Consider the following 72,089-nt stretch of genomic DNA (forward strand, 5'->3'; position numbering starts at 1 on the left):
CTTGCTATTTCTGTCATCGTTGCTCTTCATCATCTGTGGGATTTAAACCCTATGAACTCTTGTCCTTGTAACAATGCCTCTCTCAGTTTTTGTGTTTTCAAATTGTATGAACATATAAAATGACCCCAGCGCATCAGGGATTCTGGATGAATGTGTATGGGCCATTGTGTTATGATGTTATTGATTAGTGATCCCTGATCAATTTTTGGTATTGGCGCTGAATCAGTTTCTTGTTAGCAGAGGATAGTTTAATTATTGATTAGTTTGGTAAAGATTATTGATGATTAATTATATGTTTTAATACAAAAAGTTAGTGTCATATTCTATGTTGTCTAGAAGTACAGGTACGGAGATACCTGAGGAATCCTGGGAATGGAAGTTAACCTTAAGTAGGAAGAAGAAGAGTGTGGTACAAAAGCCGTACTGCAGAAGCACTTTGTCTGTTGTAATAATACCTAGAAACTATGGAGGGCTGTAGGTGTTATATTAGGGAAATTTATGTATGTGAGTAGAGTGCCTGAATAGCAAAGGATCCACTTCTGAAACTCTAGCCTTATTCCCAGTAACAAGACCTCTTTTCACACCAAAAAATCCTCTTGTGAAATTTTGGCCTTATCCCTAGAGGAGTAACAGGTCCTCCCAGAGCTTGTTAGAGAAGTAAGATAACGCTGGTCGTTATTATTCCTTGCAGAGAAAGGAAATCTTCTTTAAAGGGTGAACACTATCTCTTTAATCAGTGGAACAGACAAGGTAGCATTATTTTGGGTCGTCACTAACTGAATTTTTATTTAAGGAAACTCAGAAAAATATTGCCATAAAATTTTGCAAAGGGAGGGTTAGTAAAAGGAGTAATAAGGTTGTTAGAAAGAAACGCGCTGACATTGGTCAGGCAGCGGGCGTGTACTGAGTTGTGATTGGTTGGTTGGTGTGAGCCACGCTAGCATTAGTTGAGACTGCTTACGTAGCAGTACTCTGATTGTTTGGTTGATGTGAGTCACGCTAGTATAGGATGAAAGTTGACCAATAGAATAAGTGGAATAACGGAAAGGTTGTGTTTGTTTATTCATGATAAGACCCATTAGCGGAAGGAGTCCGAACATGAAGTTGATGCAGAAAATAAAGAATTTCTTTAAGAAGGACATACCAGTAGTGACTAGAGAGGGAATTCCAATTCCGCCTCCAAAAACGCTTGCTAATTTTATGATGTTGGAATGCGGATATCACACATGTATGTAGCTAGAAAATTGGCTAGAGTGATGGTGGTTTAGCTTTTCCGCAACATGGTACATTTAATGTGAGGATATTGCAGATTTTGAGAAACCGAATGAATTCATTAGTTCCAAATCCTAAATTGGAAGAATGGGAAGTAGAGGCATTTGAGAGAGAAAAACATAGAATTGGTAACAGAGGTTACAGGAGAATGATGTTCAGATATCCTTTTGAGAGTAGGGAACAAAAGTTGTAGAGATGGAGGAGAGCTGTGGTAACAGAAGGTTTATACCCCATTATAGCAGTTGATGAGCAGACTGGGGGTAAATGTAAAGAGGAAAGAAAGCATATAGAGACTCCAAGTGTAAGGGGTGATATGAAAGATTCTGATGATGATGAATTGATAGGAGTAATTTTGAACAAATGACCTCCGCCATATGAAGAAAATCTAAAGGTGGTGACTCCAAGTGCCCCACAAATAGGAACCCCATTGACTCCACAAGTATCAGATATAGCAAAAGTAGTGAAGGAAAGTGAAACAAAACTGTTGCATAAGGCCAGATTAGAACAGGTCTAGAAATTGAATCAGTTGAGTTTGAATGCAGAAGCATTGACGGTACCAGTAACAATTGGTCCTGTAGATTGCCTTGTATGGAGATAGACAGAATGTGTCTAAAGTGCATGCATTGGATGTATCAGGAAGTAGCATCAGGAGTGGTACGAATGAGGATAGACAGGCAAATGCGTATAACACATTGTTAGATCTTCTGGTTTGTGAGTTGATAACAGAGACCCCACAAAGAAGAATACAATTAGACCCAAGGAGAATAGGGCCAAATGTCACTCCAACAGAAGTTCAGCAGGTCTTTCCCCAGAAGATTTAAATAATTGGATGAAAAAAATGACGAAGCCAAAACTTCAACATCAGAGTATAAATGTGAGTCAGTTGAAAGTAGATTTGGAAGAAATTATTATTGGTACGATAAGTCCAGACAGATTAGGAATTTATCAGGACGATAAACTGTTGTTTTGGGTAAAAGTATTACCTGGAGGGCAAAGAATTCACATGAGAAAATATCTGAAGCTGCTAGTGAGTATGGAGTAGACAGAAAATTCGAAGGTATTGCATAAATCGTACAGGTTGGCTTTCACTGACAAGGGCTTAGAACGTTTGAATGTATCTGGCAAAAGGTTGCAGATAAAGGAAATAATGAATATTTTGAAGAAATGGGGAGATGTAGATGGCTGGAAAAATAGGTGGACGAAAAAGAAGGAAGAAGCAGCTAGTAAAGGAGCATCTATGTTTCCCATGAAAGAAGTAGAACAGGTTGAAAGGGCATGTCCAATGAGAGAAATACCAGGTTGTGGATATGTTTATGTTCCATGGTCAAGACAGGATATATGATCTTTTACGAATGATTTTGCCAGACTGAGAGATAAACCAGTTGAATAGTACAAACAAGAAGAAAGATTTGTGAAGGTCTCAAAAGTTCTGCTAAAAGATTTAGATGGGTTGTTTGAGCTTGTTGTTCCAACTGATTTATGGACAGAGTGTAAGCTCACCATTGATTGGCCCAAGGATGAATATCCTAGAGATGCTAAAACCGGTGCTCCATCAGAGGAGGTGATGAAAAAGTACAATCAGATAATCATGTTTCTCAAAGGGAAAATTTCCCTGAAAGAAACAGATTGGGTTGAAATTGAAAGAACTACCAAGGAACCAAAAGAGTCAGTACATGCCTACTATGAACGATTGTTGCAGGTATTTAAACAGTATAGTGGATTTGAAAACATTGGAGATAAAGATATGAGACATTTCATTTATCATTTGGTGTTTGGATTAAGAACAGAAATTAATCATATGATTCAACAGCATCTGATTTGCTGCCAAAGCAAAACGATAGATGAAATTCTGAGGTATGCAAAATATTGTAGTGATGACATTTAATCAAGACATAAAAAATTAACCCCTTCGATGCTCATGACGGAACGGTTCCGTCAAGAGTGTCGGTTGGCCTGTGCTCATGACGGAACCATTCCATCATGAGTCCATAGGCCCAATAGAACCTTCAGCACAGCGCGAGAATTCGCGCCGCGCTGAAGAGATTAAAGGAGAAAATGGTGTGGGCACAGGTGAAGGTGGAAAAACAGCTAATAACAGCCCTCAAACTAATAATCAGGCGGGTGGTCAGAGTCAAAATGGACAGAATTACAGTGGAGGTGAAGGAAAGGGAAAAATGAGTAAAGAGAAAGCTATGAAGAACTTTCCTTGTCATGCATGTGGAAAGCTTGGGGGGGGGGGGACGTGGCTTGAAGCGCGATGGAGGAAGACGTCCACGGGTAGAGCTCCTGCTTGAGCTCCCCTCTCCCGGGCCACTTCTCCGGCAAATTACTCCTATCTCGGCCACAAACTGCTGGCGGACCCGCGCCAGACCCCCGCCCGCCCACTGACCGGCTGCGGGGTGGATCAGGCGCCGGGGCCCGCATCGGAGCACACTGTGAGGTGGTGGCCGGCGCGACGCCCACTGGGGTCCTCAATCACGTGAGGCTGGGGCTAGGCCTGACATCGCGGCCTGTGTGCTGACTGGCCGGACCTGGCGAGTTCTGCGAACGGCGGCTGCGAGATCCACTACACCGCTGACTGGGCCCTGCTGCGCCGCTGAGCCTTCCCCGCCTGTGCCCCCACCGACAACTGGGGCGGGAGACCGGAGGAGGCTGGGAGCCTGAGCGGGGCCGACGCCTGGGGAACTGAGCGCAGAGGCGCCGTAAAGGACAGGGAACAACACGACTACATCGGCGGCCCGCTGGAGGTGATACCTGACCGCACCGGGGCACTATTTGAACACCGCCGGTGAGTGACTGCGGGGAGGCGCGACCCGCACACGGGCGACGCCCCCCCACACGGACACTCTGGCCTGGGGATAGTTGATTGGGGCATTAGGCCTGAAAAAATGGCCCACTCATATCCTGGCTGGGCCCATACGGCTTGGGGGCTGAGACTGTGAGATATCCCCCCCTCCACCTCTCCTGAACCACACCTGCTGCAGCGTCTCCCTCCTGAGACACGGCGGGGGAGCTGGGCCTCGGACGCGGCCACCACGCGACAGCATCAAAGACGAGCAGTGTGCCCCTGCTTTGGAGGGCCACCCGAACCACGCAATCTCCACCATCTGGGCCGCAACAGAGACAATCCAGGGCATGCGGCACTAGGCGCAGTGACATGAGACACAATAGGGGCTGCAATAATAAAGGAGTTTCCTGCCCGCATTCTGCCATCACCGGATAGCGTTGCGGGACACTGATGCCCTTGCTGCCCCCACGCTAGCGAAGACATTGCGCCGAGAGGCGTCCAGAAGAACGGACTTGACGACAGTCTGGTGGGAACACCAAGAAGTGACCCGTGGACCCTTCCCCCGGGAGGTGGGCACCGCTCTGCGACCTGGAACCTTAGTGCTGGCAGCGGCCCTGAGGGTTGCAGCGGCGGAACGACTGCCACACGCTGAAACACCTGCCTAGCGCTGCCCGTGTCGAGGGGGTGCCCTCGTCAATAGCTTTGCCTGACTGCGCGCCCTGTTGCAACCATCTGCTATTGGACCTGCTGCCTGGACCCACAGGCGGCCACTCCAGGACACCCTCGCCACCTGCCCCACTCACTGGACGGTCTACGAGTGCCTGCTGATGCCTGGGACGACTTCGCAGTCACGACGCTACATAAGCTAAATAGTGCCACCGTAGCTGTCCCCCCTCGCAGCTGGGAATGCATAGGATACCGCTGACTCCCTGGTAAATTTCGCATTTACCGATTGAAGCGAAGCTTGGGGAAATCCCGCTGGCGTGCGAGCCGAGCGTGGTTGCCTCGCCTGGCTCATGTCTGGAGGAGTGAAGACACGGACCGGAATCGGAGGCGCGATACCTAAGGGGAAGCTTTCAAAAACGGCGTCCAAGATGGATGCGTAACTGGTGACCTCCAAACTCGATCATGTGCTAGCCGTCATGAAACGGCTAGAGGAATCAATGCAACAGACTCGCACCTCCCTTGAGACAAAGATAAACAGTGTGGCGATCGACCTGACACATCTCAAAGCCGATCACAAGAAACTTCAAGATCGCACTACAACATTGGAGGGGGCGGTAGCGGCAATGGAACCCACAGTGACCCAAGCGGACAAACACATCCAAGATCTGCTAAACAGAGTGGAATTTTTAGAAGAACGTGCAGAGGATGCGGAAGGAAGGGCACGGAGAAACAACATTCGACTCGTGGGCATCCCGGAGAAATGGGAAGGGATGGACCCTACTCGACGAGTAGAAGGGTGGCTACGCGACATGCTGCCTGAAGACACACTATCGCCTCATTTTGTGGTGGAACGTGCTCACCGAGTACCCACAAGGCCCCTTCTCCATGGCTCCAACCCCAGACCTCTCATCTTCCGTGTCCTGAACTACAGAGACCGCGACACGATCCTGCGAGAAGCCAGGAAACTTGGCGACATCCAAATAGACAACGCCACAGTGATGTTTTTCCCGGACTACACTGTGCAGGTACAGAGACAACGCCATTCCTTCCGGGTAGTGAAGAGGAGACTGCGGCAGGCAGACCTCCAATACTCGTTGCTCTTCCCCGCAAAACTGAGGGTGGTGGCACAGAACAAAACACATTTTTTCACCAGCCCTGAGGAGGTAGAGGCCTGGCTAGATGGAGGAGTGTCTGAGGCACCTCGAAAGGCACACGGAACCACTACGACCTCGCGCACGTGCAGACCGAGACGACACCGCAGGCGCAGGACAACTACACCCACCCACGCCCAGGAAACGCCACACCGCTCTCCACCCACTGATCTGATCCTACAGGAACAACAGGATGCGCTCCGCAGGGTTACAGAGATCAGCAACTCTCCGGCTCCATCCTCCGCCCCGAATGCTAGCCCAACCACTCTCCCGAGTGACGATTAAGCAATCTACGGCCTGCCGGATTCACAGCACTCTGCAGACCTCCCGGATGTCACACCGCAAACAGTGGACCTTCTCGGCTGAGGGGGCCCTGCAAGACTTTCTCCCCCGCGATGTAGAGCTGGTATGCCTACACGACTGTCGCCCTGACTTGCCCTGAGGTGAGCGAACTGCAGACCTGCCTGGTGCAGGGATCTCCCTACCCTGAGAAGTCGAGACCCATCGGGACGCAGTGAGTAACATTTTCTTATACACACACAAATCTGTCTGTCACCCTGATGGATTCGACGCCTAGACTGTAACCATGGGCCTACCAGCAACCTATGTACTGAACTCGCCAGAGACGGGGACCTTGTAGGAGACTTTCTCCCCCTTCTCTGGCACCGAAGGACCTTACCTGGAACGCACAGGGTGAGTGGACTGGCGGGCCTGCCGGACACACACGGCCGCTCCTTGCCGGCCCGGGAGAGGTGATACCTCTCTCATCAACAACACTGACACACAGACTCTTGTTGAATAAACCACTTGTCTCCCCTAGAACTGTATAGTTTACTTTAGCTCACTTGAGTGTTTGGACGGCGACATGTTGTACAGCCAACCTTTTGGCATTATTTACCATGTTGCCCTTTTTTGGCTTTTTGGGTTCCCTTTCTTTCCTACCCTTTTACTTCAAGGGGAATTATTGCATAATGTGCTAGCAGCTACGAATAACCTGAGGGAGGGGATGGCATTGAGATACTGGCGGGGAACCGAGTCTGGGGGACGGGCCCTGGCGGACATGTGCAGGATTTTCATGGGCACAAAATATGGCTGACATCCGGATATGTACCTGGAATGTTAGGGGCATGCACACACCGACTAGGCGATACCAGATATACTCATATTTAAAACGCCATAAGATTAATGTAGCGCTACTTCAAGAGACACATCTGAACAGAATAGAAATGCGGGTGCTGCATCGCAGATGGCGCGGGCAGCTTTATGCCACAGATTACTCCTCATATGCGCGTGGTGCCCTAATATGGGTCCGCCCTGGTAACCCTTGGACGGCCATGGATACGCATGTAGACCCCGAGGGTAGATTCGTGGCAGCGCAGGGTAGATTGGATGGGCAGCAGGTGGTATTGACCTCCCTTTACTCACAAAACACTGACATGGGTGGCTTCCTGGCGCGCCTCTCGGCAACAATGGCGACCTGGCACGCAGTCCCGTGGGTACAGGGAGGTGACTACAATTGCATATTGGACACGACACTGGACCGTTCCTTCCTGCCCCCAACGGGTGCGCCAACACACGGTGCCATGAAGGCACTGCTTGGATGGGCCGCACAATGGGACCTCCATGACGCGTGGCGATCACACAACCCTGCAGCACATAACCTACATGTACGTTTGGACAGATTTATGGTGTCTGCCGAGCTTCTCCCAATTGTTACTGACGCACGAAACATGGGGCGCATACACTCAGACCACAACCCGCACTTACTAACTATAGCCTGGGAACGCCCACACCCGCCCATCCCCATCTGGCGACTCCAACCGGCGCTGCTGCTAGACGCGGCTTTTCGCGACTCCCTTCTCGCACAAACTGCCCAATACTTTGAGGAGAACTGTGGCACGGCATCCTCTCCCCAGGTTGAGTGGGATGCCTTTAAAGTTGTGATAAGGGGCCATTGCTTGGGGACACAGGGACACATGAAACGTCAGCTGGAGGGCGACTTAACGCAACTAGAGACTGATCTACTTAATAGGGAACGGGAAGCGGTTGATGGCACTGATGACCCACTAACGGAGGCACGCACGGAACATGCGCGCCTCCTAGAGCGGCTGCGCAACCTCAACTACGCTGCACACTCGTCACGAACGCATCACTTAAGCGATAGGCCCGGCAAATTACTAGCTTGGTTGATTTCACAGGAAGACCGAGCGGCTCCGGTGGTGGCATTGCACGTTGACGGGAAGGGACTGATATACTCCCAACGCCACATCCATGAGGCGTTCTCATCCCATTATGATGCCCTTTATCGCTCCCGACTTCGCGATCCCCGCCCCGAAGTAAAGGAATACCTCTTCCCCCTCCATATGCCGCAACTTACCGCTGCGCAACAGGACAACCTAGGGGCCTTGCTCACACCGGAGGAACTACGTGTTGCCATATTCAACCTATCCAACGGTAAATCCCCTGGCCCAGATGGCCTACCGGCCGAATTTTACAAGGCTGGTTCGGACATCCTCATTCCAGAGCTTCTAAAAATGTACACTGCGGCTGCAGAAGACTCCTCCCTCCCTCCCACACTAAACAAAGCCAATCTGATCTCCATCCCCAAGCCTGGCAGAGACGCCACACGAATGGGCCCCTTAGCCCTCCTGATTACAGATTATAAAATACTAGCCTCCACTCTGGCTCGGAGACTGGCCCCCCTGGTTCCCCTCCTGGTGCACCATGACCAGAATGGCTTTGTACCAGCGCGCCACACTTCATATAACATCCGTCGACTGTTTCGGATACAGGAATAGGCAGTCCGACACTGGCCGCGAGCTGGGTGCCTGGTTCTAGACCTCGAGAAGGCATTCGACTCGGTTGAGTGGCCGTATCTGGCGGCAATGATGGAGAAGTGCCACCTGGGTTACGGCTACGAAACTATGGTCAATCTGCTATACTGTAGGCCCACGGTCCGAGTCCGCACCGGTCAATTATTATCTGACGCCATCCGCGTGCGGAGGGGTACCAGACAGGGCTGCCCCCTGTCGCCCCTGCTGTTCTCAATGGCCATGGAACCCCTGGCCACGATCCTCAGAGACCAAGGAGAGGAGTGGGGAATCCCGATGGCCGATGGACTACATGTGATCTCGCTGTACGCAGATGACCTGCTATTATATGTCAAAGACCTGACCAATGTACCGGAATCTCTCACGGAAATTTTCCAGACCTTCGAAAACATGTCGGGACTGCGGGTCAATTGGTCCAAGTCGGGAGCCTATTCCTTCAGCCCAGATATGCCCGAAATTGATATTCACATCGGCGGGGAGAGGCTGCAGTGGTACCACACCGCGTTTCGGTATCTGGGAATCCATATTTACCAGACCCCGGCAGACATCCTAGAGGGGAATCTGCTACGGGCGATTGCCTCCATCCACGCCCAAATTGGCTTCTGGAAGACCCTACCCCTGAATGTGCCTAGTCAGGTGGCGCTGACCAAGATGATAGTCCTGCCGAGACTCCTATACTATTTCGCCAACATCCCGACATACGTACCTAACAAGGTGTTTCGGGAACTGGAGGTCCTGCTTCGTGGCCTAGTCTGGACTGCGGGCCAACCCCGAGTGGCACTGACCAAGCTGTACATGACCACTGAATCAGGAGGCCTGGCGGTTCCCAACATGGAGCTATACTACTTGGCGGCGCAGTTGCAATGGGTGTCGGGATGGCTCTGCGACAAGAATCTGGGGGACACTGCCTCGGACACAACTATCTGGGCCCAGACACAAATATTCACATTATTTCACCCTATGACCCGCACCCCCTGTCCCTCAAAATTACACCTGACGGTGGCGCGTCGATGCTTTTTGCGTTGCCTGCGGCTTACCCGAGCCACGAAGCCATATGCCTCGATACTCCCACTCTTGGGCACTACTGGAACGGCGGGGGCACTGACAGAGGCCCACCCGACTAGCTGGACACGCGCAGGGGTGGAAACACTGGGCGACCTCTGTGTGGATGGCGCACTGCTTTCTTTTGCGGATCTCGCCACCAGCACGGATCTCCCTGCAGGACAGTTTCTGTTACATGCGTCCCTCACCCACGCACTGACCACCTCTTGGGGCGATGTGTAGGAAGAACTGCTGATGCACCATTTCATGCAGTACTCACATGTCATGAGCAACGGCTCGCACATCATACATTGGCTAGCGCAGGCCCTACTATTGCACACGCAGCCTTCCACACTGCCACTCAGAGAGAAATGGGCGGCCGACAGAGGGAGGGACTGGACTGACAAGGAATGGGCAATGATACTAGTGGGCCGACTAATATCCCAAGCAACCCCCGTTTCAAGCTTATTCAATTCTATATTTTACACCGGGCCTACCTCACACCTGATAAGATCAACAGATACTTCTCAGCCACTGACACTGCATGCCAAAGATGCTCTTTGATAGGGGCGGATCTCCTGCATATGCTCTGGCGCTGCCCTACCATACAAGCGTACTGGGATGAGGTCACGACACTACTCATGCAGTGCACTGATGAACAAGTACCGAGGACGTTGGAAGCCTGTATTTTAGGGCTTTACGAGCGCACGAAACTAAACAAGGTACAAACTAGATTCTGGGATATGGGCCTCATCACCTCATCACAGCTAAGCGCTTACTCACCAAGCATTGGAAGGCCAGCCCCCCCCCCACACCCGCCATTGGCACACATCCTTCATTAATTGGGCACGGACGGAGGACACGGTGCTCCTCCGAGAAGAAACGGCTGGACTTCGGAAATTCCCTATTGCACAGCTCTGGGGCGATCTCCTTGCGTCCTTCCAACAAGCCTGTCAGGAACAAGGAATAACCTGAGCAATCCTATATAACACCAATCCGCATCCAAACACTCGCCCCTATCCGTTCACAGTGTACGCCCTGCTGCAGCCAACGGACCAACATATCTGACATGCCACATGATATCTCCAACATGATAGATACAAATCATGCCCTTTGGAGAAAGATTTCTCCGATAGCTATCATCTGGAGACACAGCATGTGCGCCTCCGCCCAGACCCCCTCCATACTTCAGTAACCGTCCCGCCACACCCCGCCCCAGAGCTGAAGACTCCTCGCCGGAAATGCTACCACCACTCGCCTAATTCGCCAATACACATGCACACTCTTTCCCCTCCCTTCCCTAGTTCTTTTGCCACTGTGTTGATACTTGTAGCTGTTTATTAACTGGTCATGTTCTCTGACCAAGTCCGCTATTGTTACTAACGGAGACAGCCTACACGCTGCGACAAGTCGCGGAATGACATGTGCCTGTAGACACATTACACCTTCGCTGTCACGACAGGCCACAGCACGCCACACACGAGGGATGCGGGCCATACTCGGGATGACTGCCATTTGACACCGGGCGAATGCACCTACACGCGAACACCCACCTATAGCATCCATATATGGGTCGTGGACACTGGAGGGTTCAACTCACACTAGACCAACAGATGCCTGGGACCCCGCTGAGGCGGCCGCAACCTAGCGTCGTCGACCACTAGTGCCTACTACTTTGCATTAGTGAGCTATACCACTGAACACCTGCCCACAGCATGATGGCATCGCAGACACAAGATCTTTAGGGTCTTTATTCCGAGTCCACACCTTACCTGGAAGTTGTTGCCACCTTTTGATTGTATTGTATTGCGGACTTAGATTACAGCTCATAAGATACAGATGCCAATAATGCAATGATAAGTTTAACCAGAGGAACATAAGAAAACTTAAAAACTACAGGCCTGAATGTCATCGCACAGTATATTCAATGTTGTTTCCGTGTTTTTCCTGAGCTATGCCGCCGGACCCCAGGGTTGCCGGCTGATTGGCTGTGTTAACCTATCAGTATCTCTTTTGTATATCCTTTGTTTTTTCAGTTGCCGGCTTCTGCTTTTTACGGGCTATGTGCCATGTACAAATGTATTTCTTTGTTTTCCGAACAATAAAGGTCTTTTAAAAATATATATATATTTTTTTAAATGCATGTGGAAAGCTTGGACATTGAAGGAATGAGTGTAGATCTGCTAAAAAGATTAATGGGGGAAATCAAAATTTAATTCCACAAATGAAGAATGAGGTGGGTGTAAATCAACAGCAGCAGCAGCAGATAGTTACTCAACAGTTACAGGTGCCACAAGCTCCCATGCCAAATAATGTGAATGCTCAAATGCAGAGGTACAGTGTGAACACTGGATATCTCGGAGGTGACCAGCTTGGTAAGAATCCAGGTGTGGTTCTGCATTATTGGGGCAATGCAATGGGAGTGATTCAGACTCATCTCTATGACGGTGCCTGAGAGGGGAGGAAGAGTGCGTACTTGGAGCATCTTTCCCAGAAGATCAGTAAGGTCCATTTGTTGATGGAAAGGTGGAAGATAATGATATTACATTCTTAGTGGACACTGGTGCTACCCGTTCTACTGTTAGAGCAGCAGAAAAGGGTATTTCACTACCACGATTGCAGTTGCCATTGGCTGATAGGGCATGGGCATTGGCGGTGTCATACTGCAGGGGCCAGGCGGTCTCTAGCGCAATCGTGCATCTTTCAATTGTATCCAATGGCCGTGATTGCGGTGGTGGAGCATGCCTACAGCTATTTTCAAATGGATATTTCACTACCACAATCGCAGTTGTCATTGGCTGATAGGACATGGGCATTAGCGGTGTCATACCGCAGGGGCCAGGCGGTCGCTACCGCGATTTAGCATCTTTCAATTGGTGCCAAAGTCCGTGACTGTGGTGGCAGAGCATGCCTACCGTGATTTTCAAATGGGTATTTCACTACCGCGATCGTGGTTGCCATTAGCTGATAGGGCCTGGGCATTGGCGGTGTCACAATGCAGGGGCCAGGCAGTTGCTACCGCAATCGTGCACTTTTCAATTGTATCCAATGACCTGCCCCATGGTAGCGGAGCGCGCCCTCCACAATTTTCAAATGTGTATTTCACTACCACGATCCCGGTTGCCATTGGCTGATAGGGCATGGGCATTGGCGGTGTGACACCGCAGGGGCTGGGCTGTCGCTACCGCAATCGTGCATCTTTCAATTGCATCCAATGACTGGCAAGCGAAAGCGGAGCACGCCTACCACAATTTTCAAATGTGTATTTCACTACCACGATCGCGGTTCCCATCGACTGATAGGGCATTGGCGGTGTCACACCGCAGGGGCCAGGCAGTCACAACTGAGATTTGGCATCTTTCAATTGGTGCCAATGGCCATGATTGCGGTGGGGGAGCATGCCTACCATGATTTTCAAATGGGTATTTCACTAACGCGATCGCGGTTGCCTTTGGCTGATGGGGCATGGGCATTGGTGGTGTCACACTGCAGAGGTCAGGCGGTCGCTACTGCAAATTGGCATCTTTCAATTGGTGCCAATGGCCGTGATTGCAGTGGTGGAGCATGCCTACCATGATTTTCAAATGGGTATTTCGCTACTGCGATCGCGGTTGTCATTGGCTGATGGGGCCTGGGCATCGGCGGTGTCACACCGCAGGGGCCAGGTGGTCGCCATTACAAATTGCCATCTTTCAATTGGTGCAAATGTCCGTGATTGCGGTGGCAGTGCACGCTTACGGCACCTATGGACACATCATGCTCTGGTAATGTCAATGGCCAATTCTCCACATTGAACAGTAGACACTTACTCTGAATAATGCCACCAGATAGTGTAATTCAAAGCTAGTGTGACATTTAACTCACTGATGACTACACATGCCATGTCAGTGCACAGGATTAAATGCATTGGCATGTACATCCTCACATGTCACATGATGTTGTTGTGCATGTACACAGATCTGTTGTGTAATGGACTCTCAAATATGTACACAAGGCAATGTGTGAGATGGCTAAGCAACCCACAGAAATAATACACTGGCTACCTAATGTGCTTATTTCACTGTGTAGATTGCTGAACTCATGTTTATACTTGATCTTTATGCTCATTGTGTTGGTAATGGGTGCCCTCTCCGTATCAGGCAAGAAAGTGTGGCTGGTACAGCAGCTACGTTGAAGCCAGCAGTGTTGCAGTTTCAGACATGTGCTGTGTCAACTACTCTCAGAGCTGATGACACAAGATGTTGGAATGTACCATGTGGCATTCTGTTTTGGGGTACTTACTAGGTACATACTGGACACATGTACAACTACTTTTGATCATGGTGTCTCTACATGTGACTTGTGCTGTAAGCTGTTGTATTTGGCCCATCATTGTTGGTGCTGTGTCTGTCAAATCGTAAGATGTTTGACACATCTCATAGGGGTATTGAATTGACATGTGTCCCCTTTCATCTTACATAGGAGGCGACCAAATGTGCATTGTCCATTCACATTGCTTGCGGACATGGAGGATGAGGACATCATACGTTAATTCTGTTTGGACCGACCTAACCGTTAAGACCTATGTGGCCAGTTGGAGCCCCATCTGAGGCCTCGCAGAACATATCCAACTGCTTTGACACCAACATGTAAGGTGATGATAGCCCTGCATTTCGTTGCAACTGGTTCGTTCCAGTACCCGGTGTCCAGTGCAGGTGGGATGTCTCAACCAATGTTCGGGATGGTGCTACGTGATGTCCTGTCTACTATGATGACCTGCAAGGACAGCTGCATCCATTTTCCCAGGAGCCATGAATTGGAAGCTGTGAAGGGTGAATTTTATGACCTTGCCAACATCCCCAATGTTGTTGGTGCCATTGACTGTACACATGTTGGCCTGGTTCCACCACAGGCACGTGAGCACATCTACAGGAACAGGAAGCATTTCCATTCCATCAATGTGCAAGTGGTATGCCAAGCGGATATGAGAATCTCCCAGGTTTGTGCCAAATCCCCAGGGTCACCACATGACTCCTACATACTGCGTAACAGCAGCGTACCACAGCTGATGGCAAATCTGTATCCGGAGCGAGTATGGATTGTGGGTGAGTATGCAGAGTCAAGTAGCATGCTGTATGTGTAACATGCTGTCCTCAGGCACAGTTATATGACAAAATTGGTCTGTGTATCTCACACCTAGGTGACTCTGCATATCCCAACCGGCCTTGGTTGCTGACTAACTTTGTTACCGGTGCACTCAAATTTATAGTATACAGATTGTTATGTAACAATACAGCATTCGGTACAGAAGAAAAAGTGACAAAAAGTTTTTCTCAGACGCTCCAGTGGAAGGGTAATTCGTGGAGCCCTTTAATGGATCATACAGCCAGCCGACACGTGTTTCATCGCACTGGCGATTCCTCAGGGCTGAAACAAACAGATAAGTAACAATGGAGCATGTATCATGTGTGGATATAATGACACAAACACCGATCAATATGGTCTATACATTTTGGTTTTGCTTCCACTTCAGTGAATGTACACTCATTCACCTGCTTACATCTAAGTGCAACCCAAACATATTCATGTCGAAAGTGTTTAAATGCCGTTCTCAAATCTACGTGCTGGTGACCAGTGAATTTATGAAAACACGTTGAGGGAACCTAGAAGCCATTACTTGCAGTGAATGACATGTACTATAAATAAAGCATCACGGGCAAAGGTGTACTAACCGTGCACGATTCATTCATACCACATGCTTTGTGATGTGTGAAAAAAATCACGAAACCTGTTACTACATGCACAAAAGGGCACATACCTAGATGGCTGTGTCGAGATCAGAAGGTCTGTATATTCAAATAAAATGACCAAAAACAAGGAAGGAAAGAACTCATCACTATCTGTGTCACGGTAATGGTTGCTGTACAAGAAACAAACATAGTGAGGCTATAATATTTAAAACAGAGAGGCTCACCGCTCAGCTGGTGATATTTCCGACCCAGCCGGGCCCGTGACCGTTGGTATATATGCGATTGGGATAACGGGGTAATGTTCTTTGTGCTGTAAATGAACCAAAGTTGCGGATCATTGTAAGTAATTCAATAGGAACATCCATTGTGTAGAGCCCTACACATTATCTTATCTGATATGGGCCTCTTTCTAGGGGCTCCATTTAGTTTAATGGGGACACAATAGTGGGAACGCCGTCTCTTGTTTCCTTAGAGGTGAAGACCAGTTTGTAACTGCATCTGACAATTCCACAGAATGTCTAATCAATGTAGAGGCTTCGAATCCAGCACAGTAAAGTGCACAATACAATCTCTAGGCGTTCTAACAGCCTTATACTCAACATCTGAGTTTATGAGACTCCATATTGCATATTTAAATATTAAAATATTAGAATTGGTGGTGACTCAAACAGACAGATCCAGCGATCACTATATTTTCTTACCTATCGTATGATTAGCGGGTGCTGAGATGCCCGGAGATCACAGTGTCAATGTTTCGAAAATAACGGAGACGTTGAACACGGTACTGTTCTGCAATAAATAATGGCCCTATTTAGAATATATCACAAATAGCCCCGGTATTGTACAGATATCTTGCGTGTTGGGTTTCTTATGGGCTTACCTTTAAGGTATTCTCATGTCGGTTCTCGTCGGGTGCGACTCGAAAAGGACCACGGGATACCCCAGGCCTGAAATATTAGTGAAGTGAAAAAATGGTCATTGTAATGACTTACTACTACATTATAATTTATTAGAGGAATGGTTCTAGTTAGCGGTGCGGAACTCCAAACTCTTACCTGTATCAGAGCGGGAGCGGCGTGTGACGCGTCCTCTCTCCGGGCTGTGTTCCTGTTTGGACACGTGACCCGGATATAGCCGACGTTATAAGGACGTCATTGTGCGGCGCGTACAACAACTAGACCCGTGTATATCTATTAGCTAAACGTCACCATTCATGGGTATGTATCGGATTGAAATCTCCACCAGTGCGATGCAAAAATTGAGGATATTATTTAGACGAGGCAGATACCAAAGATCATGCGGTCTCATACCATGATCCCCTTCGAATTAAAATTGGTATCAGAAAAGAAGCCTACGTTATCCTACTCAATTCTCATCATTGAGACAGAAATAATCCTGAAAGGATAGAAACCTGTGAGCCTCTAAAAAATGGAATGTGATAGCCGTGAGAGATAAAAACGATCGGTATCCCGGTGCAGGTCCCAATCATACGTGGCTTGTAGTACTATCTATACCCATTCCAGACTTTCAATATAGCAGTCACATATCCATATACATACATATTACATAGTATTATCTATCTAATTCGTAGATCAATAAGATAAGCTCATATTATGATCCAGTTCGAGTCCTGCAGAATTATCACAACAAAAAGGATCGACAGTACATACTATAACTTGTCAATATTAAGAATCATTTCGAGTAGTATAGGTGTTAAACTAACATGTCCAACAAATAGATTCACATTATTATCATTCGTGGTTATGTAAACATATGTCCAACATATAGGTTCACATTCTATTCGGATGTGGTGCTGTACTAATATGTCCAAAATATGGGTACACACACTATTTGGATGTGAAGTATATTTACATTAGCTTGCATATGTGTATGAACTCAATCACCCAAGAAATACTGCATCTCCTGGTCATAATTAAGTCCTCGTTCCACAGCCCTCAGACGCATTATCCAGGTCGCTTCAGTACGTCTGAGCTTCAGTTCGCGATTGCCCCCTCTGACGCCCAAAGGGACTGTGTCAATGCCAAAAAATCGTACAACTTTGTTGGTTTTGTCATTTTGGCAGGATGCTACATGTAACGCCACCGGATACTTTGGGTCACACTTGTAAATTGCCCTTATGTGTTCCATAATCCTGTCTTTGAGTGGTCTGATGGTGCTGCCCACGTAGAACTTACCACAATCACATTCTATAATGTAAATCACAAATTTGGTTGTGCAATTTATGTTACTCCTGATGGTAAAGGGGACACCATCAGGACTGGTGAATTGTGTTGTCCCATGTTTTGCCCATTTGCACATACTCCAAAATCCGCATTTGTAAAAGCCCTGGCCATGTTGTGTCATCCAAGTGGTGCGTGTGGTTGCTCTAGGCACAGTAGGACTAAGTTTGGTCCTAAGAGTGTTGCCTCTTCGGAAAGAAATTTGTGGTCTTTCTGAAATGCAATTTGTCAGTGCCCTTTCTGACTTCAATAACCCCCAGTGTTTGGTGAGGCTCTTCCGTAAAACATCATGGAGAGAGTTGAAATCAGTCACCATTCTGATTGGTTCATTCCCTACGATAGTAGATTTGTGTGTAGTGGTTAGAGTGTTTGATCTTTTAACTCTTCTAGCCCTTCTCTCTGCCTTCTGTATTACGTTAGTTGAATAACCTCTGGTGTAAAATCTCTCCTTCATGTTGCTCAAACATTTACCGAACTCTAAGTCCTCACTACAATTCCTTCTTGCCCTCAGGAATTCGCCATAGGGTATGGCGTTAATTTGGTGTTGAGGATGTGAGCTCGAGGCATGCAAGACAGCATTGCATGCTGTAGACTTCCTGAAAAGCCTGCTATGTAGACAGTTTGATGCCACATAAAATTCAATGTCTAGAAACTCAATATTAGTCCTACTCCATTTCATGGTGAATTGGATCTCCCATGTATTGTTGTTTAGGTATCTGAAAAAATCATTTAGAAGTTCTTCTGTACCTGACCATATCATTATACAGTCGTCAATATATCGACCCCAAAAAATGATGGAGTCGATATATTGAGCACCTTTATCGCCCCAAATTAAGTCAGACTCTAGTGCGCCCATGAATAGGTTCGCAAAAGACGGTGATATCTTTGAGCCCATGGCAACTCCTTTCTTCTGGCGATACCAGTTCTTTTCGAACATGAAAAAGTTGTTGTTAAGTACCAGTTCTATCATGGTGGACAGCATAAGTGTATGTTGCCAGAGTGATGCAGGTCTGTTATGTAGGAATTTGTTTACCGCTTGTATTCCTAGGTCCATGTTTATACTAGTATACAATGATACTACATCCAACGTGACAAGCAGAGACCCATCCTGCCACTGGATGTCTGCCAGTGTACTCAGTATATGCTTTGTGTCCTGTATATAGGACGGTAAATTCTTCACTAGGGGGCCCAGGAACAGATCCACGTATTCAGCCAATCTTTCTGTCGGTCCCCCTATGCCAGAGACAATTGGTCTCCCAGGTGGAAAAGGGAGCTCCTTGTGCACTTTGGGTAGCGTGTAGAGCCATGGATAGGCGGGTCTGAAGACTTTTAGGTAAAGGTACTCGTCCGCGTTTATCAACCCAGATTGTTTCCAAGCTGTAAGTTTAGAATTTATTTCTAGTGTTAGAGGACCCATGGGGTTATATTTGAGGCATTCATAGCAGGTGTAATCTCGTAATTGTTCCAAGATTTCTTGGTGGTAGTCTACGCGGTCCATTATTACCACGTTGCCACCCTTGTCTGCCTCCCTGATGGTGATAGTGTCATTATTCATAAGTGTAGTGAGTGCATGTCTTTCCCCATGTGTGAGATTGTCCTTACATTTAAACATTCTGTCTTTTTTTAGGCGATTCAGGTTGTCTAGATCTTCTACCACACGTTTGTGAAAATTGTCTATCGCATTGCCACCGGGCAGTGTTGGGATCCATTTGGATTTAGATTTGAGCCCACTGACAATGCTATAGTCGGATTCTATATCCAATTCTTCAAGTAGTCTGTCCATATCAAAAGGAGAATCTTCCATATCAGTCAATGACAAGAGAAGGTGAGTTGCTTGCACATCCTTTATTGTCAGGGAGTCAGTAGTGGTCTGTACATGAATATTTTTAATCCCTCTCTCCCTTTTCTCCAACCCAGTGCTTTACTGACCAAAAGCCTTACAGGATCCCGGCCTTGGTTGCTGAGCCCACTGAGGAATCCCAGGACCCTGGGTGAAGTCCGCTACAATGAGGCCCATTGGAGACACGCCGTGTGGTGGAGTATACCTTTGGCCTTCTGAAGTCTAGATTCCGGTGTCTGGACAAGAGCAGAGGTGCACTACTCTTCTCTCCCCAAAAGGTGTAGTTGCATGCTGCATGCTCCACAACCTGGCCTTACACAAAGAGATGCCCCTGCTCCTGGACGATGATGAGCAGCAGATGCCCCCATCTGCAAACCCACACATGTCCAGTGACAAGGATAGTGTAGAGGAGAAAGGTGTCGACCTGCATCAATAGCTCATCAACCACTACTTCCCTTGAGTGTGAGTGACATTGTACAACAGTGACATTGTCTGCTATCTATGATAGTTGTGCAAAGGCCTAGGGGAGCTTTCTGACTGCTGCCTGTTGTTGGCTCTGTCCTGATGGCTGATGTTTGTGGCACAGTGTAGTCATGACCAGCCACATGATGTATATGTTGATATTGTTTCTGATTGTAATGTGTGCTGGGTTGTGTGCCTTGATGGCTAGTGTTGTGTACTGGCTGTGATGCCATCACCTGACAAGTAAATGTTGTTCTCTCGTGTCTTTCTAGGTCCTGTCAGCCTTTCAATACCTCATCACAATGCTAGCTTTAGGTACATTGGAATCAGAGTTAACATTGTACATCCTGTGATAAACATGGAGCTGACACAAAGACATAGGTGTGTAAAGAGTGTTTATTTACAAAGATTGTGGGGTGTAAGAAAATGGTGCAAAGTGAATCAATGAGTTGTCAGTGATGGTAGACGAGACAATAGAGTAGTCACCACATTGATGTGGTGACACAGTCCAACAGACACCTACCACCAACATGGCAGGGTGGATAAGGATAGTCAACAAAGTCAATGTCAAGGTGTAGAGAGGTGCCATCATGGCTGGCTCTTTGACTTGTGTGTGGCTGGTGCTTTGCCACATGATCCTCCCATAGGGTTTCTCTGATGGTCCCTTTTGCATTTTCCAGGAGGGGCCTCTGCTGCGGGGTCAGCGGTGTCTGAGGAGTCATCCTGTTCCAGCTCACCCCTTTCTGTGGCCGCAGCTGAGGTGGTGGGAGTAATGACCTGCAGGCCACTGGAGGGAGGTTGAGCTATTCTTTGGGCCACATGTCTATCCCTCAGAGCACCCACAAGCTGGTCCATGGACCCCAGCAGAAGGCCAAGATCACACACTTCTTCCAGAACCTGGCCCATGTGTCCCTGGGTTTGTTCATATGCCCAAGGACTCGGGCGATGTTGGCCTGGGCTTCGGCACCAGTGTCCTGTCGATTTTGTCCCCCAGTTGCCCTCCCACTTGCAATGCTGTCTCGGACCTGTGATGTTGCCACTCTAAGCACCCACAGGCTCTCCCGGCCCTCTCTCAGATTGTTGAGTTAGGGTTGGTATTCTCTCACGCAGGGAGATGATTGCAGAAAGCACTGGTAGTGGTGGCTGAGGCCGTATAGGTTTTTGCAGCAGGGGTGAGCGCAGTTGTTGTTGATGAGGTGGTGGTGGTGGGTACAGTGGGGGCCAGGAACGTGGTACGCCCTGGTAGTCCGGAGGGGCCAGGTTTGTTCTCTGCATCCGAGAAACTGAGGTAGACAGCATCTGAGGGTCCATGTTCTGGGGGAGACGAGCCCTGCAGGTCGGTGTTCTCTTCTGCTGTAGTCAATTGTTGATCTCCTGAGGTGAGATGGTCATTGAAGTGTACCCCACAAGCTTGGTGTTAGATGTTTGGATGTTACATGTGATACACCACACAGTTTAAATTGATATCACTTTGTTTGGCTGCAGGGTATTGAGCATCTAGACATGATGTTGAGGTACATACATTACTTATCCATGGTGTGACATGTCAATAGATATAATGCTCCACGTACAGATTGTGTGATTACAAGGACATGTTGTCATCTAACGACTAGCAGCACAACAACTTTGTGTGAGGTTTTTTTTGTTTATTCTGCATGGAAGACGTTACATCTGAGCAAGTACATGCCATTGTAATCGTATGCATACCTTTGTCATATCATATACTTTACTTTCTTTTATTAACTGACCATGCATGTTTTGTGTTCCTATGTGCCTTGATGCTCTGCCCTCATGGCACTTACACATGGCATTCACTGCTATGCATAAGTGTGCCCTGAATTTCTTCAACATGTGACTTTTTGGTTCAAACTTTAATTTCTGTGACAGTTACATACGCTTAGCTGTCTGCACACTGTAAGTGCCTATTGGATCTATGCCAAGTTGGATGACATGTGAGGGCTGGTGTGGTCATATGGATCCATACTTATTTTGGAGAAATGGCAGGTTGCATACACTGTCTACTTACCTGTTCTGGGACACGGTTAAGGTTAATTGCTGCCACATGGTTGTGGGTGTGGGGAGTGTTCCATCCTGCTCAGCTGTGGCACTAGGGTGCCTGGTAGGATTTCTAGTGCTGGCTTTCCACCCTCAAACACCCTTCTTGTTAGGATGGCTACCTCCCTGTGAAGTGGAGCAGAGGAAGGGAATAGGTTGCACATGGCTCTTTGGTGGGGAGTGTTCAAACCTGCTCACAGTTGGGACAAGAGAGCAAAGGATGGCTACCTACCGGATACCTACCTGTGAGGTTGAAGAGAGCAATGCAATAGCTGCCACATGGTTGTGGGTGTGGGGAGTGATTCATCCTACTCTGCTGTGGGACAAGGGGGCCTGGTGGGAGTTGTAGTGCAGTCTTCCCACCCACACAGCCCCCTCCCTGTTGAGATGGCTACCTACCTGTTAGTTTGAAGAGAAAACTGCAATAGCTTCCGCATGGTTGGGTTTGTGGGGAGTGATCCATCCTGCTGGGCTTTGGGACAGTGTGCCTGGCGGGAGTACTACTGCAGTGTTCCCACCCACACACACCCCTCCCTGTTAAGATGGCTACCTACTGGTTCGGTGAAGGTGAGCGATGCAATGGCTGACACATGCTGGGGGTGCTCCATCCTGCTCAGCTGGGGCACAAGGTGGGCCTGGTGGGATTTGGAGTACAGTCTTCCCAGCCACACACACACCTCCCTGTTAAGATGGCTACCTACCTGTTCAGTGAAGGTGAGCAATATCATGGCTGACACATGCTGGGGGTGCTCCATCCTGCTCAGCTGGAGGACAAGGGGGCCTGGTGGGAGTTGTAGTGCAGTCTTACCACCCACACACCCCTCTCTGTTAAGATGGCTACCCACCTTTTAGGTGCAGGTGAGCAATGCAATCTCTGACACATGGTTGGGGGGACTGCTCCATTCTGCTCGGCTGGGTGGGAGTTGTAGTGCAGTCTTCCCACCCACACACACCCCTCCCTGTTAAGATGGCTACCTACCTGTTAGGTGAAAGTGAGCAATGTAATGGCTGCCACATGGTTGGGGAGCACTCCATCATACTCAGCTGGGGAGCAAGGAGGTCTGGTGGGAGTTGGAGTGCAGTCTTCCTACACACACACACCCCGCCATGTTGAAATGGCTACCTACCTGTGAGTTTGAAGAGAGCACTGCAATAGCTGCCACATCGTTGGGGGAGTGGGCAGTGATCTATCCTGCTTGGTTTTGGAACAGGGTGCCTGGTGGGAGTTGCTGTGCGGTCTTCCCACCCACACACACACCCCTCCCTGTTAACATGGCTACCTACCTGTTATGTAAAGGTGAGCAATGCAATGGCTGACACATGGTTGGGGCGAGAGCACCATCCTCCTCAGCTGGGGGACAAGGAGGCCTGGTGGGAGTTGAAGTACAGTCTTCCCACTCAGACACACCCCTCCCAGTTAAGATGGCTACCTACCTGTTAGGTGAAGGTGACCATTGCAATGGCTGACACATGGTTGTGGGTGTGGGGTGGTTACATCTTGCTCAGCTTTGGGACCGGGGTGCCTGGTGGGAGTTGTAGTGCTAGCTGCCTGTGCACTTAACGCCATGGCAATGTTGGTACCTACCTTTGGGATGTATCAGAGGGACTGGATACAAGATCTGAGAGACATGTTTTGGGGAAAGTGTGGTGCACATGCATGCATTTGGGCCTAGGAGGTGTCGCTTTGTAATTGTGCAAGACAGTACATAGCAGTGTATTGTTAGACATTTGTTGGTACTTACCAGCCTTCACTCCCAAGGGTATTCCTGTGAGACACTCTGAATGCAGTGTGCGAAGCACATTCTCCTATTCGGTGAATGTTCGTGGCTGAAAGGGAGGGCCGCCTCCAGCCATCCGAGCCAGCTTCATGTTCTTGTTGTTCCTCTCTTTCACCTTGCTCTTGAGGTCATTCCACCGCTTCCTGATCTCCTTCTTGGAGCGGGGGACAGTCCCTTCTGCATTGACTTTGTTGACTATCCTCTGCCACATTTAATTTTTTCTGGCTTATGGTGTCTATTGGACCAGGCTTCAAAACAAATGTGGTTCTACTCTGATTACCTCATCTGCCATCACTGACAACTCATTGTTAGTGAATTTGGGCAGATGTGAAGGTGGTGGTTGTGATGTGTGTGGTGTGTGTGTGTTGAGCTTGTGAGATGTGTGGTGATTTGCCTCTTGTTTTTGCTGTGGGGTTGGTTCCTTCAGTAGTGGAGTTGTGCAGAAGATTCTGATCAGGGAAGGGGCTGGTGTTATACTCAGCTATGTGGGTGGGTAAGAATTGAGTATTCCTGTCAGGTGTGTTTTGTGGGTTGAACTGGGATTTGTATCTTTTACTTGCCATGGGGATCTGTCATTGGGGTGTGTTTGGTGTGTTTTGAGGCAGAGCCAGGTTGATGGCCACACTTGGTAGCCTTGTGATGTGTTTTTTGTCAGCTGCCATTACTATCCCGTAGCGACCGTGGCGGTGGGAATATATCAGCCCTTCTGCCGACTCTCCCATTCATCTATTGTAGCGATCATGGTGATCAGAAACGGCGGATTGTTCCGCTGTCACTGCAAGGCTATCCTGATTTGAAGTGTGGTCATTATGCTGGCCATTCAACGGTTTTGGGTCTTTCCGCATAAAATACGACCACTACGGATGGATTTTCACATGCTCCGCACACTCCCAGTGGTCTTTCATGGAATCCGTCCACGGTGGTCGGAATCGTTTTATGACCACCATCCTAATCGACCCCTTGGTCCTCCCACCAGTTTGCTATACACGTAAATTAGAAAATCAACATGAACATCGTAGGGAAAAAAAATTAATAAAAAACGGTATGCAGTATACCACGCTCCGACTGCTTCTAAGACCCTCATTATCTATTCTGGGTGAGGTTGAGGTAATTTTCGCATCAGGTGGAATATGATAGTCCTGGGTTTGAAATTGACTGGTTGCGATAATTACCTGCAATTTTGAGTTTCTATTTTGAAAATGTAGTAATACATATGGGCCTAAGGATTTCTGCACAACATTGTCTATGTCTCACTTTGGCATGCTGACATGTACACAGGGAAAAATGTGGGGGATTTGATAATTGCCACAAAACTTACAATTGTGATGCCCTATGCAAGCAAGTGTTTGCACAGGGACTGGAATTAACAGGCCACTCTAAAAGAAAGCCCAAAGGGGTCATTAGGATCTCGGGCGGATCGCCATGGCCCACATGGCGGTGGCAATCCGCCCGTAATCCGTCACTCTCCAACACTAATTTCCCCCTGCCATATTACTATGGCGGGGGGACCACGGCAGACGGAAAGACCGCCTGCTGCTTTTCCGTCCGGGTGACAAGTCGACCGGGCGGAAAAGAGTTTAATATGATGGCGGTGTCTGTTAGACACTGCCATCCATATTATGATGGGGGCGGACAAATGCCTTTCTGTGGCAGCAACGGCATGCAGGAATCTTTTGCGAGGGCCTGTTGCGGGCCCCCAGAGACTCTGGGGGTGGGGGTGAACATGGGGGGGTATGGTACCCCCCCTGCATTGGAATGTACAACGTGGAAGGCACCACGCGGTGCCTGTCATGTTGTGCATTGAAATGCATGAAGTGCATTTTAGCATTGCGGCAGGCGGTGCTGTGTTAAATATGTGGGATGGGCCCGCTACTGTGGCGGGTGCATCCTGATGGCCCCCACTGGACCCCCACCCATATGGCGGGGGTTCCCTTTTTATGTCGGGATGTCCGCCCGCCATCCTAATGAGCCCCTAAGTGTTGTAACTCTCAGGCGTTAGTATTACTTAGTTTACCCGTACTCAGTTTGATAGCTGTGGAGGAACGGGCAACTTTGCAGTCCTTGCTGAACTTCAAATGTATGGCCTGCAAATCACTGCAGACGTCTGTGATGAGCATGTAATAGGCTAAGTCAGTATTTATAAACATTTTCTCTGGAAGGATCTAGACTGGAATATCAAGTAGGAAATTTAAAGATGCAAGATTATCGTTGCTAAAATATTGAAGAACTAAATATCGAGCAGGTATGTATATTATATAGGTAAGTATAGATAAACTATTTTTAGTGGAACACTTGTTCCAGCCTGAGGGGCCTGGCAGGATTAACGCCCCACCCTGCCCCACATTTCCAGGAGAAGAGATTCTCAATTGGGCACTCCTTGAGAGTTTGCTGACATCCTGCACTTCAGGACTCATGCAGGATGCGCTCAGAAGATCGAGCGAAGACAGGATCATCGAAGCTCGTCAGAGACTGGAAGAAGCTGGTTTGGGACACCACTCTTGGTTTTTTGTCTTGGATCAGTAGACCAGTGTCTACTGAGGGTCCTATTAAAAGCAAAATAAAGTGCACCTCGTTTTCCATTGGTAAAGACCTTTCAGCAACAACCTCAATCGCTACTTTTCTGACTAATGCAATGGGGTCTTTGAAAATGTAATTGTTAATGTGTAGGAGAGGCTGGGGGTTACACAGTGGTCAATATCTGAGGCTCCTAATATTGATTTAATGCCTCCCACCTCCAGTGCCTTTGTTAGTCTGACTCACCTATATTGAATACCTCTATTGGTCATACTATTAACTTTTTTGTTGTATATATGACATTAAGGGACAGATTTACTCAAATCTCACATGGTGCAGCAGGCAAAACAGCTGTGCCACGAGAAGAGCAAGATAACTCCATATTGGTAGAAATATGGCACTCTCCGCCACTCTTCCTAGCGTTGGCGCTGAAATGAGCTCTCATGCGCCACACACACACCTTTGCACTGTGGTGCAAGGGTGTCTACGTGACTCTAGCATAGGTTTTGTGCTGGCAGGAGAGCCTTCCAATACAAATACTACACTCAGACTAAGTTTAAACCTTTTCCCACTTTATATGTGTGTAGTACAGTGCAGCACACATACACAGTTGGAAAAGGAAGGAAAAATGAAAGCACTTCTGCTGCAAAGCACCAGTTTGAAATGGGTGCTATTTTCTCATGTTTAACCCTGTCTACTTTTTTAAGTAAATAGGGTTCGGCTTCAGAAACCTTGGTTGGTTGCATGGGAACACCTGTGCACTACCCATGGTACGTTCCCTTGGCAGTAAATATTGGAAAGCAGTGCTATGGGCTGCTTTGCGCTACTTTCTAGTGTTTTCCAGCACTAAATAAGTTAAGCGCTGGAAAGTAAATTAGTAAAAAAAGATTTGCCATAGTTTTGTGATGCAAACACAGCATTACATCTTAGTAAATAGACCCCTGAGTATTGAAGTTGTTTCCCCTGTTTCACAACGTGGTACTCCATCCACCAAGAAGAAGAAACCTGTGCTGTGTGCTACTATGTAAAAAAAGAGACTTGGAGCGGGATCATTGTAGTAGTAATAGCCTCATTGAAATTCCTGAGGAACAGTGTAAGTGGGAGATGTAGCATACCTTGAAACAGGCCTTGTTGGAAGTGATGTCTAGATGTGAAACATCTACAGACGGAGCCTACAAATCATGATGGATACAGTTTTATGTAGGCTCCAGGGGCAAAAATCAACCTTTTTAGTGTGGCATTCCTAATATTTGTGAACTAAGCATGTCCTCCAGTCAATCAAGGTACTTACTTTTGGTTGGGGTAGATCAAATGGCCATACTGGAGGCCCTAGGCTACCTAGGATGCATTCCAAGAATAGTAGAAAGAATTCTGATGGCGCTTCATCTCATCGGCCTTCAGTCCCCCATAGTATGGAAAATACAACCCCTAACTTAAAGTCCGGCACAACGTTGCTGGCCTTATCTTCTGTAACCCTATATTTACACACTGTGGCTCAGCATTTTAAAGATGTCAACCCTTAAGGGATTTCCAACCTGAAAAATGGTCACAGTGGAAGAACAAAGTGTTGCACTGGCTAGCCAAACATTTGTGAAGATTCATCAAACTGCTCCAAAGTTATAGGCAAAATTAATAAAAGCTTTTCCGATCGAAACGTGGTCCTACCTGTAACTACACTGGCACTTGCCACTGTGTAGTTACATTTAGGACCCTGTTTCCATATGAAGTTGATGTTTTGGTTTGCAAATTTTGGTGCAGCTTGTAGAATCTTCACAATACTTTAAAAGAAAATGTGTTTTCCCCATGCAATTACCCATACAAACTTTTGACAACACTACAGCCAAATGGGCTGAACAGAATTAAATCAATTTGGCAGAAAGTTAGATCGTGATCCAGAAAGTGGGCTTTTTGTGATTTGTGTAGATCTGCTCAGTAGTTTTTGAGAAATTAAGTTCCACATTTTACAGATGCGGTACTACCTCAGTAGTATCAAGGACTCGACGTAACAAGATCTGAAAATACGAGATCCTATTGGATGGAGTGGTTCTCCTCTGGCACTACTGCGGTACCGTAAGGGCAACACATGTGATCTGATTGACTGGCCACAACATGAAGAGAAACTTGCAGCTGCCATTTTACAGCTCTAGCACTTGGGGGGACAGGATCTTTGTGGTAGGGTCCCAGATGGGCACCCCATTGGCTCAAATAAGAAACATATTTTTTTTGCAGGACCATGGTACTACAATCGTGGCCCTGTGTAAGTTTGTAGTTGTACCACAGTACCGTGGCACTATGAAAAAAACAAGGAGGGGTCTTGGGGCACTGCAAGACGATGGTGGTTGGTCAGCAACGCTGTCTTTGGTGCTCACGGTTGTATGGTTGGGTGCAAGGCCTGGCCACAGGCATTGCCTTGTGGCCTGCTCCACGCTTAGCATGGTGGAAGGTCAAGTGCAGCGTGGGGATGGCAGCCCACTGTGGCAAATCCCATGAAGCACATGGCTGACCGACTTGTGTGGTATTAGGGAGGCCTAGTTAGGTATGATAAAAAAAAACATTCCTTTATGTTATAAAAAAACCCTTAAAATTCACTGAGAAAAACAAACAAAAGGATAAAGTGATGTTATGGTTAGATATTATCATATTTTGCTTTAAATTAAAATATTCTGCGAAATTGACTAAAATAACTAAAGTTTAAAGTGACATTAAACTTAGTGGAAAATATCAGTTAAAATATTATATTTTGAACCACAAAATACACTGTTATAGTTAACTGAGGTTCTAAAATTCACGCCTCCACAATGCACTCCTTATTACCTCACATATTACATCACTCTTGACATGTTCCGTAACATCAATGATAACATCAAAGTGATATCTGAAATTACATCATTGATTACATCACTGTTCATGGCGAGAACACAAGCCACAGTTACTTCAGTATTGTCAGGGATTTTTTTAACATAAAGTAATATTTTATTACCATATGGAACTATGCCAATCCCCGCTATGCATGGTCTTTGGCCATGCACAGCATGGGATTGTCTGCAGAGCCTAGCCTGCAGCCAAACCCTGTGCCCAATTCCCCATGGCCAACCACTCCCCACCACACATGACCTTCGGACTTGTGCACCGTGAGATTGTCATAGGGCCTGGCTTAAGGCCAGAGACATCCACGTCCTTCAGTGTACAGCCATTGGATGTTCACAGTGTAGACTAGTCTAGGGCCAACCACCCATACATGGCCAACCCACCACAAACATTCAAGCCCCCTTTTTTGTTTTTTATATGGTTCTCCCAACCTGAAGGACTCTTCAAGATGCCAGAGTGAGTCCTTGTGCTACCCAGGGACTCTCTTGAGACTAAGGGGGCTGTGCCGGCTGCCGCTGCAGTACGGCAGGATCATGACAACCCAAATAAAACCATTTCATTTTACATTTGGCTGCACCGGGGGACCCTCTGGGACTCCTTCACTAGGTCCTGAGGGTGCAGAGACAGAATAGCGAGTAAAAAATATCGAGTTGCAAAAATATTGAGTCATTAATATCGAGGGTCAGAAATATCGACAGCAAGAATATCCTGGACAAGAATAGCGATTTAAGGTAAGTTTTATCGATTTTAAAAATATCAAAGTGTTTAATTTCAAATGTTTGCGTTTTTGGGTTTATAGGGGAATAGGGTGGGAAGTAATTTAATTATATTATATTTTTTGTTTATTTTGTATTTATTAATATTTGTTTAAGTGAGATGTTATAGTGTTAGATGTGTAGAGAAATTTATTATGAATTAATTAATAATTGGTTGTTAATTAATTTTAATTATTTAATTGGTAATTAATTATGGTAAACGTGTAATTAATTTTAGGTGTGTGTTGTGGTGTTAATAGGAGCAAAGGGAGGAAAGTAATTTGTGTTTAATTAATTAATATATAGTTGTTAATTATTGTTAATTATTTGATATTTAGTTTGGGTAATTGTTTATTTTTGTGTGTTGTTTTTACTTTTAAAGGGGTAAAGTGTAGGTAATAAATACATTTTAATTGTTTAACTATTAGTCGTTAATAGTGATAGTTTAACCCCTTGCGTGCGTCGGACGGTCGCCGGCCATCCGACGTCACGGTGGGAGTGTGCGGAGGAAAGCCAGGGCCGTCCGAACCACGCCCACACTATAAATCACCCACACCCCAGCAGAAATTCCGTTAAAGGGTTAAAATTGAAAAGTAAGTTTTGATTGTGTTTTATTATTTTATAGATTAATTTAGGTGTGTGTTGTGGATATTATAGTGTTAAAGTGTGTGTAGCCAATTAATGTTTGTTCATTTTTTTATTCATAATATTTTTTGAATTGATTATTAATTAAGTTAATTATGGAAACAGATTCACTTAAGAATGTTGAAGTTTTTTGTTATTAGTGTGGTGTTATAGGGTAGGATATAAAATAAATACATTTATGTTTCAATTAATGTTTTTGATTGTCAATATTTTCTAGTTTAAAAGATTTTTTTATGAATGTATTTATTATGTTATTTGGTAAAATATTTGTAGGATTTTGCTATATGTAAATAATATTATAATATGTGTTCTTTTTATGTGTTTAATATATTTATTTTTTATTGTTTATTTGTATGATTTTAAAAAAATGTTAATATATATATTTTTTTAACTGTTTGAGTGTGAATAGTAATTTGTGTTTCTCCGCTATCCAACACTTTCCCTAATATTGCACTCACTGGAGTGGGAATGGTCATTTTAACCTCTCCACTATCCAGTACCTTCGCAACTGTAGCACTCACTGCAGTGGGAGTAGTCATTTTTACCTCTCCGCTATCCAGCACTTTCCCTAATTGTGCACTCACTGGGGTGGAATGGTAATTTTTACCTCCCTGCTATCCAGCATTTTCAATACTATTGCATTCACTGGAGTTGCAATAGTAATTTTTACCTCTTGGCTATTCAACATTTTCCCTACTGTTGCACTTTCTGGTGTGGGAATTGTAATTTTTACCCCTCCGTTATCCAACACTTTCCCTACTGTTGCACTCACCGGAGTGGAAATAAACATTTTTACCCATCCGCTATTTGATTAGATTTGATTTGATTTAAAAATGAATAGAGCGCAGGAATGCCCTAAGGCGTCTTGGCGCTGGGTCGGATAAAAGTAGACTGGCACTGCCTGAGTGGGCATTGACTTTAGAATGAGTGCCAGGTTTTTACGGCATTTCGAAATCCAAGCAGAGAGGGGCTGTTTTTTATTGATAGTGGTAATTGGTTCCAGGTCTTGGCTGCATGCAACAGGAAGCTTCTCCCTCTCCATCTCATTTGTTTAAATCTAGGAGTTTTGATCAGCTTTACATTGCTTGATCTGAACTTCCTTGCAGGTTCATATTGAATTAAGATGGATTTTAAAAATTGAGATCCTATCCCATGTAAGGCCTTGAAAGTCAGGCAGGCTGACTTGAATTGCACCCTTTTCTCCATAGTAAGCCAGTGCAGGCTCCTCAGTCTGTGGGCTACTGGTTCGGACCTAGGGACGTCCAAAACCATGCATTCCAGCATACAAGGCATTCCCATAATCCAGCCTTGAAATAGCCAGCATAGTTACCAGAGTTTTGTGGGTGTTAACGGGAAAAAATGGCAATAACTTTTTTATCATCTTCAATATGTACCAGACCGTTGAGGAGAGTTTGTTTATCTGGGTTTTATATGTTAGTTTGTGGTTGAATACAAAGCCCAGATTCCTGTCTTTGTCCACTGGTGACGGGCAGTTACCCAGACTATCAGGCCACCTCCTCTGTGACCAGATGTTGGGCAAAGCTGCTAGTAACATGATCTCGATTTTGTCACCGTTTAGTTTTAAGCAATTTAGTTGCATCCAATGGATGACATGTTCCATGCAGTTCCTAAACCTGTCCGCTGTTTCGTCTACGTTGTTGGAGATGGATACCACTATTTGAGTGTCGGCGGCGTAGGATACAGGAAGGAACATGCAGTTTCTGATAATGCGGCAAGTGGGGCAACATATGTATTTAAGAGGGTAGGACTTAATGTGGAGCCCTGTGGCACCCCCCATGGGGACTTGAAAGAATTGGAGGTGCATTCCCCTACTTTGACAGTAAATGTTCTATCTCTCAGAAATGATGACAACAGTGAGATGGCTGAGTCATGGACTTCCATTCCTGGGAGACGGGTCAGGGGTGTATCATGGTTGACGGTATCGAAGGCTGCCAATAGATCTAAAAGAATTAAGGCAGCCTTCCCGTTTCCGTCCAATACACTCCTGAGCTCTTCCACTGCCTTGATCAATGCTGTTTCGGTGCTGTGTTCTTCCCTGAAACCATACTGCGAGTGATCTAGGGCATGGGTGGATCTGAGAAACCCTGCCAGCTGTATGTTTAGGATCTTTTCCAGCACTTTTGCCGAAAAGGGTATTCTTGAGATAGGCCTGTAGTTTGCCGGGTCTAGTGGATCTAGATTAGGCTTTTTCAGCAGTGGCAAGACAGACGCCGCTTTTCACACATCTGGGAAGCAGTTTGTCTGTACTATTTTCTCAACACTTATCCTACTGTTGCATTCAGGGGCGTGGGATTAGTAATTTTTACCCCTCTGCTATCCTACACTTTCCCTACTGTTGCACTTTTTGGAGTGGGAATAGTAATGTTTACCCCTCCGCTATCCAACCCTTTCCCTACTGTTGCTCTCACTGGAGTGGGAATAGTAAATGTTACCCCTCCACTATCCAGCACTTTCCCTATTGTTGCAGTCACTGGGTTGGGAATGGTCATTTTTAACTCTCCGCTATTCAGCATTTTCCCTACTGTTCCACTCACTGGAGTTGCAATAGTAATGTTTACCTCTCCGATATCCAACACTTTCCCTAGTGTTTCACTCTGGTGTGGGAACAGTAATTTGTACCCCTCCGCTGTCCAACACTTTCCCTACTGTTGCACTCACCGGAGTGGGAATAAAAAATGTTATCCATCCGCTATCCAACACTTATCCTACTGTTGCATTCAGTGGAGTGGGAATAGTGATTTTTACCCCTCTGCTAAGCAAAGCACTTTCCCTAATGTTGCACTCTTTGGAGTAGGAATAGTAATTTTTGCCCCTCCGCTATCCAATTCTTTCCCTACTGTTGTTCTCACTGGAGTGGGATTAGTACATTTTACCCCTCCACTAACCAACACTTTCCCTGCTGTTGCACTCACTGGAGTTTGAATAGTAAATTTTGCCCCCACTATCCAGCACTTTCCCCACTGTTCCACTCACTGGAGTGGGAATAGTAATTTTTACCTCTCCGCAATCCAACACTTATCCTACTGTTGCACTCAGTGGAGTGGGAATAGAAATTGTTTCCCCTCCGCTATCCAACACTTTCCCTACTATTGCTCTTACTGGAGTGGGAATAGTAATTTGTACCCCCGCTATCCAACACTTTCCCTACTGTTGCACTCATTGGAGTTGGAATAGTAAATTTGATTCCTCGGCTCTCCTGCACTTACCCTACTTTTGCACTCACTGGAGTGGGAATAGTTATTTTGACCCCTTTGCTATCCAACACTTTTATCAACATGTATGTTACATTTATTTTATTTTGTTAATATATTTACTATTTATATATTTTTTTATATTTATATAAAAGTAAATCTTTTATACATCCATATTTTTACATCTATATTTTTTAGTTAATATTTTTGTACTTACCTGTTTAACTATAGGAGTTGATATTTTTTATTCAGTATTTTTTACATCGATGTGCCAGTGAACCGTCCTGAGAGTGATAGTACCCTTACCCTCGTAGGTGCCTCTTGCTTTCATGAGAGTGAGGCCACTGATGTGAAAAAAGCCCCCTTGGCCAATCATATCACTTTATCATTTGTAGTGGCTGCGCAACCTAGAAACAATGAAAGGATTTTGAAAGACAACCCCTCTACAGTCCCTTTTTAAAAATAAACATTAACAGTAATGGCTATTTCATGTCTTCATAATGGTGAAGTGCGGGGCGTGGCTTACGCGCTGAAGAGCGATGGCGGATTCTCCGTGAGCGCCGTAGAGCTACAGGACTCTCAACGCCGTATGGACATCTCTCAGCACCCCTAGGAGCCTGGTTTCTTGCTTCCTTGCCGGCAGAATATGGTGCGCTCCTGTTTGCGGCTTCGTTCCATGTTTTTTAGCCGCTTTTGCATCTTTTTGGTCTATCTGTGATTTCCTCTGTCATCGGGCGCGGGCGGCCGCCATTTTGTGCCGCTGAGCCCCCGTTGCCAATCTCTTCACCGCAACGTCATTCTGCCGAGATATTGCTCACTCAACCAACATATATATCGCGTTGTCATCCTCATTTCATCACCATTTAAGGTATGGCATTTATCGCGATATTTTTGCCTGTTTCTCTGCCAGCAGCCTCTATTTTTGTCCCTATTTGAGAGTAATGACCACCATTTTAGATTTTTGGCGCGAAGGTTCCTGCTATGTTGACTCTGCTCTGCTCATTTGCTTTTTCTTCATAGGCGCAACCCCTTGTCGTCATATAATGTTTTTTTTTTTTAACAGTCCCCCTTCTAGTCTGAGGTCTTCAGGAGATTGAGACTGTTTTTTCTGTCAGCTATTATCGGAAGAGGTGGTGGCGCCTGCCTTCATTTTGTTACTCTTTGTGCTCCACTGCTCTGTGGTGCCTTATCTTCTTAACATTGCCTCTGAGTTTTTTGTGGAGTCCTTGCTTTAATACAGTCCTCAATTCTTCCGCCTTATTCTGGATCTCTCTTAACGTTCTCACGATGTCACATGACGCAAGCATTACGAAGTCTTTACTTACCGGAACAAAACCGAAGCGCCAGAAAAATGACCCGCCTTCCCCCATTCTCACCTCTCCAAATCCTATTCTGGATTCCATTTTAGAGGAGGTACGGGTTCTCCAACCTTTTATGGCTGCAACTAATGAAAAACTCAAACAAATTGAAGAAAGATGGGTCATTTTGGAAGGCAAAGTTTTGAATCTGGAACAACGTGTCAGTGACATTCAGGATGTTTCCACTAAAATACCCCTACTGGAACAAGAGATCCACAAGCTGAAACTACATACGGAGGACCTTGACAATCGTAATCGTAGGAACAACCTACGTATTTATGGCATTCCAGAAAATGTTGAGGAGTCTGACATGGTGTCCTTTATACGAAAATGTTTGCATGAACTTTTGGAGCTTCCACCTGCGTCCCACCGTCTTAACATCCAGAGGGCTCACCATTTAGGTCGCCTCACTCCCAATGCATCTAAGCTCCGGGGCATCATTATGCTGTTTCTTGAATTTACAGAGTTAATGAATATCCTGAAGGCTGCAAGGCTCAAACGACGTCTTATATGGTCCGGTCATAATATTTTTATTTCCCAGGACCTTTCCAATGCAACAAATGCTCGACGCAAGGAATTTTTGAATCTTCGCCCTCAAATGAGACAATTAGACATCCAATATGGTATCCTACATCCGTGCTTCTGCAAGATTACACATCACGGTCGTACCCGCTCATTTGATGATCCTCAGAAGCTTCACGAGTATCTACAGAGTGTCTCCTCACCTAGCATGGACACTAATGCTTAATATTATTCTTCTGCTTGACTGAAACTGTTCTGTTGCATATGATTTTCTTGGCTCCTTTTTGTCCTATATCTGTCTTTTTGTAGGTCTATCCTTTCATTTTCTTTCTTTGCTCTTCTGTTGCTCATTAGGGTCCGCGTCCTCTTTGGCGTCTCTTTGCCCCCACTGTCTTGGTTTCTCTTTTCCTTTCAGACCTGGCTTCTTTGCCTTGATCTGTATTCTCATGTTTCCTTCTCTCCTTATTCGACTTTTGTCCTCTTTCCCACTTCCCTCTTCTTTCTCTATATGTCTTTCATGGTTTGTGTACTTCTCTTCTCTCATTCTCCTAATCAATCTCTCTGTATTTGGTTTTCATGTTTGGTGTTTCTCTCCAATTTTACTTTGGGCTTACTACCTTCTATCATTGTGATTTTATCTGGTTCTTTATTCATTCGTATTGGATTTTTCTTTTTTTTTTGCTGTGTCCTCTCTTTTTGTAGCCGTTGTCCTGCAGTGTGTCTACTCCTAATGTTCCCCATCGCCCTCACCTTCCATCATGTGTAATTTTGTTTCGTGGAACGTTCGAGGTCTTGGACACCCTGTCAAGCGTCAAAAGGTATTGTCTCATTTATCCAAGCTTAATTCACAAGTTGATTTTCTCCAAGAAACCCACTGTACGGATGTTGAATAGATCAATCTAAAAAAACAATGGGTGGGTCAAGTTGTGTTTTCTCCTGCCGTTAACAAAAAGGGGGGTGTTGCTATTTTGTTTCATAAAGGGTTATCTGTTCAAATTCTCTTGTCTCAAAATGATGATGAAGGTCGTTGGGCAATGGCTCAGGGTGTGATTCAGAGCAAAAATTTGGTTTTAATAAACATATATGGCCCTGTTCGATCTGAGCCCAAATTTTGGAATGCTGTTAAAAATCTTATCTCTTCCATTGATTGCCCTAATATTGTCATTGCAGGTGATTTTAACCAATGGTTAGACCCCTTTTCTGATAGACTCTCCTCATGCAAATTTCGACCTGATAAATCCCATAAATGTTTCCAATCTGAGATTGCCTCTTGTCCCTTATATGATGTGTGGAAAATATGTAATCCTGACTCCCTTGAATACACCTTTTTTTCGAATGTTCATTATACCCGCTCAAGGATTGACTACATTTTGGTCAGTAAATCTTTACTCCCCTCCATTCAAAATCCGAAATTGGTTCTATTTTTATTTCTGACCATGCTCCTGTACATGCTGCCCTTGACCTTGCCCTTACTTCTTCTAAATTTAGTCGCTGGAAATGTAATACTTTCCTTTTGTCTGATACTGTTTTTGTAAAGGAACTTACTGTGTTTATTAATTAATTTTTTACATGTAAAAATCCGTCGGACACCTCTGTCCTGAATAATTGGGATGCTTTTAAGGCTGCTTTACGGGCCTTCACTATATCTTATGTTGCTAAACAAAGGAAACTCAATAGAGCTAAATATGAAGACCAACTCAAGAACATCAAAAGACTCGAGCATTCTTATTTCACCTCTAAGTCTCCTGGTGCTCTTCAGAACCTTATCACTGCCAAAACTGACCTTAATAAAATCGCTACTGTTGAAGCATGTAACATCTTGCTTAAAATTAAATCCAAATTTCATGGGGGTCAAAACAAGGCTGTTAAAATGTTGGTAAATTATCTCAAAATCAAGTCTGAACGTAAAACTGTAGGCCCCATTTTTAATGAATCCGTTAACAAATTGGTCTCGTCCGATGAAGACATTGCGGAAGTCTTCCATAACTATTATCAATCTCTTTATACTGATGACACACATCCTTCTGCCCAGAACTTAATATCTTTTTTTGATTGTCTCCCCTCACCACCGACACTTCCTGATCAATTTGAACAGTTGGAGAAAGATATTTCTCTTCAAGAAATTCTTCGAGCAATTAACTCTCTGAAAAAATCAAAGGCACCAGGTCCTGATGAACTGCCTGTTGAGTTTTACTCTACCTTTCACGCCATTTTTGCACCTAAACTACTACACATTTTTAACTCCTTTATTGCTGAAGCTAAGGCCTCTGGGTCTTTCATGGATGCACTAATTATTATAATTCCCAAACCCGATAAAGATCACTCTATGTGTAAAAACGTTCGTCCCATATCATTAATCAACTATGACTGTAACATTTTCGCTAAAATTCCTGCTTCCCATCTTGACTCTATTATACCACTGCTGATTAAAAGTGACCAAGTTGGATTTGTGAAAGGCAGATTAGCCGCTGATAATGCCCGTATGTTTTCTAACATTATCTCTCATAGCAAAAAATGTAAAGCCCCCTTAGCAGCTCTGTCTTTAGATGCTGAGAAAACCTTTGACCGTATTAATTGGCAATTCATGTTCCATACCCTACAATGGTTTGGTTTTGGTCCTTCTTTTATCTCCTTGGTTAAACTTCTTTACTCTTCCCCCTGAGCCAGTATTTTTGTTAATAATCAATTTTCTTGTTTTTTTCCTTATCCAGAGGTACGAGAAAAGGCTATCCCCTATCCCCGTTATTGTTTATCCTTTGTCTTGAACCTTTTATGGAACAAATTCGTTCTCACCCTGAAATTAATGGCTTCAAACTTGCCTCTATTGAGACAAAAATATCTGCTTAGGCTGATGATATATTGGTTTACATGGCTAACCCTGTCTCCTCTCTCCCTCATTTTTAGGACGAAGTCCGTTTATATTCCTCTGTTTCGGGTTATAAACTTAACTTATCTAAAACTGAAGTTTTACCTCTGAATTCTTTATGTTACCAATACATGTTTAACTCTACTGATTTCACATGGTGCCCTTCTAAAATTAAATACCTTGGTATTTTGTTTTCTTCTTCCTTGGCTGACACACTTAAACTTACTTTTGCTTCCCTTATAAAGAAAATTCAATCCCTTCTCCTTATTTGGTCTCCTCTATATTTGTCCTGGTGGGGTAGACTGGATACTATCAAAATGATGATCACTCCTCATATACGCTATACCGTTCTCATGCTCCCTATAAAAATTCCTAATTCATATTTTACCCGCATATCCTCCATTTGTACTAAATTTTTGTGGAATGATAAACACCCTCGCATTGCCTTACATAAACTCACTCGTCCTAAGAATGAAGGTGGGGTTCGTTTTCCTGATTTTAATTCCTATCACTCTGCCTTTTTGATCAAACAATCCTTTTCTTTAGCTTATGATTTTATGGACACTCCAATACCAAGTTGGGTTGCTCTTGAACTCTCATTATTAAAGGATTTCTTATTTCAACACACCGTTTTTATGGCAAATTGTTCCTTTTTGGCCAAACACCCGGTTCCCAAATACTCCCAAGCATTGCTTCACAATACTTTTTCTAAAGACCTCTCTCCTCTTCAGTGTTTTTTATCCTGCTCTGTGTGGTATAATACATTCCTCAAGTATAAGGGCAAATCCTTCTATTACAAATATTGGAAAGAAAAGGATATCATTTTTGTCCATCAATTTTTCTCTAATAACGCTATTATTCCTTTTCATGAATTGCAAACCTTATATCAATTGCCCACATCTTGCCTTACTGAATATACCAATATCACTTCTGCTATACAATCTCACCTGTCTACTTTGTGAGCCCCATATAACTTACCATCTTTCTCTCCATCTCCTCCTCTATATCCTTTATTTTCATTGCACCAACCTAAAGCTGCCTTTGTTTATAACATATTGTTATCTAATGTTATTGATCGTTCTAAATCAATTACTGAGATTGCTTGGGAAACTGATTTGTCTGTTTCTCTATCTGTTGCATTATCGGATCGATTGTGGTCCAAACTGTTTAAAGTTTCTAAAGCTGCACGCATTACTCAATCTTTACTTTTCATTTATCATAAAGCTATTATTACACCTTTTAGTATTTCTAAGTTTTCCCCAGCATCTTCCCCACTTTGTTGGTCTTGTTCCAAAGAAACGGGCACACTGAAACATCAATTATATGATTGTCCTTCTGTCTTATCATTTTGGAACTCTGTCTGATATATTTGCATGCCAATGTTTCAATGTTCTTCCTCTTTATCATTTTTTAATGTTTTTTTAGGTTCTTTATCAATTGATATAGATATTGTATCCTCTAGGGCTGGACTACGTGATCTGTTCCTTGCTCTTGCTTTTAAAGTTATTTTATCGTGTTGGAAAGATAACTCTAAATTATCTGTACTTACTTGGATTTCATTTGTGATGAACATAGGATTGCTGTCGCCTCCTCTTCCTCTGTTTCTTCAAAAATTAAATCTGATCTTCTTTGGCTCCCCTTTACTATCTATCTTTCTTCCAAATCTCCCAGCTAATTACCTGTTCTTTTTCTTTCTCGCAAATATTCCTTTTTGTCTTGTTCTAGATTTCTCTTTCTTTTCCTTTCCTTTCCTTCTCTTCCTTCCTTTTCTTTTCTCTCTTTTCCTCACCTTCCTATTGTTCTTCCCTTCCCCCTTTTAGCTTTTATCTTACATTTAACTTCTGCCACATGTTTTATCTTATTTTGTTACTCATGTCTTATATATGGATTCTGTATTGTATTTATTAAATCCTAATAAAAATTTCTTAAACTGAAAAAAGTAATGGTGAAGTGCAGATGTAATAATGCTATAATAAATTCTTCACAGTTCTCGCCAAACGTTGCACAAGTTAGGCAAGTGGGGGAACGAAATGAGAGTTGAAGGTTATTATACACAAAAAAATAAAGCACTGGGAGTTTCAATAAGAATGGATTTCCTTTTTGTTGAGTTCGAGATCTCACATCAAATTCCCTCAGTTAAGACTCCTCCATTTTTGTCTTTTTGCCGCAATCTTTGTATTTATTTGACACCTGCATACTGAATTCTCCCTTTTCTATTCCTTGTGTTTTGTCCACACTCCGTGGCCACATTAGTTTTACTCTGATAATTGACAGTTTGCCATTCAGCAACAAAAGGATGTTTCAAAAGGGGAGGAATTTGTTGCAGTTTCACATTTGCATAAACGGTTTCTTACAGTTTTCTTCCAACTAAAACTACTAGAAAGCACACGCTGTACACACAGGGCCTGATTCACAAAGATTTACCTTTGAGTAGGTCTCACTTATACATGCTGCACTCATTTCAGATCCCTGAATTCAAGACGTTAGACAGGAGTGCTCCTGACTTACTCTTAGAAATCGGGAATAATACAGGGGTTAGTTAAAACACATTCATTGTGATTTGGATTTGTGTCTACAATCTTTGGGGCCCATTTCGATGTTGGATGGACTTCAGTGTCGGGGATGGGGACCACCCGCTTATAAGGTGGCGGTCCCACACATGGAATTAAGATGTGACCGCCACCATGGCATTTGCATTGCAAAATTTAACATTGCTGCGGGTACTACTAGCTGTAGCACCAGCTGCATGTTAAAAATGCACCTTGTACATTTCCCTGCACTACGTGGCAGGCACCATGCGGTTCCTGCCACATGGGGCAGGGAAATGTAGGGGGGCACAAGTGTAGTAACAAACTGACCCTGCACAAGGGGGGCCCGCAATGGGCCCCCAAAGTCAATCCCGGCCAGCCTTTCCATGGCAGGGGAACAGCGATGGAAAGGCTGGCGAGGATCCAGCATCCTAATCTGGCGGGTAGTGCCTGCTAGGCACCGCCACCATTCTGAGGATGTGGGTGGGTCTGACAGGCAATCGTAACAATTGCCTCTGGCAGACCTGTGGTGGTCAGGCTTCCGCCCGCCAGCACACTGCCTACCATCACAATCTGGCGGGCGGTAATTGACCTTACGATGGCGGTGAACCTGCCACCAACAGCCTGTTGGTGGCAGGTTCACCGCCATCGTAATTAGGCCCTTTATTTTATGACTTTGCTATTATTTTCAACTAATCCATTTACTAGTGGGTGGCATCGAATACTTACTTGTGTACTACCCTGAGTGCTATTTGAGACTCATGCTTTTCCCTGAAATTGAGTCAATTGCCATTTTCAGATACTAATGTCTTGGGTATGTTTCTGTAGTAAAGTCTAACCACTAGAACTCTATTGCTGTTTGTTGGGTTAACAATCCCTATTATCTTCATTTATGGTTGTTTGGAGAAGTAATCCGTCAGATCCAGAAAAATATGTATGTAATGTTTACAAACTATTATTTGGTCCAGAATGTGAGTGACCACCTTTTCTAAGGGATTATCTAGCAATATATAAGTATCAAAGTGTTGTGTGGGAGGGAGATCACTTTTCATCTCACGATGCTATCCAACATTTACTGCTGCAATGTTTGCATGTTTTGAAGGAATACATCAGTCAATTGTTGCATCCCTTTTTAGGTCAAGCCTGGGCAGCGCATGTGCTGCTCTGTGAGCCATGCTGTATTAGAGTATGTACTTGAAGCCCCGCACACTCTTCACCCATATTTGTCATTGGCTTGGATCATCGTCCTTCGTAAATGCTGGCTTCTAATTCGTTATTAGGTTTGTTTGTCCCTCCTTAGTACCGCCTTGTCTTCATTTGTAACCTCCCATGAGGACTGGCCCTTTTAGTTCGGTTGTTACACGGTACGTCTTCTTTAGTCTGTAAGCACTATTTTCTTTAATGAGTTTCTCTTACTACAGGAGGGCAGGAGGGTCTCTCGTGTACAGTTGTGATCACTGGCTTGTTTATCTAACTTGTAGCAAACAGGGAGCACTTCAGGGGCCATAGAAACTCTAGGGATCAACTCTGTGATGCCTTCAAGCATTTGGAATGCAATAGGTCTCGCATTTGCGAGAGTTTAAGCTACCAGCATTGTAAATGACAATGCCTTTTATTGATGTTTTAAAAGCCAAAACATAAAAAAAGACAGTGTCATTTACAATCCCAATAGCTCAAACTTGCATAAATGCGAGACCTAGTGGATTGCAGATGCTTGCTTGTGATGTGTCCTATAGAAGACTGTAGACTAAACACTTCTCCTGATAGGGATTTTCCTCTAACAATGGTGCACTGGTACTAGATAGGAGTTCTTTTTGTAAGGCTCATGAACTGGTTGTAGTCCCAGTAGTTCAACAACATTATAATCTTTAAAACATGACATTTCGTATTTGCTAACTTTTATAGCTGTTTGTGAATAGTTTTTATTCCTTTGCTCAGCCAATGCAAATTACCATAACTTCAGACACAAAGGTTCAATTAAGTCTGTTGAAAATAAGAGCTATGTATCCCACCAAGGTCCATGGTCTTATAGTTATAGTCATATTCTGTTCTGTCACCTGGATTTAAAGTGATTTTGGTTACACTACGCCATTGCACGTGCATGTTAACTAAGATGTTCCTCTTCAGCTTTTGGATTTTGGTTGTTATATCATACACATTATCCCACTTGTCTATTTTCTCTTTATTCTATGTATTATCTATAACCCTCTACCTATGCCTCACTTTCCCCTATCTCTCTTGTTTTCATTTTTTCTCTCGTTCATACAGTTCTAACCAACTTTTCATTGTTGCTTCTTTCTGTTGCTATCCTTTAGCGTTCGTTGATTTTTCATGGCGAAAAGTCCTGTTTTATTTTGCCCAATTTGCTCCTTCAATCGGGAAGAAATAGCGAACCGTGTTTCTGTTTTCAGATCACTTTACTTTGGATAATGTGGGTTCCATTTACGCTAAATGCCTGTAATCTAACAGTAAAATGACTGAATTTGTGAAAGAACTCCAGTTGATTAAAACCATTTTTAAATAAAGAAAGGTGCAATCCCCTTGCAATCAACTTGGGATAGTTGATAGCTATCGGCCAGGGAAGGCTTCTGGGCCAAGCACCGTACTGTGCATTTAAAAAAAGGTTAAATAAGCACACTGCGATGTTAATCTAAATTCACCAATGGATGAGTTGGGCAGTGTAGTGTAAGCGTGTCCAACTGTAAAAAAAAAAGCTGTAAAAAATATTTATTTAAAAGTTATATTAAAATGAGAGACTCCTTTGAGACTAATCCGAATAGCAACGTAGTAGCACTGTAGTGTAAGCTTGCCCATTCGTAAAGAAAAAACTGAAACAAATATTTATTTAAATGTTATATTACAAATGTGAGAATCCTTTGATACTAATCTGAATAGCAACGTTAAATTACATATTTTTCTTTTACAGATGTTTCTCTCTCAGGATTTGATGAGTTGGACAAGCAAAAGCACTTCCGGCCCAGGGCTACTGGCCACCCCTATGGAGTTCTCATCAGCAGCTATTTATTAATGTTAGTATGGCCCCCCGAGCAGTTCCGAGCATTGCCCTGTGTAGACAGCTAATGGATTTATCTAGGGAACCAAATGCATTTAACAGTAGCCCTATGTGCTAGACACACACATAATTATTTTCCTTACGTTTCTTTTTCCTCATTAGGGATAACAGCTTCACTTGACCAGGACCAACCGCTGTATACCGTCTATAGGGATTTGATAACATGCGGCTGACCTGCCCAATTATTTGTCTGCTGAACTAATAAAGATTGCAAAGAATACTCCACTTTGTTCAAATTACCAGGGAATAATGGTTTTCGAAATAGATTCCTAGACATCAAATCAGCAAGTTTTAAGCTGAGAAAAAAAAGGTGTTAAAAAATTTGCGCTTTCCAAACTACAAAAAGTTAGAGATTATTCGGCTTTCAGTTCCAGTGTTAATATCATTATCGCTGGTTTACAACACAGTTTGTGAAAATTGACGGGCGTTGTAATTGTTTATGCTAGGGCGCCATAAGCAGCACCAGATATGAGGCGCATTTATACATCATTCAAGTTTAAAACTGTCAGGCAAAGCAGAGCGGTCCTCTGCGCGCACAATTCACCCGAATTTGGGGCCATATTATCAAGAATGGGCGCTACACTATCGCCGCTTTTATCGGCAGGAAACTACCGCCAAAGCGGCGATAATGGGCTTGATAATATGCCCTTGTGAATTACCATAGAAGCCCAGGTTCTGGTGTTAACCTGGGCATTATCGCCGCTTTAGTAGCAGTTTCCTGCCGATAAAAGCGGCGATAATGTAGCGCCCTTTCTTGATAATATGGCCCTTGGATTATAAATCAAGTGCTAATTGTGCATTCTCCAGGAATTTGCCAACAGAATTATAGCAAGGTAAAACTAGGGTCAACTAAATCAGCAAGCAATGCCCATTCTGAGTCTGCACACCCCGGAATGGGTGAGAATTTATTTAGTTCCCATTAAGTTCCGCATATGTTGGTGTGGGTATTTTGTATAAATGGGGGAGCAATTTACCAGTGGGACTGTGCAGGGTTGGAATGAGCCCCTTGCGTCACACAATGTTTGGCGAACAAGGAGAAGAAGCCTGTAAAATGATTTGTGTCGACTGCATTTACATTTATTGGCGGTAATTGTCAGATTACCGTATATTTGTACAAGTCATGCATGTGGTAAACAGCTGTTTTTGATATTTGAATATGCCAATGGAAAAGTGTCCAGTGCTTGATTTTACCATCTTACTGTACTACTGTACAATATATTTGCTATCACTGGAGCTGACAGGATAGTGTCAAACGATCTTGCTGTACAGAGCTACTTCACTCTGCGTCCGACCTGGCAGCCATCTTGGCCACCCACATTTCTTTATTACATATTATAATGATAATTTATTTGTGAGGAGGGCGGCATGGCTGGGATCCTCGCCCACTAGGTATAAGGGGGATTGTATACTAATGTATTTATTTTTAAAAAGCCTCACTCGGCTACAAAATCTCCTATCACAGACGACCTTTGGGATTCCCCAGGTTGACTGCATCAAAATCCTGACCGTGGGATTCTTTTAGAGCAACTTCTGCGCTAGCATTTGCCCCCAATCCAGAGAAATAGAACCTTGCCCATCTTACTACATAACTGAAGTTCTACCACTTTCAAATCGATTCCAACCCTCATCTGATTTGAACCAGCTAGACTGACTGTTAGAAGTGGGATTTCTGGTTGGCTAGGGCATGCCCCTAAACCAGGCAGAAACCACCACTCTAGTCAGGGCAAGGGAGTTACACTCTGAAGATAATCCCTGCTCACCCCCTTTGTAGCTTGGCACGAGCAATAAGCCTTATTCCAGAGGCAATGAGTAAAGCGTTTGCGCAACACACACACAGCAACAACACATTAGGCACAGCACAAAAGAAACGCCACACAAGGTTATATACAAAATAGCCTTTGTATTATCCATACCTCATTAGAAACGTAATCACACATATACACTGTGCCAACTGGCACTAGGCAATATTTACAGGGGATTATAAACAGGATCAGGCCAATTGGGCCACGGTCAGAACCATCAGAATGCAGGCAGTAAACATAAAACACAACCAGTAACTACTGGTACAATAATGACCTCAGCATTATCACATCAGGCATAAAACACATTAGGCCCAAACCTTATTAGCATAAACACATTAAGCAATAGGCCTCATCAGCATAAACACATTACAAAATAGGCCTCACCAGCATCAACACATTATGCACAAATCACTATAGCATAGCATTAGTCATCAACCCATGGTGCACAAATCATCTGCATAAATACCTTATGTCATAGGCATCACATAAATCACATTAGGGTCTTGCGCCCTACCAACCTACAACAGACCCCAGGCCCACTGGCCTTTCACTGGGGATCCAAATGCCCTCTGTCTATAAATGTTGGGCTTGAACTGGGGCCTCTCAAATGGCCCCCTATCTGCCAATGCAGCGAAGAAGCTGCGCAATGCCCTGGGGCACGGGTGAGTATGTCACCCACTACTTATCATGAATAAAAATGTCCCCAAAGGAAAATGGCATTAGCTCTACATGTGCCATGGAAGCCCTGCTACGGGCCTTCTAAAATAATTTTGCCCAAACGCTGCAGCTGCCCGCTCTTCTCTCGCAGTGCAGCTGTGGAGAAATTAGCCCGGGCACCACTGTGCCCATACTGCCCATTCTGGGACTCCTAACTGCCAAAATTTCCCAAGTGTTGCAGCTGCCCACTGTCCGGCGGGGCAGCTGTGGAAAAAATTAGCCCAGGCACCTTGGTGCCTTGGAAGCCCCCCTCTGGGCGACTCAGAACTTCTGTCTTCTCCTCAGGTCGGGGGAAAAGGGGGCACCGGCAATGGGCCTCGGGCGGCCGCTCTCCTGGACCTCTCGGAACCCACCTCTGCTTCTTGACATGAGGTGGCTTCTCTCTGTCACCGGCTGCTTGTCCTCCCTCGGGTCCGAGCCGGGGAATGCGGAAATGGAGCTCGCGTGCCTCCGGCTCTGACACTGCCGCAAGCCCGCCCACAGTCAGGCGGCACTTGCCTGACTTCCTGGTTTTGCCATGCTCAGCAGCGGCTCCTCTTCTCCCTTGGCCAAATGCAGGTGGGCTCCCGCTTGGATGGACACAAATGCGGGGTGGGCTCTGCTCTTAAAATAAACACCAGTGCGGGTTGGGCACCCGCTTCCTTGGCAAAATGTGGGGTGAGCTCCGGCAATCCCTGGCAATGGGAGGGGGAATCCCCACACCGGGATTCCCCGCGAAATACGAGGCAGCACCACCACAGGGCGCACAACAGCGGGGTGGGCTCCCGCTTCTTCTGCAGGCATGGGGGGATCCTCAACATGCTGCAGCCTCATGCTGCAGGCCACCAGTACTCCTCCTGGAGTAACAAAATATAGCACTCTCAAGGTGCTAAAACTCCAGAGTTTAGAGGGGCAGAAGCTGGGCCCTGGCAGGCCAGCACACTGGGCCCTCCAGCAGGGAGGCAGTCCCTTTTGGCGGTTCTTCTTGGCCCAGTAGCAGTAAGCCCCACCTCACAAGGAAGCACAGGAACAGCACAACACATATGGGGTCACAGCTCCAGTATATATACAATATTTTCCTTTGTCTGCCCTTGGCACAGGGCTTGGGGAAACCAGTTCCAAATGGTTCTGGGGGGTGTTGAAGCACTTTGTGTACGGTCCTCACACCCTCCTTTGTTAGATGGGGCTCAGTCATCAGACCACCACAGGGGGGCGGAGCCATCATTCACATAGGCAGGCACAGACCTAATCAGGGTCAGGGGACTACTCCTTCCACTACTCCTAATGCAGATGAACTATTTAGTGTAGTGCTAGCTCACCCTGGAGCCACACACATCTCACCAGCCCCTGTCACTCCAAAGCTAGACAGTTGCAAAGGCTTGTTGGCTCCCTTCCACCAAGATCTTTGGGCTCCAAGTAGCCCCAACCTCAAGCATCTCCAGTGACCAAGATCTTCATCCTCATCACATCTTATTGCATCGTAGGCTTGCATTTTTGGTGAGCTGCTCACAATCCTCTTGCAACTCCAGTGCGTCCAGCCTCTGGCTCCTCTTGAGGGTCATCTTTGTATTCTTTGGGCTCCCCTGGCTGCACGAGGCCTACCCTGACTCCCCTGCTTGTGGTGATTCTCCAGGAACTTGCTGGTCCCGACATTGAACATTCTTTAACTTCCAGGTTAGTTGCAGTTGCCAAGGCTTGTTGGGGCTCCCGCCGAACATCGACACCTCAACTCTCGACATCTGACATCGGACAGCTGGTATCCAGCTCCTGGTCATCTTCAGCATCGCCTGGTTTGCACAGCTGCAGTTTCAAGGTCACCGTTAGCTTCAAAGCAACATCCGACATCTGTGGGCATTCATCTTCCGTGCCTCCTGGTCACTCCTGAGTGGCATAAACTCTATCCCCTCTGCTAGCAGGTTTTTCACATCTTGATTCCACCTTTGGGTTCCACCACACACTTTCACCTTCTCCAGCAGCGGCATCTTCCTGAAGTCCTCCATTGGGTTTAACAGCATTTTCTGATACCATTTCACATCTATGCACCCGGCTTCCCTGCTGTAGATAAACTGGTTCCTGGGATTTTCACGGTTGGAGTGGCTCTTGAACCTTCTGTCTTACCCAGGGATTCTTCAGGGTCCACTGGGAAGGGTCCTTCTTTTTAAAATTGCAACTGCGACGTACCCATTGACTTGCATTGTGCCTGCAGTCGTGTTACCACTCTGCACACGGCCTCTGTGGGGTTCCTGGTTACATACCTTGGGTAGTTCCCCAGCACGTCTACGTCTTCTGGGTATAGTCTTGAATCGAGTCGTGGTTCGCATACCACTATTTTAGTGTATGGTTTAGTCTTCCCCTGGTGACCACTGTGTATTTTGTGCTACTTATCTGTTTCTATTGAGAAGTATTGTGTGCATTATAATAAATACATATTTTAAATACGCTGTGTGGTTCTTTTTCACTAAAGGCTGCTCTCCACAGCTACCTCTCAGAGAGCTTTCTAAGGTTGTATAAGACCACCAAAATCACCACAAGGGTTATCTGAATTGGTGCAAGGTGCACTGGCATAATTGTACACCATTTACCAAGCCAGCTTCTCACAATCGTCATTACTGGTCTGTGGAGTGTTGCAAGGATCTGCGTCAGAAAAGCGTCTCACATCCAAAGCAATGCATCGGTTCTGAGGAATGGTGAGGATGCAATGAGCAGTCCTGAATTATTGTCAAAGATACCTCGATGAGGGCTTGTGATGCGAAGTCTGGCGCCATGGATACAATGCACAGTCAGGGCGATACATCGGTTCCAAAGAGCTGTAAAGCTGCGATGTGGAGTTCGGCATTGAGGTTGAGCCTGACATCGACAAGCGATGCGAGGGCCTGCACTGAAGATGCATCATGCAGCGGCAGTTCGGTACAAGCTATGGAATTGATGCAGGTCTTTGTGATGGGTCCAAATCAAGCAGCAGTTATTCGGTTCTGCTCCGCTGTAGTGCCGAGCAGCAGGCGAGATGCATAGGTTCCACTGGATCAATAGAGGCAGGCAGAGCACATTAGGCCCACTTTGAAGGGTCTAGGACTGGAGTCGCATCACTCTACAGGGTAGACTTACAGATGGCAGAGTCCAGGTGCTGGGTTCACAGTTGTTGGAGGCTTTTGCCCCTGAGGCTGCAGTCAGGAGGCCAGCCAACTAGCATTTTGAGTCACTCTGGGGTCCTGGGTTCAACAGACACCAGTCCAGTCCTTCTCATCCAAGCAAGAGGGCAGCAGGTCAGCACAGCAAGGCAGCATTCCTGCAAAGCAGAAGTCCAGGAGGGCAGCAGTTCAGCCGATTGGCAGTCCTTCCGTAGCACAGCAGTCCTTCTTCCTGGCAGAGTATGTACAGGTTCAGAAGGGTACTGCAATGGTTGTGTCTAAGGTCCAATATTTAGACATAGTGCACTTCCTTTCGAAGGTGGAAGAAGCTTCTGGAGGTTTCCCTATGAAGTTCACAAGCATACTGACTTCCCTACCCTGGCTCCAGACTAACAACAAAGGGTATGCAGTCCCTTGTGTGGAGGCAGGACACAGCCTATTCAAATATAAGTAAGACTGGGCCCAGCCCCGCCCCCTCATTCTGCCAGTGATGGCCCATCAAGGCATACCTAAGCTCTCTATTGTGAGTGGCTGTCACAAAGATCAAATGTCAGCTTCACCCAGTCATGTGACCCATGGAAAGGCTACAGGCACTACATGGTTAAGGCAGGAATTTGCCAACTTTCTAAAGTGGCATTAACAAAATTGTAAATTAAAATTCAACTTCACCACAAGTTATGATTTTTCATTATAAGTCTTTAGAGACCAAACTTGACCTGTCTACCTGCTCCCAATTGGATGTTACTGCTTATTAAATGTAATAAGGTAACTCCAAGGTTACAGCATGGGTGAGATAGGCCTTGCAGTAGTGAAAAACGAATTTAGGACATTTTCACTACTAGAACATTCAAAACTTAGAAGCACATGTCCTAATTCTTACATATACTGCACCCTGCCCTCTGGGCTGTCCAGGGCCTACCCTAGAGGTGACTTATATGTGTTAAACCCAGGATGCAATGGTAGACCTGAGACATGTTTAAAGGGGTACTTAATTGGGTGGCACATTCAATGCTGCAGGCACGGAGTAGCATTTAATTAAAAAACAATTGACACAAAAATAACAAAAATCAAATCAGCAGAACCAGATTTCTGATTCTTTAATGTTTTTACTAAAAACTAGCACCTAACGTATCAAAGCGCCAACCGTTGACATCTATTCGTACAAGACCGGCTCAAACACTAAAGTTATGGCCGACCTCAATGGAGAGCGGCTTGGATATACAAGGAGGATTGTGTCAGTTCTCTGCTTACATGTAAATTAAATATGACGTTATGAAGAAAAATGTCTAAATAGGTCAAGTTCAGTAGCACAAGGCAGTCCGCGGTGTCCAAAGAGGAGGCATCATCGTCGGCGAGCCACTAAATGAAGTTGCAGTGTGGATTTGTACATTCAGACTTTTTTTCTTTTTTGGAAGTAAAAAATCTCCAGTGAGATGAAGCTGCAGTCCTTAGTGAGGAAGGCACGGAGGTGCTGAGCATGATTTTCTGCTGTAGAAAACAATGTAGCGGGAGCTACAGCACAGTCATGTCGACCAGTGATTCACCTTGGACAGATCAGCAAGCAGGTAGGTCCTGGTCTCCTCTCGGTTCTCAGGGCACATTTTGGCTGAAAACCTTTCAAGAGTCCTAAGTTTTTAACTGTAGGCTGTTTGGGCACATTTAGCACTACTTTCAAGGTTACAGGATTGTGTGGGCACTACTAAGATGAGATGGTTCACTTCAGGAAGGGTCCAGGTGCAGGGTTCAGGTTGTTGGAGGTTGTTGTGTACCTGTAACTCAAAACTGGAGGCCAATATTATTCTATTTGAGAGGTACTCCTCACCGTAGTGAAAAACGAATTCAGGAGTTTTTCACTACCAGGATATGTCAAACTTAAATGTACATATCCAATTCTTTAAATACAATGCACTCTGCCCCATGGGCTGTTTAGGGCCTACCCTAGGGGTGGCTGATGTGTATTAAAAAGGGTGGCTTAGGCCTCGCAAACGTGTTATTTTACCAGGTCGAATTTGTAGTTTAAAACTGGACATAGCTGCAATGGAAGGGCTGAGAAATGTTTTAAACAGCTACTTAAGAGGATGAAATGATAAGGGTGGCAGACTCACAAGTAGAATTTAATTTAAAGGCAGTTAGTACATGTTATAGCACTTTACTAGGGACTTATAAGTACATTGAATATGCCAGTCAGCTGTAGGCTAATTTTAACATGGTTTAAGGAATTAGTTCAAGCACTTTAGCATTAAGTTGGCACTGGTAAAATGCAGAGTCATAAAGCCCACAAAAACGAATTCCAACAGGAGGGGAGTAGGCAAATGTTTAAGGGTAGACCACCCAAAATGTTTAAGGGAAGACCACCCAAAGCCTGGCAAGTTTAACAGCTTAAGATGTAAGTCACTCTCACAATGTTTTAACTGACTTTAGTGTGAAACTTTGCCACAGCACCACATGTGTGGACTCGGCCACAGTCAACACAACTGGCTACTCCGGCACAAACGCAGATTTGAGGGGGCCAACCATGCACAAGTATTTCACGTCTGATGTGTGTAATACCTTTGAACTAGGGCAAATTCCTACTTTTATATGGAAGAGCTGTGGGAGAGTGATTCATTATTTTTTCTTTCACGTTCACTGCATACATAATTCCAGTGATGAGAACCCTAATGTCTTGGTTTATCGATTCCGGAGGTCACCTGGTGTAAAATCAGGAAGGAAGCCACTGATTTCGTAGTTAAAGACAAAGGACTAAGGTTTAGATGGAAAACTGTACATTGTACAATACTTCTGGTTAATGTGATAAAGGAAAACCGTGCCTTTGGTACTGTGTTTATGTTGTGATAGCATCCCAGGGAAATTCATCATTGATGTCTTCGTGGGCCTGAGTTGTCGCATTACAAAATCTTTTTTCACTGCTGTCAGGAATTCAAAACCTGAATGCCCGCAATGGTTGATTCAGCTTGCACGCAAGCCAATAGTGGACTTAAAGGGCCGTGAAAAAAGAACCTAGGGACAAGGAGGACATCGCCAGATTCAGAACTAATTACAAAGTCATCCTAATATAAAAAATAAAGAAATAAATAAAAATAAGGAACCTGGAAGTCAGGTTAGAGCCATGAAAAACGTTGATAGCTTCTTGTCATACAAAAGTCACTAAACAATTTTGGAGAATAGTCAGCTCTGACAACACTAATAGGGCTGTGTTCACAAACTTAGACATGCACATAACAGCTGGTCAATGGGTCCCATATTTCAAAACTATTCATTATTTTGTCAACTTAGATGACTGACCTATAGATTGTTCCCCCACTTATCAGTTAGCCATTAGATTTAACTATAAGGAAGTCACTACTACGCCAGGTCCTGATTGAGTCCTGATGGACCTCTATAGAGCCAGTGTGGACTTCTAGGCACCAGTTTTATTTTACGGTTACAAAACAATCCCACATATCGCTGTGATTCGCTATCTGGAAGAGAAGCCCTAAACACGCCCATTCGAAATACCGAATCGCAAACCTATTTTGCGATTCGGTAACAAGTTACCAAATCGCAAAAAAGGCTTCAATTGAAATTCGAATCGCATATTATCAAGCCCATTATCGCCGCTTTATCGGCAGTTTCCTGCCGGTAAAGCGGCGATAAACTACCGCAGCTTCCTTGATAATATGGCCCTCTGAATCTGGGCTCATTTAGAGCAAAGAACAAGCAGTAAAAACAGTGAAAATGTTTTCCTGTGGTATTGCTGTTATGCTAATTACAAACTTGTTTGCAAATGTCACCCCCACAAGATGGACATCTGCTTGAAGTTACCATAGGTAATATATGGGCTCAGATTAATTAAAGCCTTGCAACAATGCCATCTGACACAGAGTAGCTCAACTTGGTGTATGGTATTTACTGCCTTGCGCAAAAGGCATTTTGTGCTGGGAGAGTGCCATTTTCTCAGAGCTAAAAGCAATTTGCACTGCTTTGCGTCAATGGGGCGTCATTGGCGTGTTGCTTGGACAGATCAGTGTACAAACCTAATTGGTTTTGATGCAAAGCTTAATCTACTAAATTAGCCAGACTAGCCTTTGTGTAAAGAAATGTCTCCTTGAAGCAGGCAATAACAATGAGAAATGTGTTCATTCACCAAAAAAACCCACACAGTGTATGTGTACTGAAGTGCAAAGGCCATTCTCATTGCATGGGATCATTCTATGTTCATATGTGTACTTAAAGTGTATACTACCAGTACAAATCTATGCTGAACAGCATATGCTGACCTCTGTTCAGTTTAATTGCAGAGATGACAGCAGCAGCAGGCCAGTCTTAGTAGATATGGCTTTTCTGTGTACTTTCCTCCTTGAGCAATGCAGCACAGCAAATTGCTGTACGCAATTCAATTTTTTTTTAAACAAATTGTAAATTGCCCTCAGATGTTACATTTAAGTGCAGCAATGGGTGCCAGTTGGACTTTGAATACACAGAAATACTGCATGTGCCTCTTATCTTCCACTTTGACCATAACAATGGTGCACATTTAGAGCCCAATCTGGCACAGATTTCTTTTGTGCTAGGGTGTTAATGTGTGTGCTTTTTTAGTGTGCAATGGTAATTGAGGGCCAACCATGGGCAATATAGTCACATTAAAGAAGAGGTGTGTGCTTATGGCCAATTGATATATATTTAATAGAGATAATTACTTGGATCTATCTGTAACCAAAGGGCAATCGAAATCCTTCATAAAATATTGTTAAAAAACACAAACTATTTATGGCAAACATTTGCAAAGTAGTCATCTTTGCATACCTCTTCACCCAGTTCTCTACACCAGTGGTGTGCCCCTCGGTTTAAAAAACATAACATTCTGGGAAAATGTGAGGGGCCAAAGACTGAAGGGTCAAGTCTGACAAAGAATTTAACTGACGTCTTTGGAGAACCATCCGACTAATGAGCTTCAGTGGATATTTAATCCAAACTCTTTTCTCACTGGAAGAATCAGTGCCTATGGGCCAGCGCTAATTCTATTTCATCCGCTGGTTCAGTGTTACACAACCCACAAGGAGCTTGCAGAATGCATGTTGAACACAGTTTACAGCTTCCTATATATTACAACATAAAATTGTAGCAGTATACCATGAAATTGCAAAACTTCATAACAGGGACCCATGCACAAAGGCATGTAAAAGTACGTAAAAAGGCGCTCTTATAATACTACTTCCCATACTCATAAGGATTTTATGACTCAGCTAATAGACAATATGATTCTTACTAGTATGCATTACAATGCCTTGCACCAACTTTAGTAGATGATATAGGTTACCTATGGCGGCCATCTCCTCTCCCCTGTCATTATAAACTTGCATTGAGGAATCCCAACATATTCTGGGGAATATTCATAAGGGGCTATCGCCAAATTAACTGCATTTTTTCACAGCCAAAGTCATGATAAATTTATCCCAGCATCCACAGGCAGGTGCTAACAGTTCACAGCACCACTTTTCCCACGATAGCCGCCGCAAAAAACATCGCCACAGAGGATCCCTGCAACCATCACTAATGAGATGCAGAGTAGGCGTTCCTGTGCAAAAAGCAGCAACAACACCACAACTCAACATTCACAACGACCAGCCAGATTGGCGATAATAACACAAAACACGCGATAAGGCGCGTTAGTTGCAGGAAATTTACACCTGCTCTGACCTGGTGTAAAGTTGGACGGCAGCCTGCACCACAATAGGGAGCCCAGCCGAGAGCAATGCCTGAAGACAAACAGAAGCCATAGAGCTACTGATCATGCAGCTCGGACAACCAAGAGGGCCACAACACCCACCCAGCACCCTCCCTCCCCTGGAACACCACAGAGGCAGTGGAGACAAAGACAGCGGCCACCAGGAAATGCACCTGCCTCACAGGAAAAACTTCTGACAATGTGGCTGTCCACAACAGGCTGAAAGGGACCATGATCCTAGGTGTCCTGGGCGTCATCGCCCAACAGGTCAACTACACCAACAAAGCGGACAACCAACATACCACCCCACATCAAGCTGCTGGCCGTGCTGCACCAGTTGGCCCCTGGCACACCCCAACCAACACCCGCATGAGTCGGTGGAGTCTCACAGACAACCACATCAAGTCCCCAACACCTGTCATGGACTTCACCATCACCCTGGCACCCCAGGCCCAGTACGGCCAATACAATGCAAATGAACCACTGGAGACCAAGCAAGGACCATACGCCAGAGCCGGATGCACGCACATGTGGGGGGCAATCCACTGTCCCACCTGTGCCCCCTGGTGACACAGCAAACAATCAGCGCAACAGGAAGCACATGTCACACGTCTATGTGCAGGCAACATCAGAACACCGTGAGACCTTCACCAATGTTGCATCTAAATACACAGCCGGTGTGCATGATCCCTTCACCCTCCGACATTCCATCAGCAACCAGCCTTCCCAGGATGGCACCCAGGGAAATGCACAGCTCCTTGGCAAGTTCCCAATTAACAACCCACTCACCTCAACTCCACAACCATGCAATCCACAAATCTAGCAATGCACTTCACAAGTTCACAACCAACATGCACAACAACATGCCCACCTACCAGACACGATTGAACAACTTACAATGGTAACCTGGGCAAGCTGTGAACATGACCAATCAACGTCATGGCACCTCAGCCACAGATAAATGTGGGGAGAGGAGGCAAGCAGGCATGTGTGAAGGATGCATTAGAACCATGATTGGAAAAGTACACAATGCCAAGAGTGTCGGTGAGTGCTGGACAGACCGCAGTATGCAGAACACACCAATATCCACTGCGACATACACATCTGTTGTATGGAGTGTAGTGGACAGTGGGCGCAACCATGTTACACCAGCCAGTGGGGGTCCTTGCGGAATTGTTGTCTGTTACGGCCCCACCCATAAGCGTGAGCAGAGTGGAATGTGCCGGCGTACGCCAGGCCAGCATAGGGGTAAGAATAAAAAGCACGTAGCCCTGGTCCTCTTCCAGAAAGCACAACATCTCTGCCAGGGCGGCGCCTCCTACCCTGCCACGAGGCGGACGCCGTCCTTGTTAGCGGAGTTGCCTGAGATCCAGTGTGCCTGCCGTACCCGGCCCGCTGGAGCATGAACCCATCATGGCTGACCCTGCACAGCCAGGACACACTGGTCAGCAGCAGACACCGACGTGTGTCAAGGAGGGCCCACCATGTGCCAGTGTAACCTCCAAGCCCGAGGCCCGTGACCCAGACACCCTTTCAGACCACCACTGTCCCCCCGACGTTGGCCCACATTACTCCTTTCTCGTTTACATATTCTACTGGCATCCTCTGTGGCCCAGTTGGTCCCAAATGTGAAACTTTGTCCTGGCTAATGAATGGCAGTGACCCCAAGTCTTGCCATTTCTCTGTGGCCTTGCGCTGTATGCAGACTCCGGGTCAGAATAAGCCCCACCAGGGCTCTCACACTCCCAAAGCGAGTCCAGACCGGCCCGGACAAATCACTGCAGGAGGTTCATGCCACCACCGCAAGGACCACCTCCAACCGCCATCTGCCAGAGTTGAAACAGTGGTCCTGACAGACTTACGCAGTTGCTCAGGCCTGACGTAGATGCCATCATCGGCCTGATGCCCTGCTCAGTACTCCAGGTGCCAGTGACTCAGTGCACTGCACGCCATTGTCCGTTGCTGATTATGTTTTGTGCTGTGGAGTGGTTGCGCAGGTATGTCACCTCAAATAGTGTGTGGGCCCTGAGACGTGGATGGGGAAGATGATGCAGGTCTTACACACCCCACTGCATCTGCATCAGGAATATATTGAAGGGACTTTTTCTTCACATGAGTGCGCTCATCTTTGGTGTCCAAACCCCAGTGTACTGCAACTCACGGACACAACTGTTTGCATGTTGGCTGCCCTCTGGACTTTCTCCTGGTCACTCCATGTTGCTCAGCAGTTGAGTCTGTATTGCATGTGTTTTCTGTTTCTGTTGCATTGGTGTCCAATGTTCCAGTGGTTGCCAGCAATAGACATTCCGTGAAGAATGGCTTATACTAACCCCACACACATCTAGCACAAGCATCACTGTGCATGTGGCCCTGCCAATAAAGGGGTTGGGCCCATGTGCCCCTAGCCACTTCAACATGATATATGCGTGTGTGCCTGTGGTCTTGTAATATGCATGTGGGCCCTGGGCCCTACGACATTACATTGTGCTGTGTACATCGGATGCAGACATATTACGGCAGGCAGCGGTTTTGAGCTTGGACATGTAGCTTTGTCGTCACCCCCTCAATTCATAATAGGAGTGGCCAGGGCCATCGTACACTCAGCCAACATGGGTGTGTGACTACCATTTGAGTGCCCCTGGGCGTGGTTGTGTGCTGTGCATGTGCATCTACATGTGTCTCTACGGCAGTGTGGGTCTCCTTAGTGGGGTGTGGTTGGACCCTGAAGGGTGATGGACCCCTATGTATGTGTTCTTGTTCGCATTCCATGGGTTCGGCCCCCACCCACACCTGTTGGGCCACCTCCTTTTGGCATGCTGAGACATGCATTGGGGTGCCATGTGTGGGTGGGTGAAGTGTTGTGAGACAGCTGTGCTTGCAGGTACTTCCTGCTGTGTGGCTTGTAGCAGGCTCTGTGTTCTCTGAATAGCTTGGCTGGCCGGGTCCTGGTGGGGGGTTGCGTGGGACATCCATGGGCTGCTGTAGGTTTCAGTGTCGACGGTGTGGTGGTCCTTGCTGGCATCACAGATGTGTTGTGTTCTGTGCTCTGCTGAAGGTGTTGTGTGCCCCTCTGCGATGTGAAGGGGAGGTTGCGTGTTGACTTTGTGTTGACTAATATGTTGGCACATTGTGCTGGTTTGCATGCAGGCTGTTTGGTAATGTACATTGTGACTGTTTAGGGGGTGCTGGATTCTCCTGCGGGTAAGTGTACATTTGGACTACATGACCTACATTTCCTTTTCACTGTTTCGGGCACAGTCAGATGTGGTGGGCATGTTTCTGTGCATGCGCGGAGCCAGTTGTGTGCTCTGTTCTGCAGTGTCTGTAATGCGTGTTGTGCCACATTGTCGTCAATGTGGGTGTGCTGTTCGTACTATGTGTATGTGCTGCAGTGTGCTAAGGGGATCTCGGATATGGTCCAGGGTTTTTGTGGGTGTGCAGTGTGCTATGCCTCGTTGTGCATGTATGCCATTGTGCCCATCTCCCCCTGTCCCCCGTCCCTGTTCGTTGCACTCCCTGTTGATGTTGTGACAGGTCCTCTCGAGCTGTGTCCATACTCCCTACTCCTTGCACCGTCTCTACACTGATGACTGTGGCCTGGATTTCCTCCAGCTCTTCCGGTGGCGCTGGACTGTGACCTCTTGTCGCCGTTGCAGCCTTTCTGTTGGCAGCGGGTTGGTGGCTGGTTTAGGTAGTCACGTCATGCTGTCATCTATTGGCCTCCTAGGTTGGCCTCCTCGGCACCCCGACTGCAATCCAGGTGGTCTGCTAGTGGGTCAGTTGCTGGTAGTGTTCAGTCACCTCCATGATGCTGGTCTTGTTTTCCTGTGGTCTGCACCCTGTCTTCCTCTCACTCTTCTCCTTGGCCTTCCCCGACCCAGATGTTCCTTGCTGGTAGTCTGTGGGGTTTGTGATTCATAGTGGCTCACTTTGAAGTATCTCACACAAGGACATGTACTTCATGGTCACAGATTACAGACTGTGTTGCAGCCTTTGAAATGAGAGAGTTTAACTATCCAGGCGCATTTGGAACAGGTTTGTTCTCGCTGGAGATAAACCTTTATATTGATGTCCCGTAGATCACAATTGTAGTTACTGTGGCACTTTACCACTTCTGACATGTTCTGCTAGACCCTACAGTGAGGTAAATAAATCTGAAATGTAATGACTAACATAAAAGGTCTTACATAAGCAGCCCTTCACCACGTTCTTTCATTTATTTTAATATGTTTTTTTTCATTAACTTTCACATTTGGAAAAGGGTAAAGAATATGGGGCCAGATGTACATACGTTTGTGTATGTGATTAACTAATAGCGGATTTTTGCAATTCACTGTTAGGTAATCGCAAATAGTTATATACTATGTGTGTTTTACATTATTTACGATTCCCAGAGGGTCGTAAATAGAGCTACCTCATTCTTATTCAGGAGGTAGCACGCAATTTGCGACCCATTGGGAATCGCTACAATCAAAGGGATGGTGGTCTTCTGGTTTCAGCAGGCCACCATGTCTGTTATTACTTTTGAATAAAATAATTTATTTTTTTCGTAAATGCATCCTGTTTTTCTTAAAGGAAAACTAGATGCGTTTCAAAAACAATAAAAAATTGTGAAATAAAAATAACTATTTTTTAAGTGTAGGCAGTGGTTTGTGAGACTACTGCCAGCTCTTAAAAACGTTTTTACAACCAAGGGGTCGCTTGGGGAGTCCTTCTTGTTTGCGAATGGGTTACCACCAACTCGGAGTTGGTGGTAAAATGCGAATGTTTTGCAATTGCATTTCGGTCGCAAATCATTCACACATAGCGCTGCAAATCGCTAATAGGAAGGCACGCCCTTAACACTCCCCTTCCTTATACCAAATCGCAAAGCTATTATGTGATTCGGTAACAGGTTACAGAATCATAAAATAGGGTTTGGTACATAGAAAAATTCATTTTTTCAGTCGCAAACGACCAGATTCTTTGAACCGGTGCGTTTGCGACCTAAAAAAAGCACTGTACATCTGGTCCTTGGTTGTTTTTAATAAAGAACTTCTTTAACAAAACTGTTGCATTCAATTTTTGATAAGAAAACGCCTAAGTGTGATTTTCCACCATAGAGATGAATAATTCATGTTCGATATTTTGGTAGTAATTAGATTTCATAAGAATTAATTTGTTTTTAAACATAGCATCACTCTCCTTGAGAGCATCCAAGTGGTACATTTAACATGTACAATTATTCCTTAACTCAGTCTAGCAGTAAATCCTTTAGCAATCCTAGTGCATGCGAACCTGGCACATGCATGTTTCCCCAACTCTATATCCATGCATTAAACAACTCATACTCATTACCACATGATAATATCTGAGACCACATTTACTATGGCCCACACCAGTGCAAAGTGGTTAAACGTGGTGCATGGTATTTACTTTCCTGCATAACAGGCATTACAAACTGGAAAAGTGCCATGTTCTCAGCACAGAAAGCACTTTGCACTGCTTTGTGTCACTTTGTGTCAAAGGGGCGTTATTGACGAGTCGCTTGGACTGATCAGTGTAGACACACATAGGTTTTGATGTATTGCTCTAACTACTAAAATTGGAAGCCTGGGTTTTGTGCCAAAAATAATGTCTCTATGTGGTAGGTGTTAACAAGGAAAAAAATGTTTCATTTACTGAAAAACTCATACAGTGCATGTGTGCTGAAGTGCACGGCACACGCCCAGTGCATGAAATCTGTGTATGTGAGCTAGACAAAGCAATGTGTACTGCAAGTGTGTGTTTCCAGTACAAATCCAATGCTAGATGGTACATTCTGACCTCTATGAGATTATGCATTAGACAAGGCAGCATTTTACAGTTCCACTCCAGAAGACGACAGAAGCAGCGGGCCAATCTTAGCATATAGGACTCTGCTCTGTGTTTTCCACCTTGAATAAGGAAGCACAGCACATTTGGTTGCGGCACTGCATTGCAAGTACAATTAGTAAATCTTCCCCATGGAGTTAAACCTGGGTTCAAAATCAGCTGCAAATTGGTCTCTCAATGCACAGAAATACTTCTGCTGCCTTTTATCTTGCACTTAGCCCATAAAAGTGGGGCAAATACAGAGCGCAACCTGGCACAGATGTTTTGCACTAGAGTGTTTATATGTAGTCGTTTTCTGTGCACTGGTAATTGAGGACCAATGAGGGGCAACATGGTCACAACATAGAAATGGGTGCTTGCTTATGCTAAAGTAATCTATATTTAATAGAGTCAATTACCTCAATCTATCAGTAACCAAAGTCAATCACGAGTCTTCATAACATATAGTTAAAGGATACAATATATTTAGGATAAAACTTTTTGAAAAATGCGTTTAACAAATGTAAGGTGCCCGAGTGCTGAAGGGTCAAGGTTGAATAAGAATGTAACTGATGTTTTTGGAACATTCTGACCACCAGAGCATCAGTTGACATTTAAAAACAAACTGTTCTTTTTTTGTGTGGAATCATTGCCTATAAGGGAGCACTACCACATTGCTAATTCTGGTTTATCTTCTGGTACTGAGTGACAGGGCTCACACCTTGAAGGAGCTCCTGGGATGCAAGTTGAGCACACTTTATAGCTCCCTATTTAATACAACAAAACATTATAGCACAGCATACCATGACATTGCAAAACATACCGACAGGGGGGCCGATTCACAAAACCATTTTAGAGTTCATAAAAATTTACTCTACTACTACTTCCTTTGCATAAAACTTTTTATGACTCAGCTCCTAGACAGTAGGGGCCTCATTTATGAGGCGGTGCGTCACTTTTACGCCGCCGCTGAATCGCTTTTTGTGACCCACTAGCAGCGTAAAAACAGTGCCTTGTTGCACCAAATTTACAAAGTGACGCATCTAGGTAGATGCGTCACTTTGCAAACCCCTGCGCCACATTATTCCTGCGCCAGGTATAATGTATGCAGGGGGGGGCGTTCCAGCGCAAGAAAGGGTCGTAGAAGTAATGCAGTGAAATCTATAAGATTTCACTGCGCCACTTCTAGGACACAAATGCATCAATATCTTACGCCTGCCTCACAGCAGGCGTAAGACTGACGCAGGCCCTTTCACATGGGGCTTGCCCCATGTGAAAAGACATATTGCTGGTGTTAGAAAGGCGATCCCAGGGGAGGCAGAAGATGTCTGACTGACCACCCCTAGGTCCGCCTCTCCGCCGAGAAGTAGCCGAGCGTTACCGAGAGGCCTCCTGGGTGAGGGCCCTCTCATAGGATCGTACAGCAGAGTAACCACCACACTACAAATGGACACCACACAAGGAGATAAGTTCTGAGGCTTTATCAAGAGTAAAGGTTGCCGGTTCTTAGTGATATATACAGGCAGATCGAGGGATCTGTAAAGTCTCGTACGGAAGGGACAGGGTAGCGGGACAGTCTCAGTTCGGGTGTAGGAAGGGATACCCTGCGCACAGCTCTCAATCCTCGAGCCGGGGGTACCGAGAGGCCGAGCCGCGGCAGTGCCAGCAGCACTCGACAGGTGGTCTTTACGGAGAGGAGGCCGCGGCAGCGCCAGCAGGCCTCGAGGTGTTTTTCGGCAAAGATGGGCCGCGGTAGCGCCAGCAGGCTCTCGAGATGGGTCAGCAAAGGTGGGCCGCGGCAGTGCCAGCAGGCTCCCAAGATGGTTCAGCAAAGGTGGGCCGCGGCAGCGCCAGCAGGCTCTCAAGATGGTTTCAGCAAAGGTGGGCCGCGGCAGCGCCAGCAGGCTCTCAGGGTATCTTCAGGTTACAGGCAAAAGAGTTCTTCTGGTGTCGGCCGCGACAGCGTCAGCAGGGCTTCCAGTCCAGGATACAACTGCTGTCCTACTCCGGGGCTGGCCCAGATATAGGACTGGAGTCCTTTGATGTCCTGACCCTCGCGCCTGGGGGTCAGAGGGGCCGGGATGATGGTGTCCAGACACCAGCAGGGGGGTGGAGCCAGCGCCCAGGGAGGCCGGAGGGCGATCGATACCAGGCGTCCGGGGACAGCTGGAGGCCCATCGAAACTTCCCTCCTCTGGGATCTGTGGAGTGGCCACTCGACCACCTGGGTGGATCTTGGTGCCTCGATGTCGGGGCTTCGCTGGGGCCTGGGCCGGGGCTGAGGCCACGTGGTCGTGACGTGATGGGTCCAAGATGGAGTCGGGCGAGGCCTCGTGCCCAGGACGTGGTTCGTGACGTGATGGTCCAGGATGGAGGTAGGCCGGTAGTGGTGGTCCGGGGTGGTAACCGGACCGGCAGTGTTGGTGCGTGCAGGGCCGGGCAAGGGTCGCCCGATGCCCGGCGGAGGATCAATGTCGTTCGGGGCCCGCCATGCGGGAGGGGTAGGACCACGCCATGAGGCCGGGTCCAACAGCTGGAGTTGCGTCACTTTTGTGACACACTCCAGCAATGCGTCACTTTTGCGCCATACAGATACGTCAGAAATACTGACGTATCTGTGACTCCTTGCGACATGACGGGTCATACAATAAATATGAAGCATCAATCATGTCGCAAGGAGGGCGCACTCAGAAGTAACGCATCACTGCTTTCATGCAGCGATGCGTCACTTCTCATAAATGAGGTCCTAGGAATCTTACTAGCATACATTAAAAGTACCTTGTACAAACTTTAGTAGATGTAATAGGTTGTCTATGGCGGCCATCTCCTCTCCTCTTCCGTCATAACCTTGCTTTGAGTATTCCCAACATACTCTGGGTAGTAAACCTATCAAAGAACGGTGAAGGCTTCACACAGAGCTATGATTCATAATGGCTCACTTTGAAGTACATCACACAGGGACATGTGCTTCATGGTCACAGATTACAGACTGTGTCGCAGCCTTTGAAACGAGGGAGTTTTACTATCCAGGCGCATTGTGAAAAGGATTGTACTCTCTGGAGATAAAGCCTTCTATTGACGTCCCGAAGATCACGATTGTAATTAATGTAGTACTTTTCCAATTCTGACCTGTTCTGCAATATGCTAGAATGAGGTAAATAAATATGAAATGTTATCGCTAACATAAAAGAAGGTCTTCCCTATGCAGCCCTTTACTGTGCTCCTTAATTCACTTATAACACGTGTTTCGTTCTTTTTAGCATTTGGAAAGAGAAAGGATTGAGTCACTTTTAATGAAGAACACTTTTGAAAGCACTGTTGCATTCAATTTCTATTGAAAAGGTACCTAAGAGCGTTTTTTTTCCATATGGGTATATCTATTAGTCTGCAATATTTTAGTAGTGATTAGATTTCATGATAGGGAATTTGTTATTTTTTTCATATAGCAGTGCCCTCTATCAGGGTATCCAGGCACTACAATTAACATGCACATTGCAGCTAACTGAGCAGTACTGTAATTTACTTATCAATCATAGTGTATTCAAACATAGCACATGCAATTGCACAAGCTTTTATCAGGTGAATTAAGCACATCATGCATCTAACGTGATCAGTAGATGTAATGAATCCTTATTTTGAGGCACTAAGACATTTGTGCATTAGTTGAGGAAGTAGAAACTCATCTCAAATTATAATCAGAATCCTTGTTAGGGTAAACCACAAACGTCAGAAGATAAGCCTGTGCTAAATCCTCTGGCAGCTTAGCACCAAGCATTCAGGCTTAACTTAGAGGCAGTGTGTACAGTACCTATGCAGTACTCAAACGGCAATAAAGTGAAAATACATTAGAAAAATACCAAACAAATTTAGAATAATGGAGAATATTTCAATAAATAAAATGACACAATAGGACAAACTTCCAATAAGTAGAACAGAAGATATGATTTTTTTAAGTTTGATTTAAAAAATAGCACGCGCAAAAAAGCACAAAGCGGTTGCCACAGTTATCTAGTTGCGCTACTCCAGGTCAGAGTCAAAAGTTAAGGCTGACCATGATGGAGTGCAAGTCATATACTGAGACCACATTCGCCCCACTAAAAATTTTACCTTCTGACTTCAAAACTTTTATGGAGGAAAGTGGTTGTCGATGAGTCTCTGGTGGGCAAGCTGAATTTGAAGTAGGGATCGACAATGGCAATTTGCTGAAAAGCGAGAATCCGGTGCAGTCATTGACAAAGGAGGTAAAGCTCTGAGCTGCGATGTATTGAGTCCATGCACAGAAAAGCCTCAAGATGAATTGGCTTCAGCTCGGCATAGGTCTCAGAGAAGTCATTTACGTTCTAACTTAGAAACTTTACTGAAAGTTAGATCTCCTTCAGCAGGGTAAACCAGCAAGTTGAGGCCGGCCAGCGATTCGATGTCTCCAGCTGCAGCTGCAACAGCGACCAACCCTTGATATTCTACTTTCTTCAGACTACAACATAATCTGCCTAGACTGTCAATACAGAGTAGACGGGTTTCTGGGGTGTGTTTTACAGGTACGCCGGGTTTCTAGGGCTAAATCAGCAGAATTGAAATGTGTTGTCTCCTCTCACACTCGATCCTGAAAATCAAGCACGAGCATTTTCTTTAGGTGCAGTTTTTGTACATTGCACCCTAAATTGGAAGCAGCATCATGTGACCTCTGAAACTATTGCGCCAATTCTTGTCAGACTTCTGAGATTTACAGGGTAGGTGGATTACAGGAGGGCACAAATGTTCAAGGATGCAAGTATAGTTAATGGAGGCACAGAGCAAGTAGGCGCACGTGATGGGGCATGAGGCACAGAACACAAAGGTAGAAGTGATGAGACACAGTGTATGTAAGACATGTCAGCATGATGTAGGTTGGAGCAAAGTTTTTAGTTATGTAATCTGGATTTTGCTGTGTCCATGATTCTTAAGAAGCCAAGCTCAAAATGATTAAATTAATTGACTAATGTAAAATTGCTATAACAATGCCTTTCTGAGAGTTGTACAGGTACAGTTCTAAATGTAAATGTAAATGTGCTGGACTTGTAAAGCGCACAGCTGCCCGTGAGCGTCCCGGCGCTTGCTTAGGGAACCCGTCCTGGTATTCCCCTGTGAGAAACCCCAGCAGGGTGTCCACAAGGTGAAAGCCAGGCATCCCGCCGCGAGGGGCCGTAGTGGAGATTAAGCAAGCTATTGCCCAGAGTCACAGAGTGTGAGCCCGTGAGTTGAGTAGGCACCAGAGCGAGAATTGTTGAGTCTGTGGAATTTTGAGCCCGAGACCAGGAATCGAACCCTGGTCCACAGTCGATCTCAGCTTCTGGGTCTGCCGCCTCTAACCACTGAGCCACGCTTCTCCACTGAAGATGACACAGATGAAGATGGCAGTACACATCCAGTGACTGGACAGGGTGATGACATACCAATGGAAGAAGAGACCTGGAAGAATGCTAAGAACTTCTTTTAAGGTCAGGAAAACATACCAAATACCCAAACGCATCTTTTAAAGTTCCAGTACACTTAAATTGTACTTTGCTATGGGGTAAACAGCTTGTTGTTTAAAAAGATCTAAGTCCAAATGGACTCATACTCACTGAAGCAGATATTGAAAGACTGATCAATAAAATCAATGTAATGGGACTTAGCAGCAAGGGAAAGAAGTGCAATGGTATAATGGTAGTTTGTCAGTATGATGGTAAAAAAATAAACATTACACTAAAACTGCTGAGCTCATTTCATAGACTCAAGAGGCCAACCTACAGGAAACTTAAGTTGTTGCTGTATGCTATATGTTATATGTTATATAAGATTTTATAGCGTGCTCAATTACTACTGGAGTATCCTGGCGCGGAGGGGTGATGCAGCAAGGCAGGAGCTACTTGGAAAAAAAAGAAAGTTAAGCTGACATTTTAAACAGATGAGTCTTAAGCGCTTTTTTAAAGAGCGAATAGTTCTGATTAGCCCGAAGGGCCAAAGGTAGAGAATTCCAGGCCATAGCTGCTTTAACCTCAATGGATTGTCCACCAACACGGGAGCGTTTGATTCGTGGAACCGCCAACCGAAATTGGGTGGCAGAGCTCAAGGGCCGATTAGGAAGGTAGAAAGAAAAGCGTTTCCTCAGCTAGAGAGGACCTTGATCATCAATGGCTCTGTGGGCGAAGGTAAGGGTCTTAAAGATAATCCGTTGAAGACTACGCAGTTGGAGACGAACATTGGTCCTCCTTGAGATGTTAAAAAGGAGTCTGGCCATCGCATTTTGGATTATCTGAAGACGGTTAGTCAAATAAGCTGTGGAGCCACAAAACAGGGCGTTGGCGTAGTCAAGGCGAGAGAGAATACGTTCTCTCGCCACTGTTTCTCTCGCCATTCTAGGTAGAGGAGGGAAAAATTTCCGAAGAGCCACAAGGGTGCCACAGCACCCGCAGGTAAGTTTTTTAATATGGGCCTCAAATTTTAAGTCTTCCCCAAACCACACCCCAAGATGTTTTGCAGGGTTACCCATGGAGCTAGGAAAGGGAGAGTCCACGGGTCACAGGGATTCTCTAAAATCTGAAGGAAACTGCCCATACAGAAGGATTTTGTTTTTTTCTTCATTGCACTTTAACTGGGTGGAAGCTAACCAGGTAAAAACTGAGGAGAGACAGGTCTGGACAGGGGCAACATCTAAGTCCGTAGCAGGCCAGGTGAACAGCAACTGTCTGTCATCGGCATAGGCTATTATTTTGGCACCAAGCTGTTCAGCCAAGACAATCAGAGGTGTCACATATATGTTAAACAGTAATAGACTTAAAGTTGATCCTTGGGGCACCCCAGTGGCAAGAAGCTTGGCCGATGACTCAAACGGGGGCAGCCAAACATGCTGAGTCCGAAAAGAGAGAAAGGAAGTCAGCCACTCAAGAGCCAAACCAGAAACGCCAATGGCTGATAGACGCAAAAGTAAAAGATGATGGGGTCCAATAATATTAGAGCCGCTCTGCCGCCAGCGTCCAAACAGTCCCTAATGGCCTCTGAAATTTCCACCAAAGCCTATTCAGTGCTGTGAGCAGCACGAAATCCGGACTGAGCTGGATGAAGGGCATTAGATGTTTCCACAAATGTATTCAATTGGCGGAAAGCGATCTTTTCACCAACTTTGGCCAACACTGGCAATAAGGAAATTGGTCGGTAGTTGGCTGGAACTTCCGGATCCAGACCAGCTTTCTTCAGCAGTGGCAAAAGTTTGGCCTGCTTCCAGCAATCCGGAACTGTCGCTGATTTAAAAGAGAGACTGACAATTTCGGTAATCTCATGACATACCACCTCGGCCACACCGCCGAGAACACGGGCGGGACAAGGGTCGGTAGGTGATCCTGATTTCAGAGATTTTAAAACCGCTAAGATGTCAGCTCCAGAGGGTGGAGCAAATTCCTCAAAGGTGAAGGCCGTAGAAAAAGAGGGAGAGGAATGAACAGGAGCTAAAAGGCTCTGACTGAGGCAGGTGGTCTTCAAACTGGCCTGAATCCCTGCTATTTAGTTTTCAAAGAATGACGACAAGTCCTCACACCAGCGCCCAGAAGATGGCAATACTGGTTGCTCTGCGCAAGGAGCAAGAAAGCTGTTAACAATAGCAAAAATGTCCTTACTGTTATTCTTATGTTATATACAGATTGAGGCAGCCATATTTGCAATTCTGAAAAACAGCATCAGCTGCACAATTCTGCAAATATAACCAGGGTATATATAAGCAATCAAATAAAAACATTCTAAATGCTTATAGTACATGTGTTTAAGAAGGCTTGAATTTAGAACTGGTATTTTGATGATTTCACAGACTGACTACCAGTACTGCCCCACGTGTACCTTGGATAGGGTCTAAGGCCAGCCGAAAGGAGTACCTCCATTTGTATGGGGACCTTAGTGGCAAGGGTCCATATCTATATTTATTGGCCTGGGTATAACAGTGAAAAATGTCCCAAGGGAAAACATGGTAAAAGAGGAATGTAACTAGGCCCTCTGTGGCACCTTAACTGAGGCTGTAAGAATGATCCAGTAAAAAGCTATCAGAGTATCCATACCCAGAGCGTTAAGTTGCGTAAGGGTATTTGGACTGTGACTTAGCATAATGCCTCGTCAAAGATTTCAGCGAGCATCACTGGAAACCTGGTAAAACTCTGCCTTCTGTGCAGGTGCCCAGGAAGACATTTAGGAAGGAGGCTATGTCGGTTACAAACACTCACAAATATCCACTTACATAAAAAGTGTGCTCACAAATGTAGTCATAAAGCTGTTCATCGCTTTCATCTGGAAAACGTGCTTGTCTATGCTCACTTGGTGCATCTCAGTATTAAAATCCATGGTTTCCCGTAGCTTCTGCAATACCAGCAAGGGTCATTTTTAGTAATGTTCAATTAAATGAAGCATGTTTATAATTAAACAGATGCAAGAATAAGAATTTCATATGCCCCTCTGCACACCACGTTTGACTGCCCTTACTATAGGAACCTTATTCTTAGATGATGTCATTTAATAAGTGCAATGATGTAATAGAAGTTTTCCCATGACTGATCTCTTGTATAAGTAATCGCTTTTTGCTGTTCGGGGCTGTGCAAAAGTTTTTTTTTCTTAATTAGATAATTGAAGTGTTGAATTGACGAGAAAAGCATAATTAGATGAGATAGCAATGCAGTGTATAAGAAGAAAACAAAATGGAGACAGGCCTTGTAACTGACATTACAATCACATAATACATTTCTATGCATAAAGAATGTATTCAACGTTTGTGCTTATATTGTCACATTTATTTGTATAAACGTATTTTGTTGAGGGCCAAACCATAACTATGGTAGCAAATAATATTCAAAGGACAAATTGAAAAAAATAAGTCCAAAGAATAAACACAGATTGGTTCAAACAGACAATGTAATAGTAAAATAATAATGATTACAAGAGAACTTCATTCACGCTCAGGTAAAATGCAGGAGAAAAGAGGGTTCTTCATTGGAAGAACTGCTTTAAACTTAAAAAGTTGCTATTAGGAAGTAACACAGAGCAAGGTAAATTGTTACTTTTTCTGAAAGCACAAACAATCAAGAAGACTTAGGAGAACATCTGTCCACCTTTTCGATCCCTCTGGCCATTAACAAAGTGTGTGGTGTCTCACCTTTTACCAGAGCTGCCAAAATGCGCGCCTCTGAAATGTCATGGCAGTACAACTTTTGCTTGAGAAGCAGAAAAGACCAGTGCATGTGCAGAATAATCTGCCTGCCCCCAATCAGCCTGTGTGTGTGCCCCCATGAGTGAGCACTGCTGTTCATCAGAACAAATATATGAAGAATAGAACAAACCCAGTGCTCATGCAACTTTATTCAACACTGTGGTTGGTAAATGCCAGCAGGTCCTCATGCCTGTTCCCTCTGCGTCAGCTCTCCTGCCCAGCTTGTCCACATGCGCTACCCTCTGCTGCCTGCATATCTTCTGCCCGCTGTTTGTACCTCCTCTGCTCGTTTCGTGCTCTGTTTTACCTTTCCTGCTCATTTTTCAGCCCTCTGTTTTGCCTTTCCTCCGTTTTGCCTTTTCTGTTCGTTTTTCTGCCCTCTGTTTTGCCCGCTGCTGCTGTTTTGTTATGTTATGTTATGTTAAGGCCGTACTTTTAGAGCGCACGGCTGCCCAAGAGGGCGTCCCGGCGCTTTGGCAAAGAGACCTGAAACCTAAAAACACAAAAGGCAGCAGCACTACAGTCGTAATAATTACGCGGAAAAGAGCAAGGTCTTCAGCTCTTTCCTGAAAGCCAGGAGACTCTTAGCTTTGCGCAGGGAGAGAGGGAGCTCGTTCAAGCATCGAGCTGCCACAAATTGAAAGGATCGTTCTCCCATCCGGACACGCTTGGCCGGGGGCACCTCCAATTTAGCCAAATCGGCAAATCGGCAGATCGTAACATCCTCCGCGGCACATAGAAGGCAGTCCGCTAGGGCCGATAGAATGAAGGGCTTTAAAGGCCAGCGTGAGAATTTTAAATCGGATTCTTTTAGAAATAGGCAGCCAATGCAACTTATTCAAAAGCAGTTGAGCGCTGGCTCTCCTCGGCAAGCCGAAAATAGCTCTGGCCGCCGAATTTTGGACAATTTGCAGTCTGGCCAGGAGATACTTGGGCAGACCCGCTGTGAGAAGTTGGCCTGATGTGCAGTGCTCACTATTCTAGTGATCACTATATATCAGTCCAAACAACCCTTATTGATGATTGGTTGTAAGTCAACCTTATAGACCAGCTATCCTAGTAGCATGGATACGAGCAGTCTAAGGCTAAGACTCTAGAGGGCGTGTTAAGCCAGCTGTTTTACCATCACATTACCCCTTGAACACCCAGTGAAAGGACACCACACAAGTGTTATGAAAATAAACAATGTATTTATTAGAATCGCAACAACCCTGTACTCTTTATGAGGACAGGGTGCTAGGCACACAACAAAACTCTTACGAAAATACTTAAGTTAGCACGGTATACACAAATGCCCGAGGGGCACGAAAAACCATATACTTTAAAAGTGGAATGCGAAATTACTAGCAGGTAAGTACAGTACTAATAGGCTTTGGAATCGCTAGGACTTACTAGGGAATCGTTAGATTACTTCTAGGAGGCCTAGGGGACTCGGGTGCAGAGTGTGCACTCTCACGCGGGATGCGGGACAAAGTCTATGGAAGCTAGTAACGCTAAAGTTAGTGTTCACGGGCGAACCCAACCTGGTA

Source organism: Lissotriton helveticus, chromosome 9 (assembly GCF_964261635.1).
Source record: "Lissotriton helveticus chromosome 9, aLisHel1.1, whole genome shotgun sequence".
Lineage (NCBI taxonomy): Eukaryota > Metazoa > Chordata > Amphibia > Caudata > Salamandridae > Lissotriton > Lissotriton helveticus.